The sequence below is a fragment of the Anopheles ziemanni genome, chromosome 3 (genome assembly GCF_943734765.1).
Source record: "Anopheles ziemanni chromosome 3, idAnoZiCoDA_A2_x.2, whole genome shotgun sequence".
NCBI classification, from domain to species: Eukaryota; Metazoa; Arthropoda; class Insecta; order Diptera; family Culicidae; genus Anopheles; species Anopheles ziemanni.
Window position 1 is genome coordinate 72,515,646 of NC_080706.1, and position 72,089 is coordinate 72,587,734.

At 41.1% G+C, this 72,089-nt stretch overlaps 5 protein-coding genes across 5 annotated transcripts; 3 read left to right on the plus strand and 2 right to left on the minus strand.

The window, feature by feature from the left end:
- The first annotated feature begins 9,954 nt into the window (after window positions 1–9,954).
- Window positions 9,955–12,840, plus strand: LOC131289968 (probable cytochrome P450 6a14). Its single transcript, XM_058319324.1, has 2 exons — window positions 9,955–11,020; window positions 12,425–12,840. Exons 1-2 carry the CDS (start codon window positions 9,955–9,957, stop codon window positions 12,838–12,840), a joined length of 1,482 nt encoding a protein of 493 aa, XP_058175307.1.
- Window positions 12,841–26,362: 13,522 nt separating this feature from the next.
- On the plus strand, window positions 26,363–28,319 carry LOC131285413 (apyrase-like). The gene is made up of 5 exons (XM_058314269.1): window positions 26,363–26,517; window positions 26,585–26,822; window positions 26,888–27,097; window positions 27,163–27,450; window positions 27,516–28,319. The coding sequence occupies exons 1-5, from the start codon at window positions 26,363–26,365 to the stop codon at window positions 28,317–28,319; spliced, it is 1,695 nt and encodes a 564-aa protein (XP_058170252.1).
- A 1,164-nt stretch (window positions 28,320–29,483) lies between these two features.
- On the minus strand, window positions 29,484–30,174 carry LOC131285414 (uncharacterized). Its single transcript, XM_058314270.1, has 3 exons — window positions 30,115–30,174; window positions 29,703–30,017; window positions 29,484–29,648 (listed from the first exon to the last, which is right to left on the minus strand). The coding sequence occupies exons 1-3, from the start codon at window positions 30,172–30,174 to the stop codon at window positions 29,484–29,486; spliced, it is 540 nt and encodes a 179-aa protein (XP_058170253.1).
- A 631-nt stretch (window positions 30,175–30,805) lies between these two features.
- LOC131285415 (apyrase-like) lies at window positions 30,806–32,920 on the plus strand. The gene is made up of 7 exons (XM_058314271.1): window positions 30,806–30,945; window positions 31,015–31,240; window positions 31,307–31,516; window positions 31,586–31,876; window positions 31,944–32,228; window positions 32,305–32,377; window positions 32,433–32,920. Exons 1-7 carry the CDS (start codon window positions 30,806–30,808, stop codon window positions 32,918–32,920), a joined length of 1,713 nt encoding a protein of 570 aa, XP_058170254.1.
- Window positions 32,921–33,151: 231 nt separating this feature from the next.
- LOC131285416 (uncharacterized) lies at window positions 33,152–34,771 on the minus strand. Its single transcript, XM_058314272.1, has 2 exons — window positions 34,618–34,771; window positions 33,152–34,308 (listed from the first exon to the last, which is right to left on the minus strand). Exons 1-2 carry the CDS (start codon window positions 34,769–34,771, stop codon window positions 33,152–33,154), a joined length of 1,311 nt encoding a protein of 436 aa, XP_058170255.1.
- Window positions 34,772–72,089: the final 37,318 nt, after the last annotated feature.

Genomic DNA, 72,089 nt, shown 5'->3' on the forward strand with positions numbered 1-72,089 from the left:
GGAGATGGAAAACGATAGGAGCTTAAGCTGAAACAAGCGAGCAACGCAGCATACAGAGAACAATATAAAAGACATTACCAGCTGGGCGAAGAAGCGCTGTGAAAGGTGAATAAATAATGGAACATAGGAACAGAAAACAGGGCAAACAATTTGCTGATCGGCTGAATCGAACACGAACGAGCTCCACGATATACTGGGAAGAAAGCGAAGGACAGCAGTTGAGAACGCGTGATTTACTCTTTTTGTGCCCGAACGCAAGTGAATGTAAAATGCTAACTTAAGTGAGAAGAGCAAGATTCGTTTACATTTTCGAAACAAACCAGTTAAATCGTACATGATTGTCCAAGATGGAGCACGAAAGCAAAACAAGCTAAAATGGAAACCACAACTTCATGAAAGATTGGCTCCCTCCACTGAACTGAGAGAAGAAAGAGTAAACAGAAAATAAAACAAACAAATTATCGAACCCGAAAGGAATCTAAGTGTAAAACCACCACGGCGGAACTGACAGATTTGAATTACCAATAAAATACCTATCAATGTTGCTGCAGTGTAACGAGTAAAATGATTTGGCAACCGACGAACATCAGCGTGACTGCGGAAAGAAACATTCGAATGGATGCTTCATCGGGAAGTTTTGGTTTGATGTTGCTTTCGCCTGTTTTCAGTGAACCGACTGCATCGTAATGCATGGTCCTACTTGCGCCGTAATGGAAGGTTCTACCAACCACCAGCCAGCAATGATGCAAGATTGCCATGTGAGAGAACATCGCCTACAATTTCAGGTTAGTAGAGCAATTTAAACCCAGCAAAAAAACTCTTTCTGCCACACGATATCATTTTACCTTTTCTTTTATTAATGTTTTACTTAAGCGTCAACATAAACATTTTTAAATTATACAAAAACTTTGAAGTTAAGAAAAAATAACTTTAGTATATTCTTTGACAGTTTTATGGTTTTGTCTGAATCTTCAAAAAGTTGTTAAAGATGTGGAATGAGTTATGGGCTACATATAATTTTATCATATTCGGTTATACTATTTAGCGGTTACCAGTATAATTCAAATACTTTTTTTAATTCTATTTACTTTTATTTACTTTCTTCAAATCATATTTGTTTCAATTATGATTTTTCTTGTTTTTTTTTATTTTCTTAGTTCTTAGTTCTTAGTTTTATTTTGTGAGTTTGTTATTCATAGTTTGACTTTGTTTTTGTTTAGTTCAATAATTGAACAGCTTTTAAAAAAATGAAAATCCAATTGGCAGACTATATTTTCGCCAATCTTTAAAATGGATAATGATTTTAAAACAAAATCTAATCTCAATTCTTAATTAAAAAATCTTTTGAGAAAGATATTTCAATCATGTTTCACGAAGCGTAAATAAAGATAATAATATTTGTAGTAATTTATATCTCTTGCTGTATTATGCATTATTTAATCAGAGAGAGAGAAAAATATGGAAAAGGACAATCCTACCGAGCCATCCATATTGGCACATTAATCACATCACGTTCTGGAAAAAACCATTTTGCCTGGTGAATATAATGAAAGTCAATTCGACATTAGCATTTGTTTCCTGCCAGAAGGTTAAGCCCGGGCATTAGCTCGTCCGACGCGTTGTCCTCCGATTCGGCATATTGTTTCCCGTTCTGGCTTTGGATGGAGATGACTGTTGCCCGAATGGTTATGGCACATTGTGCCTTGCGCCTTGTGGCCGACGGCCAAGTGTAATGCAATTATGGTGAGGGAAAGATAATTTTTCCATCGACACCAAGCACCCTGCGAACGACGGGGAGGACATTTCGTTTCCGTTTCGTCGTCGTCCGGAAAAGCAAACGATAGATTGGCAGTGCAAAGACGAAAAAGGATGACGTTGAATTCATAATCAGGTCCATTCGTTGTCCGGCAGCCCCAAAAAGGACCCTCCGGTGGTCCGGTGGCATTTCGGTGTTTAATTCTGGCGCTTCGTGTGGCTTCGTGGCGGGCGGCGAAGTGAACATAATTCCACCGCAATCATATCCTTACCGACGAAAGGACCTCATTGCTGCTGTCCATTGCGTCCCGATCATTCCCCCGACTTTCGGTAAAACAAAAAGGATTAAATTCAATATTATTATTTAACAATTTAACACACAGATCGGATTATCCTGCGCCTTATTATCGTCCATCCTCCCGGACGGCAAGCTTGGTTGGAAAAATGTGGACGAAATGGGATTATTACCGGGGGGTAGGGGAGTGGGAGAACGATGCGAGGCACGTGGGACTACTGCTGGATTGCATGATTATTAAATTGGAGAAAATGAAAGCCTTTGACTGACGAGGAGAGGGAGAGAGAGAGGAGTGAAATCAGGAAGAAAACCTCCAAACGTAGCCCGAGGGAAAGTTCTTCTTTCACTTCCCACAACGTACGTGTATTGTACGGACGTAATGTAACGAAGGATAACGAACGATCCAAGGATGCGGACTAGCTGGCGCTAGGACGTGCGCTGGTTCATATGGAAACCGTTTCAGGGATGCCTGGAAGGCAAAGCGAACGACATCCTTTTTAAGGCCAGAAACAACCCGGAATAGTTCCACCAACCGGTGACCAACAGTGTGGTGATTGTGCTGAGCGGGAAATGGCTTCCCGGGGACGCCAGAAGTCGGATCCCGAACGGTACTGGGCGTAATCATTGCCAAAGGATCAGCACTAATATCACATCGCCCGGTTGCGCATTTGTTCCCAGGCATCCTCTTTTTACTCTCTCTCTCTTTCAGACGAGTAGTACGAGCAACGGGAAAACCCCGGAATCCTGGATAATGCAAATTCAATCCGCCGGACACAAAACTGCTCTTAAATTTTATTTCAGTTCGCTTCTTTTTCTTTCTCTCGCTCCATTCACCGGAGCTTTGAATTGTTGAACCCGCACGGCCAAGGATTCCCGTTCCGTACTTTCATATTCATGACACTGCAAGGAGTTGCTAAGCCGGTCGTCGTGGTGTCCGGTGGCAAACGTAAGTGAATTCTGTACGAAGAAAGAAAATATTACCAACTCCCTGTGTCGCAACGCATTTGTAGCATCTCGTTTTCTTTCTCCGTCTTTTTGTTCTAGTTTTTCCTCATTTCTATTTGTTTTTACCTTCTCTCGACCGGACCTCACTATCAAGATGACTTTTTTCCGCGCAATGGAAAAGTCAGTTTTTTCTTTCCGCTTGCAAGACCGAAGAACAGCCTCGGTAGGAGACCTTTGAGACGTTACGAAACGATAAATTGATTCAATTGATTTGAACCATTCAACATTTACAAGTGGGATAAGACCGTAATAATCAGTTGTAAGAACACGTGTAGGATGAATTGATTGCGATTCCTTCTTTTTCTTTTGGATTGACCTAGCGGGGTAGTGGCAATAATGGCAATAGTTTTTAAATGAAACAACCATACTAAAGAGAAGTATAAACTCAAAAAAATCGATAAAATGTTAATCCCTTTTTCTCATTATTTCATACACAAAGTTCTGGGAAATTTGAAATTGGATCGTTCCTTAGTTGTAAAGAATGTTGTTTAAACAATTTATTTCCTATTTCTTTTACATTCACTTTCGAAATTTCTTAACGTGCATTTGAATACCAACAGTTTGTCGAAAAGATTACTGAAGCTACATCAAGCAGATCATATTGAAATTAAACGTTAAAAAATCCAACTACATGCACCACGATGTGAAAAAGCAAACCAAAAAAAACGGTAAAACAAGCTGCCCCGGGCTGTTTTTACTCCCTTGTTTTTTAAAGTGGTTGTTTATAGATCTCTTTTTAAATTCATCTCCATTTAACCTCCGAAAAGTCACCGGGGCCAAATTGTTCGGTCGTGTTGGAGCAGTCTAGCGACATCTCCCTAACCGGGTTGAGGCAACCGCGGATGAATCAAAATTGGCTCTATTTTCACGTCTAAGTAGATTACGTACGACCTACCGTTGATTATGGCTTACCTTCGCGGCGACAAAAGAAAAACCCCTTCAGTTGGATCGTTCCGTGGACAGAGTTTTGCCCGGAAGGACGAAAGGGTCTGAGGCCCACCGACGTCCATTACCATGGCCGGGGGAATTGTTTTCGTTGGTGTCCTTTCTCGTGGCAGTTCCCAGCTATGGTACGGTTGCAACGTTGAACCACTATTTGATGGTTGAGTTGGAAAAAGCAGCAGTCTCTTTTTTTATTGACCTTTGCAATGTTGTGTGTTTTCCGTTTTTCCCGTTTTTTTTCATTCGCGCAACATTGCTTCCTTTCCGGTTAACATCCGCAGGCGTGCTGACTAAATACCATTTGAAAGCAATTTCCATATTAATTATTATGGAGATTTAAATTTATTGCCTCTCACTATGTGAGGTTCAAGTTCGCTTCTCCACTCGTCAAAATGGAACAGTTTAATGCAACAGCATTTTTTGACACTCTAGAGTCAAGACGAATCCTTTTCGAGCGACGAGCGACAGTTGTTGGATTTATGGTCTCACTTAGTTTATGTTATGTCTCATAAAATAACTTATAAATATATTTATTTGATGCCATTCTATGGTTTTTTTATTTTAACTAACTTTTGCATAATTGACCTGCAATCTTTTTTAATGCTGTAACTAGTTTTTTAAAGTAACAGTATTTATTTGAGTATTTTTAATTTTACATGCAAAGAACCATAATTGTTGTTACAAAGAGAAACTTATAAAAATAATCCAGACATTTTTTTATCGCTTCTTATTTGGTGTATAATAAACTAAGCTTTGTTCTTATACAATATTTCTATTTTAAAGTCTCGCCTGTGAGTTTTAAAAAACACGTTTATGCTCTCCGGGCAACAGATAATGTTTGGTTGATTCTTTCTTTAAACCCGATACGATCCAATGGATCATGTCTATTTGCAAAACTTTCCAATTGGCACGTTCTAGAACGGCGCGTAATTTACGCCGCTTTCGGTACCATTCGACTTTAACGACCGTTGCCCGACATAAACCGACGGGATTTCCAATTTAGCATTCCCAAACGAGATATATCCTCCGCTTCCCTACCCAAAAAAGGCGCCACTAGCCCAAGCAATCTCAAAATGCGACTGCTTACCCGGGCTGCTAACGAACCATTAACAAACGATATCGATGCAAATTGTGAAACTATTGCACAATTTCAAACAGTCGACCGCTCCACGCGATGCTCTTCTAGTTTCCACCCAAACCGCTTCTGGTTTGGGGAAATTAATTGGATTCGAACACTTGATTTTTAATTTCCTACCAGTTTTCACAATGGGGTTGATTCCATTTTCCATTCCACTTTTCATTCCCGCTTTGTGTACATCCCCGACGAGGCCGCCCCGACGATGTTAGCGCTACGGACAAATTTTCCTTCGTGAGAAATTGGCAGCCATTTTCCAGCACCAACGCGGCAAAGTAGGCTAGTTGTTCGTTTTCGTTGTCGCTTTCCGTTGCCGACTAGATTGCTCCAATTTTCTGTTGGGCATATTGGAAGAGCTGAAAATGCTTCTAAAGCTTTACGAGGGAAAAATTGAGATTCTGGACGGTGATCCTTAGCGTGTAGGCGGGTGGATTAAAAAATAATTTCACGTATTCGCGTGTCGATACCTGCTGTCGATGGATCTTCGACCAAGAATGGTGTGCTAGTGTGTGGAATAGTTTTCCATTTTCCTTTGCGCTTAAATAAATCCTTTACTTAGGAACAGTAAAAATAATGCTCCATGGATCTTTCAAAGAAAATAGAAAATGTCCCGACAGCAAACATTGTTTGTTCTCCATTTTTTAATTATTTATTTCCTAGATAGAACAATGATGTGTTGAAACTGTTATGCTTTAAAAAATAAAACGATCAACGTATGCGCGAACCATTTCGCATACATCGCCATAATGATTATATTTATATTTAATATTTGCTCCATTCCGTATTTTGTTGCTTTATTTTGTTAAAAGTTTTTATTTGTTTGTGTTAGGGGCACATTTTGTTACAGTTTACAATTGAAAACAAAATAGGTTACTGTTATTGTACATTTATGGCGAGTTAAAGGCAACTTTGTGTGGATAAATAATGGTTTCATCTTGTCTATACGTCGCTATGCAATATTTTTTGATTGAATGTCTTTTCGTTTCAACGCATGCAAAAATAATATTCTATTATTTATTTAATCCTTACAAATCGTTTCTTAATCTTACGTTTTCATGTGTTCCACAGCATAAGTTGAAACGGAAATTCCGTTTCCATAATTAAACTCAAGAGGATTAACGCAAAAATATGTTATTTCATTAAGGTTGAAATAAATTTAAAATGGGTACCAAAAGCCTTTCTAGACACCCTGGTGCAATTTTCCGCTTGAAACGGCCTTCCAAGTGCAGACCAGACTTTACGGCTACCGTCATTTCCCCGTTGTCATCATTATTTTGAATTTAATTTATTGCATCATCCGGAAAAACTGAATCGCCATGAGGGTGCTCGAGCGTTCCATCACAGCGAACCCCCGTAGGACAGAGTTGACAGGTAAATGATGATCCGTTCGGAAACGACGTGGAAAAAAGAGACTTGGTGATCGGACATTGATATAAATCAATTATAATTATTTTCCCCTTTTTTCAACCCTTCGATCCGTTTGCAGCCGAATGGTCATTTTTCTGGCACCCGAAACGATTGAACAACCATGAAAGGATGCGGCGAAACTTCCTTCACCCTCGTGTTGTTTTTTTTAATCACCCCAACGATACAAAGGAGAAACCCTTGAAAGCGGATTATGTTTGGTTATTTTGGTTGAAATTTATTCCCAGCTAAATTTAAATAACGATTCGTTTGTCACAAGCAATTTAATGAAACTATGAAGAACGCACCGCGTGTCAATTGAAGGATTAACTTTCCACTACGGTTGGTCCATTTGAAAGGATAATGGAACGTGTGTGTGTGTACGTATCGGTTGGAAAGAGGAACCTTCGGTATAGTTACCGCACCTTAATGTTGGCTCCACTTACGCAGCTCCACACGTTTCGTACCTTCCTTTCCAAAAACCAAAAGCCGCAATTTAATCGGCTTCAATCACATTAACGTCCAATGAGCTGGAGGGACCATTTTTGGCTTGAGCTTCATTTGAGCGAGTGTTCAATAGTGAATCGGTTAAATGTTTAATGAAAATGGTTATCCCAATATTTTTTTCTATTATGTCCATTTCCACAAAAACAAAATATCGTTAAGCTATATTTAAATAAAGTGAAAATAAAACTAAAATTGGGGGAGTATGTTCCATTTATTCAGTAAATTCAGCTAACGAAACATTTATTTGGTTCGAAATTAATCACTTATTGAATATATTTAAATTGAACACATGGTTATTTAAGTCATCAAATCTAGTAAAGGTTTAAACCACCATATGAAATCGAATAAAAAGCTAAAAAAGCATGCCTCCATATCGTCAACCGGCTCCGTTAATCAATCTGCGGCGCGCACGTAATGCCGGCATCATAACCTTCGCAGTGCACCAGCATGGCCATTTGGTAAATCGCAAATGAACCGTAAAATGTTCAATGATTGGTAACAATTGCGGCAGCATATCAATTCCGTGTGGTCTGAAAAAATAATGCCCAACGTAATGGTTAGATGACACAGGGTCCAACCAGGCGGAGGGTATACGCTGAACATCCCCTACCATTATTTTATTGAAAGCTGAGCATGAAACAAAAGAAAAACAGATAAATATTTCCCACTTTTCGCTAGTCTTTGTCCCGCAGATGCATATCAATCCGGTGGCGGTCGCGTGCAATAAACGGCCGGAGCAAATAGAGCAATTATTACATACTGGTTGCACGATTCCCGAACATTGGCGCAGCGATGCAGTGGTGTAATATTTATTTTACGAAATCCGACCCCGACCAGAGGAACTGTTGACTTTTATTCGCAGTAGACGATCCGGCAAATTGACACCCTTTTTACGAGAATTGATTTATTCATATGGAAATGGGTGCACTTGTTTAAATTGCACAATTGTATTCTATAACAATCACCAAGGCCGTGGAGTGTGTGAATTTCATTATGAAAAATGATCAGTAGTATGCACAGATGGAAAAGATTTGAATGTTGAAATTTTGATATTATATTGAAACAAGTGATGTAAAGAGGAGTCAAATAAAACATTTTCAATATGCCAGTAAATTATTATGTAAATTATTATTAATTACGAATGTATCGTGCCAGAGATTCGCAACAGATTACACATCACGATAGGTTTTTGCAAATTATATTTACTGGCAACGTACTCACAGAAGAATAATTGCAATAACTTAGTAAATTTAATCGAGGAGGTAGGGGTTCCTGGGGTAATACGCACCCCTTACGAAAGATAATTGAGTTTTCAATGAACTTCACGAGTAGTTGTTGATTTTAAAACTGATTTAGTTCATTAAGGTTCACACTAGTAACCTGTTGAGGAAACTTAGCTAAAACAATCATGATTTTTTTTATTTCTAAAAACTTCTTCTTCTTCTGCTTCTTCTTCTTCTTCTTGGCGTAACGATCTCTTGGTCATGCCTGCCCGTTAAGGGCTTACGAGACTTGTTTCCCTGTTGTACGTGGATAGTCAGTCCTCTCGTACAGGGGAGGGTCCGGTCTCGGTTGGGATTCAAACCCACGCCGTCGAGGTGGTGAGCCTCGGCGCTCATGGGCCGATTTTCTAACCGGCGCTACCGCTCGGCTGTCGCGGACCCCCCTTTCAGTATCGTATTATATTTACTCAATTGAAATAGCAATTTTGTTCCATCTCAGTTCTTCAAACTATAACAAAGTTTATATGTTTTATCATCAAATCAATGGCCATCAATCGCTTTATGTTCTGTTTTACTTCTTTGATTTTCATGCCGTGTATTTTTACAATAATACATTCAGTGCTCCAATTGAAATAGATTTCTGATTGAGCAAAGTAATCTGAAGCAGAAATCCTGCACCACTCGTTTATGAGCCCATGTTCGGATCTTCTTTCATACAAAATGCATTAAATCGTATGAGGAAAGAACAAAGCACGCTACTACAAACCAGCTTCGAACGATTTGTCAAACGACGAAAACCGAGGTCGACGAAAGCCTGTATTTTAAATTAAAATACGAGTAAATTTGCATTCTTACTGAGAGTTTTTTGGGAGAGAAAAACAGCGATTTATCCAGTTTATTCCTTAGCGGAGTGATCAGCAAAATTCTACCAGGAACTCTCCCAACCGATGACGTTTTTTGTTTTTTCACGGTGAATACTTTTCTTACGTTTTTCACAGGAAACAGGAAAAAATGCGTTTTGCCGCTAGCTGCCCCTATATAAATAACAAGAAGCAAATAAATTCTACTATTTCTAGTAGTGTTTAGCTAAGCAGTATAGTGCGTATGATATTAACAATTTATCAATAAAATATTATAGGGTATATCAATATGCCCATAGATTTATTATTATTAAACCAACTCAACAATCCAAAGTTCAATACTTACCTTAATATTCTCCTGATGTGATGTAGGCTGAGACTGACTGGTGTATGCAAATAGAATCAGATGGACGCAGATTCTGTTCGCACAATTGAGGTTAACTAATGGTCTTTTAAGGGCACACTTTTTGCCGTTATCTCTTCCAGCCGTTGATGCTTCCCTACTCAATTATTCTCGTACAAATTCTTATCTGTCTACAGGTTCGTGTTTATTGTAATGACCTGGATGATGAATTTTTTTTTATTGCCTGTATATAAAACCCGTTTTGTTTGGTTACATCGTGCGCACAACTACTACGGCATTGGGGCCGGTTTCGGTGTAGGCCAGAGCGCAATACAACCTTGGTGCAACCCAGACCGCGGGGTTCAGTTAGCGTCACGATCGCGAACGCGCCACTGGTACGCACCGTCGGGAGTTTGTTTCGTTACGCTTCGTGTAGATTTGTGGATAGAACAGCTGTCAGTGGAGTGGCCTGCGAGTTAGCCGAGATGGCGTGGCACGTCGGGTTATTTCTGCTCGGTGGTGTATTTGCACTGATTTACGCCTTGATCGTACAGCGGTATCGCTATTGGACGATCCGAAAGGTCCCAACGCTGCCGGCTTCGTTTCCCCTCGGGAACTTTGGAGCTCTCCGGCGTCTCTCGCCGGCGGAAGTGTCCACCGAGCTGTACCGCCAAATGGACCGGAAGGAGCGGTTCTACGGGCTGTTTATGACACTCAAGCCCGCCATCATGATCACCGACCTCGATCTCATCAAGACGGTGCTCATCAAAGACTTCAGCTACTTTCCAGACCACGGTATCTACCACAACGAGCGCGTTGATCCGCTGTCCGCGCACCTGTTCTGTCTGGAGGGCACCAAATGGAAGAGCGTCCGCTCGAAGCTATCGCCGACCTTCACGTCCGGTCGCATGAAGGCAATGTTTCCGATCCTACACGAGGTCGCCGGTAACTTCCGGCAGTATCTGCACACGCAGCTCACCGCCGAACCGACCGAGCTCGACCTGAAGGATTGCTGCGCACGCATGATGATCGATAACATCGGTGGCTGCGCGTTCGGCATCGAGTGCAACAGCTTCCGCGAGCCGGACAGTGCGTTCCGGCGGTCGGGTGAGCTGGTGTTCGACAGTCCACGGTATTCGCAGCTCGTTACCACCGTGCTGAGGCTGTACCCCGCCATCGGGCACGCACTCGGGCTCAAGATGCACCACGACGAGGTGATCGCGTTCTTCACCGGGCTCGTCGAGGACACGGTGGCGATGCGCGAACGGAGCGCCACCAAGCGTAACGACCTGCTCGACACCATGATCGAGCTGAAGAGTGCGACCGAGGCTGGCCTGACGATGAATGAGCTGACGGCGCAAGCGTTCGGTTTCTTTCTGGCCGGTTACGAAACGTCGTCTTCCAACATTACCTTCTGCCTGTACGAGCTGGCGTTGAACGAGGAGTGTCAGGAGCGGGCGAGAGCCTGCGTCCAAGAGGCTCTGCGGAAACATGGCGGCTTGACCTACGAGGCCATCGCGGATATGGAGTACTTGGATCGTTGCATAAACGGTAAGTTAAAGGGGACAGGATTTTAAATTGGTTCATTTTGCACACCATCTGTACTCTAATTAAGGGCCTTCAAAGGAGGTCCTGTTAATTTTGCAAAACAAACCTTTTTTTAATAGTCACTAGCTGCCTCGGTTAAACATTGTTTTAACGACATACAACTGTTGAAAATAATTGGTTTTTTAATTGCACATTTTGATTGCCCACTCTATGCTCTGTAAAAATCAAAGAGTTCTAAAACTCAGTCGTAATACTTACATCTTCCTTAGATTTGCAAGCTGGATCGATGAAAATCCGGCCTAAGTTTGGTATTTTTACAACAAACTCTTCGATGGTTCTTGCCTCGACGTTTGTTTCGAAACAAAATTTGTTATTATTACCTACACATAACAAAGATTATTTTTCTTGTTATTGCAAAGAAACGATTTGTACGAAAACAACGCTCTGTGGAGAGCCATGCTGCTATGGCTGTTTATAGATGGCAGTGAAGATTACACTCATATGTCATTGTTGCATGTAAACAAATAAACCAATTTATGACTATAGAAAATCGTAATTAAATAATAAAGAATACTGTTTCCAGACGTGAGATATAGTTAAAAACATATTTTCATGAATAAGAAACATGAGTGCAAAGTTTGATTAATTTTGGTTCAGCCGTTTAGGAGGACATTAACCAATAACACCGTGACACAAGAATTTTATTTATATAGATTTAAAGTTCATCTGAATGCTTTAAGGGTTTTATCGCCTTCGTTGGCTTGCAATAATTGAAAATGGGTTCCAACTAGAGTTGAGTGATTCAGACATGTAGAGAGATTCATAAATCCCAAAGTATTATGAAGAATTGTTAGGGAAGACCATTCCCATTCTAGCTCACTAGCTACATTCTAAAACCAAAGAATTTTAGATTCATGAGTGTTTGGAAAGATTCCCAAATATTTTGAGATCAACTTTAACACGTTAAGCGCTACGCGCAAATTGTACTACTTCCCGTTCTGCCAGCGATTCGTAGAAACGCCGGCCTACCCAACGGGCTCTGTCGGCCCGAGCAGACCGACGCCGGCTTACGGGGAAGAACACTGTCGGCCCCACGGGGCCGACGTAGCGCTTAACGTGTTAATTGAATGAATCTTGAGTGAAAAATTTGTATTGATTTCGCTAAGAACATTCATAAAACACAACTCTAGCTCCAACTTGAGGAAAGTGTTCGGAATTCCATTACAGTCCATAAACTTTAACAAAGCTCGGGCACGCAAAATCTGAAAAGGAATTATATTTGTGATCAACCGCTTTTACGTGGCTTTCAAAACTATAAATATAAAACATTCTTGAAAGAAGTTAAGAAACGCAACCATACTCCCAAGTTGACCTACAATTAAAGACAAATATTCGGCTCTATTTTAGAAACCCTGCGCAAATACCCACCGCTGCCGGTGCTTCATCGACTGTCCTGCAAACCGTACCAGCTTCCGGGCACCGACGTGATCCTCCCGGCTAAGATGAAGCTCCTCATACCGGTGTACGCGATCCAGCGGGACGAACGGTACTACCCCGACCCGGAACGCTTCGATCCGGACCGGTTCGCGCCGGAGGAGGTCGCCAAGCGCCACTTCAGCACGTTCCTTTCGTTCGGCGAAGGGCCACGGATATGTATCGGTCAGCGGCTGGGCGTGATGCAGTCACGCGTCGGCCTGGCGACGCTTTTAGCCCACTTCCGCTTCCGACCCGGGCCCAGCACACCGATCCCACTGGTGTACGCGAAGGATGCCGTGACGTTGCAGAACAACGGACCCGTCCGTCTGCTCGTCGAACCATTATAATAGAGCAATGTTGAGTAAAAACATCAATTAAACATTAAAGTGCAGAAGGTGTTAGCAAACATTCAAGAACAGCTTAAATGAAATATTCACTGTCGATTAAAGTTTTGTAGCATTTGTAGATCTCAGTATATTTTCTTATGTTGTTTCAATAAACCATTTTATTCAATTGAAAAAAAAAATTACCATGAATTTGAAAGAGGAAACTTTTTTCTTACATGATATTTAACAATCAACACCAGCTAAACGTAATCATACCTCAACCAATTTGGAAAGCTTCCGTTCATTGAAAAAAGGGAAAAATAAACATGCATAACTTACATCAAAGCCATATTTGAAAAACTCCACCATCGATCGTCAAAGTGTGAAGCAAAAATCGAATATCATTTGACCTTTAACACCACGCTCTTAAAAAGCCGATCAACCCCTAACCTTTACAGCCGGATGCGGAGTGAACATCGAGATGATAAAACGTAAAGTCCTCACAAAAAAAAACAGAACAAAATAAAAAGAAAAGTGACCGTGCCGGATTTATCAAAATGCAAAATGACATGATTTATTTACCGAAACTAAAAGATATAAATTTTGCAACCGGCAAAAAGGACGGGCGGCCGCCCGTGTCTGCCGGCTGTTTGGAAAAAGTAACAAGCTTTCCAATAAAAGTGGCCGGATGGAAGAGGTGTCCGAACAGGATGAAGAACACTAAAAGAAGGGCAAAAAATAGACTGAACTTGCCTCTAACTAGTACGAAAAAAAGGGAAAAAATGATGGCGCATTCGAACGGACAAACGGAAAAAACGGGACTTAGACATTTCGGGTAGGAGGAGAAGGATGGCTGGTATGGGGGAGGGAGCAAAACGAACGCCCAATCCCCGATTTGCAACCTACCAAAGCGAGGGCGCACACCGTCGATGCAAGGAAACCGATGCAGCATTGCGAAGCCAGGAGTAAAATCGACTTCGACAAAAACAGGACAAAAGAACCTCCCCAAAAAAGGACACTGTCACGTTGGGGTAATTTTTTCAACCGTTCTGCTTTTCCTATTGTGTTAAGGTTTTTTTTTTTTGCTTTTTTGCTGCAGCACCTCTCCCCGGGGGGATGTTTTGATGCGCAAAGGGCAGCTTATTGGCCACGAAACGGGTTAGCCAACCGTGGAGGTGTCCTGGGAGCATTCCATAAAAAAGAGTATACCTCGTTCTGGTATCGCTCGTTTGCCCAAAACCAACGGTGTGTCCGTCCCGGGACGGTGTGATAAAGGCACCATCCATCCTCACAACACGTGTCCGGGCGCTAGTCTGGCAAGGACCTTCCCGGCTAGCTCAGCGCTGGGGTCCCGAAATTGCTTCATGTCAGCTCGTTTCGCTGACAGCGTGGCACGAATGTTGTGGCATCCACTCGAAACCGACACTACCACGGCCGGCTCCTCGTGGCTCCTCTGGGGACACAAAAATAAACCAACTAACGAAGGTGTCACCTTTTGGCAAGAGCATGGCCCAACCGACGATCAACTTAAACGACCCTGCGATGGGAAGATCTAGCCGGGTGTTTCTTTTTTTCCACACCTCACTCACGCTCTTTAAAAAATCTGACAAACGATTTCCTCCTCGCACCACAATTTTCCTTTTAATCAAAACGGAAGGTGCAATATGGGAGCTCACTTGCATCGAGCGTGCACTCGCCTCACTAACGTTAGCATCCGATTATTTCCTTAAGGCACCCGCTCTGCTGGTTTTTGTACGTTTTTCAACTTCAATTTCAAACTAACACTCTGACATCTGACAGTGAACAACTTCTTTGCTTCTTAAACTATCAAAAAACAACAGAGGAAAACAATCACACCTCCACAATAAAACAGTCGTCGTGGCGAGTCTCCGCCTACTCTTCCGACGTACGCAAACTTTTGTCAACCTGGTATTGGTAAATTTACATGCTCGGTTTACCGGATTGTGCAGCAAATTGTATCTAACTTTCGACACCACAAGTTTACAATGTGGTTGGTTTTTCTAAACTTTGATTGAACTATCAGTCGGAACGGTGGCAAGAGTGGGACGATGTAAGCATGTGGAGGGCTTTCGAAAGTTTGATTAGAGAGAAGCTGCATTTTCTCAACTGCCAGCAAAAGCTACGCTTGGTGTGCAATAACGAAGTGTAGGGTTTTGTAAATCACTTTACACAATTTCTCCATATATTTAAAACTAAAAAAAAAACTAAGAGAGATGGAGGTTTGGTCTATGTATGTAATTTTGGCCGTAATGGAAAGAACATCAATTACCACACTGATTTCAATGTGTTAATATCGATTTCTTCTAGTTAAATGCCAAGTTTGATAGCGATTGTACCACTATTGCTATTTTTTAAATAGCTTTAAAATATACGACGCTGTCAAATTGTTGGCGAATATGAAAGTGGATAGTAATAATTTTCACAAAATTTGAGAGATGCTTAGAATTATCAAAGCTCAAATGCATGTAAAACTGGTCAAAATTGACACCGACAGTTGATTGTTACAGAAAAAACAACAAATTAAGTATTAAATACTTAAAAATAAAAATAGCAAACTATGTATTTATTCTCTCGTATTTAACAATGATAAAAGTAGATAGCAGTTTCTAAATTGTATTAAAGATTATTCAAAGCATCGAAAACATGAAAAAAAACATTGTTTTAGTGTGGCCAATACTGGTACACTAGTGTGAATTTTATTGCATGTGTGTAATGGTGATGTTTTTCTTGGTGACCCTTTCCTAATGTGTCCAAAACTGTAATTTTTCCCCTATTGCTTTATTTTCGTTTGGCTTACAAATCCCTGTTGTTTTAATTGAAGTGTTTGAATGTGTCCTTCAAATTAGTTAAATTGGTTCGGTATTGGAATGTACTATATACACTTACATGAGTGAAAAATTAGCAAAAAGCACTCATAAACTTCTCGTTACCAGAGACTTTACGAAACTTACAATTCCCAACTTTGGTTTAACTGTTCACTTGTAATAATCCGCATTGAATCAATCGAAGTCTGTTGTGTTACCAAACACGGCCAAAGTGCAAATCCTTTCGGGTGTGAAAATTAACCTCACCAGTTGGAATTCCGCTTTTTCTCCATTTCGTGTCCACTTTCGGGACCGTATACGGTGCCTTCACATGGACCGGGCTGTTTCCGCAAGACATTTGATTAATTGTTCAAATTAAATAACTACCATGATATATGGACTGTGGTCAGCTGTCACAGCTGCAGCTCCGGCAAGTGTCGCGTCCCGGTGGCGTAAAGTAATAATGTACGACAGGTCATTTTGCGCGAAATTTGCCACCCTCCCTTCCTCAAATGGAGTGCAATCCTTTGCACGAACCCGGCGAAATAGGGGAGAGTCTCGTTGCGTACTACCTTTATGATTGTGCCCTACACTACCAAGAAAGAAGGTGACGTGATAATGAGAGATTGTGTTAGAAAAAGGAGCACGTTTTATGCAAATGGCTTGTGTATGAGAACACGTGTATGGTCATTCGTCCCGAGCCGTTCAATGGCATTATCAGATGAAGGAAAGGTTCACGTGAACTATAACATTCATAAGCTACACGATAGGAATGGTGAAGCGAAAAAAAGGTATGAAGCTAAGTGATAAATAAGATAAAAAAAAAACCTACAAAAATGTTTTAAACAAGCTAACGAAAGTGATTTGTCCAGTGAGGTAATTTAATCGGGTCAGCTGTTGCACCTGTTTCATTGCATATTAAATACCATGAAGGTTTTACATGTTATTATGCTAATGTCTATTACTTTTTTGGTAAACTGTTATTTCATATTGGATGCATCCAGTCTATTTTTAGTGTATGAATTTATCATTTCCCAATTTTTCTCAATGTACATCACAAATATCATATGGATTGGTTTAAAGTAATAACCAATGATAATGTCAAAAAATCTCAGCAATACTCAAATTGTTATGAATAATGCAGGGTGTGTTATGTTTATACACATCCTTCGCGAGCAATTTTTCACCATATGTAACGATTCTCTTTGTGGTGGATTTATGCGATAGAAAGTAGTTTTTAAAAACACAATACCACATATGGCCAAAACATTCTACGAACAACGATAATTTCAACATTTCTCAATTGGAAAATACGACGTGTCCTTGTTTGACGCTTCTACATCTTTCATTTGCGGCTTTCCTCTTTTTAGTTTTCTACAAAAAAAAAACAAGACACTGACACCGCTCGATTCTGGAGACGATCGTATTGAAATAAAACCGGGAAGGACCCTGGACCCAGTTTTGGTCCGGTCGCAAATTACTTCGAGATAAATACGTACCCGGTCGGCGCAGCTGATGCCGAAATCGGGCGCTTTTGGGGCGAACTCTAATTGAAAATTTCACAATTTATTGTTTGGGAAATTTAATTTATATCTCACTTGCCACCCGCTTCCAGCCTGTTGTTGCGAAATAAATCCGTTGAAACTGTTCGTCAAATGGACAACTACAAGAAAAACTGATAGGAACTGCGGCGGGTGGTCGGTGGCGAAGGAAACTGTAGCAGTCCGAGGCAACGATAGTTTTGGACCGCAGCATGCAAGTACCAACTCACATTTCGACACCACGAGGTATGGAAATATAGTCCTTGTGCCTTGAGAATTACAAACGCGAAGAAGAGGAAAAATATTGCCCAAAGGAAGTTCTTTTGCAAAGCAATGGGTTAAACGGGTTTATTGTTGCAAATCAGGATTTAAATGTATGGCATTTGTTAAATGATGTTAATAAGTTCAAAAACATGATGGTCATAGCAAGAAAAACAAAATTTTTAAATTATACGTTCTACGTTTCAATTTAATTTATTAGTGAGTCAAATTATGTATCCAGTGAATATTGGTCTATCTACGCTATTTTAGCAACCTAATTTGAACACAATTTCCAAACCCAATGCACCGAAAACCGAGTCCCGAGCAACTGAAACGAAACAGATTCACCAAGGCGCAACGAGAAGTTGCTAAACAATACGGCGTTCCTTTGCTGTGCTGTGTTGGTCAATATGTTCATCCATCGCTTGCTTCTGCTATCTCGAGCCACACACACTTTTCCGTTTTCCCAGCAACGGTTTGGATGCCCACAATTGCAGGGGATGTAACATTTGGCCATCCGTCTGGGGATCCATTCCCTCCGGAGACAATTCGGCCGGTGGGTAAACGGGTAGGCGGTCAGTTTGCCAATTGGATTTATTGCAACCCGATAGGATGGAAATTAAGAGAAGCTGCGGTCGATTTATAGTCAACCATGGGAATTCACTGCCGCACCTCGAGCGACGACGTTGAGTGAAATTAATGGAAGTCGAATGAATTGTTACCTAATTGACTTTGCAACTAGCGAACAACAGCAACAAGTGCAAATAGTTCGCACTGATTTAGTTGAAATCAAATCAGTGTTCAGTAATAAAATTGGCATTTAATTTAAAACCGGGATTAAACACATATTGTCCCTGTTGGTGAATCTTTCTAAAATGGGAAGCTTTTCTAAACGTTATTAAATAATTTTCGAACAAATAATGCAAACTTTTTCATAATTTATTATAATCATTGCTTCACGTACTAAATTAGTAACATATTAGAAAAAATAGCAATGTCAATTGCAATTGCATTGTCAGTCAGAATCAATTAAAATGTTACCTGATGTAATAACCTGATGAGGTAAAATACCGAATAATTAATCTTCTAATCCGAAATCTATCGATGATACATTAGAAGTGAAAATTTAAATATACATAGATATTACTAAAAAACAGGTAAATAATACAAATTAGAAAAACAATAAATCTTTAACAAACGTAATCCAGGATTATCTAACCTTTTAAACATTTAAGGCAGATGAAATATTTATGGGGCAGGAAACAACCAGATTAGGTTTTTCACGCAGTGAAATGGCAGAAATCATGTTTGTCCTTAGAAAATCATTAAATTGTAGGCTGATTAGCTATTGTAATTTTTCTTTTCAATTTATCTAATTTAAATTCAAATTGCAGAAAAATTATTCATTACAAATAGGCCTTGTACGGTGTTTTTTTTACAGATATCTATGGCCATTCATGTGATTATTTGAGAAGACCAGAAATTGTTAAACACACAAATGAGAGGCTTGGTAAAAAAAAACGTAGAAAAAGCCACCCTATAAGGGGCCATATTTTCGTAAATGGAGTTTTACTGCTATTCTAGAGAGTATTTCCCTTTTTGTAACAAATGAAGTAGACGATGAGAGGAAAATGATGACCGTAAGTATGATTAAATTCTTAGACAAGTGGCATGCCTCGGCACCATAATTCACCGGCTTTGTGGATGTAGGAATTTTCCTCCCGCCGTTCTACCCACCGAACTCACTCCAAGAGAAGGTTCAAGGCAAGTCAAGTACCGGAACTGTCTGGAAGAACGAATGCAATGTGAAATGTAATCTATGTTTTAATATATTACACTACCGTCAATTACCACCGTGCAGTTGCTACACACCTTGCTGCACTATTTCTTTATCCTTATGGGAGGGTTTTCCGCTTTTTTCTCCTCGCGCAGCTACGTTCACCATGGCAATGGAGTGGTCCTAATGAGGAAAATATTACCCTCCGTCCGGTGCGTTATAGGCTTTTCTCAAATGGAAGCTTATCAACGTTCGTTTCTCGTTGTTCGGGGGAGCAAAAAATCTAATTAAGATTTTTCCAACCAACTGGCCGTGACGGGCTCGAAGGATACAAACTGGATCAAGGTGGAGGGGTGATTTTACCTCTTTCGCTGGTGTGGTATGACTTCCCTTGGGCAGTTCCTTTCCTAATTTTACCGAGAAGCAAGTTTCCTCCGAACCGAGTATTCAATAATGGGCAAGCAGAAAACTCTCGGCACAAAGAGAAATATTATTTTCATTAAATTCCTTACCGTCGTTTTCTTTGTCATGTAAGAGTAGCCCACAAGGGAGATAGACCACCCTTTTAAAACTTTGATGAAAATCAACACAGATGCGCCGGAGGAGAAGAATTAGAAAATTAACGAGCCTAACGATGTGTGGGAGTGGAAAAATGTCTCCCAGACAGTTTATGTCGCTGAAAGGACGTAGATTTGCACTGATGGACGCCACTCCAAACTACGTGACATCGGGCGGGCCTATTAACATTAGATGCAGACTCGAAATCCCCATGTCTAAATGTGACCCTTGGCTTCACCGTTTGAAATGTTGTGCTGAAATGGTAGCGTCCAAAGACCATCTTTCCGTTATCTCGGTTTCAGCATTTAACGACGGCGATGAAATCAAGAACGAACGTCACCGGCAACGAGGAAAAAAAAGTATGATAACCCCTGTCAACCGGTTTTCGTCAAGAGTCGCACAAATTGGAGCCTAGCTGTGCGAAATGCAGGATGAAATCAGTAAGTCGACCATTCTTGCACCGACAAATCGGGGTCCGCACGATTTTCCACATCCATAAACCGTTTGAATTTTCGCTCCCCATGGTGATAATCATCGTCACGCGCAGCGGGAACGAAAAACGAAGCACCTCCATAATCATTATCGTCATGCTTGTAATCGTTTGAAAAATCAGTTCCAACAGCAGCCCCAGATGTCACACGATCCGAAGCTCACTCAACCTCCCTCATTTGCTCCCGTCAGTCATGCCGTTTTCTATTGCTTTAATTCCCGCGCTCCTGTCAGATAAAGTTCATATAATAAAATCGTCGCTTGCTTGGAAAAAAGTGATTCTTTCTAACCGATTTATCATATTTCGGGGGAAGGAACCATCTATTATCAGACAATTAGCACCATTAGGCACAAGCCTAAATCAGGACCATTATGTTCACCTACAGTATAGGCTAACAGGCTGTGGTACAAAAAATTACGCTCCATTACACCATCTGAAGACTTCATCAAGCAGATAATGCCAAGGCTAATGTAGTCGAGAAGAATGTCCGTCAAGAGACCGATGGAGATATCGTTCTGTAGCACAGAAAAGGTGTTAATTATGTAACGTAAAGAATTAGAATTATCGTTCCAAGCAAAAGCAAAAAGTGAGAAACAAAAACCGAACAGAGCTCATTAACTCTGTGTTGGTCTTGCATTCCAAAGACACAAATGGCTTTCAATTGATCCTGCTTATGAAGAAACGGCTTATATATGTATCACATATTTTAAGCAATGTACTACAAATAGAAATCCTCAAGATTTATGAACATAAATAATAATATATCATTGAATAGTTGTGTAATTCTGGCATAACATAGAAGAATTCCCTCTTGTAGAGGAAAGGTATGACAATTTTTAAGGATTCACGTTTACAACAAGGAAAGTGAAATGATAAACAAGCTTAAACATGTTAACTTGGGGGTGCCCATGGCGCAGCGGTAGCGCGAGGAAACACCACACCACAGGTGTGGGATCGAATCTCGAGTCTGGCACCCTCCGGTATTACGAACGGCTGACCACCGATCTATAATATACCGTCTTTCGGTCACACAAACTCTCTTCGGAGAGAGGCCTTGTCCCATTAGGGGATGTCGTGCCACATAAAAAAAAAAACATGTTATCACTGTTAGAACATCTTAACCTAAAATTAACATTTTAGTAGGTTAATAAAATGATTGTTTTAAAAATAGGTTTCGATTCCCTCTTTTTCGAATCACCTAAAAAGCATTTTTTAATACAAAAACCCGATCAAAATCAGTAGTGACCGTTCATTGTCAATGATGATTATAGAACCAAACTCCGCTTGTACTTGTGCATGTCATACATTTACAAATATCGAACATAACACATAATAGAAGTGGATATGCTGGGGACTAAAGGTGTTATCATATACCTCGAGTCCACGCATTTACCAACACGCAACGACAACTCCTGTCTGTGAGGTCGTTTATTACGATTTCATACCGTTCGATAGTCGCACATCCGTGGAACTCCATCCCTCGGACAACCGCTCGTGATGTAATCTCCAAGGAAATGGATGCCGCCAGTTGGAGTTTCGTTCCAAATCGCGCTCCAATCGATGATGTTCAGGCGGGGAGCACGTGTTTTACGGACGCCTTCGGGGGCGTCCACAGCAGACGTCATAATTTAACCGTCATCCGAACAGGGGCGGGGAGAGCCTGTTCGAGAAGTACTTACTATCCTCCGGATCGTACCGTTTCGGCGAGCAGCGATTCGAGTGGTTATCGTAAGCAAGCCACGGTTACCGGTAATTGGGTGTCAATTCATGATTAGACCTATTTGCATACAAAATTACCCACAGCACATGAAAGACCGACCCGGGACTAATGCACCGACGGTCGGACAATGTCCGAGCGGACACCACCTTCCCCTCCCGGTGGCCACAGGCTCACAAGGAATGCACATCCAAAGCGTTTGGGGTGGTTGGCACTCGGCTCGGAGGGCAATTTATACCCGGTGTCCGCATTGGCGCCGACCCAACGGGAAGGCTCTGAATCAGTAATCCTACCGGCGCCGATCGTAGTCAATTTATTTCAATAATGTTAATGCTCCTTGCGACCATCGGTGTGATAAGGACGACTGAAACAAACGCTTACAATTTATGAATCGTTAACAAATTCCTTTGTGGAGCACTTCATACCATAATAGGCGTTACTAAAAGGTGCGATATTTAACCTTTCTTTTAAACCATTTGAGCAGGTAAAATTAATCTCCCATTTTGAAAGGGAAAACTTGATTTAAGCCACCAGAAACAAACATGATAGTAAAAAGGGATTCACAAAATAAAAGTCCATACCAAACCAAACATTAAATACACATTCCCATGCAGAATGTGTTTATCTTTTTAGATTCACTAAAGAAGTGAAGTGTAGATTTTGGAAGTCATTTCAATTGTACAAATCCATGTTTATTAAACATTCAAAGTACCGGAATTTCTTGGTCCTTATTATTATTGCGCTGTTTTGTTAATTATCCTGCCTTGCCTTGAACTCTAAATAGTTGAACACAATGTGAGTTTCATAAACAAAATCAACTTACCTAATTCAATTGAATTTGGAGAATATTATCATTTACTTATTAGTTGTTTTTAATTTTTCGTTGTGTGTTGACTTTGTTTTTAATTAATTTTTTTTTATTTTTCACATTGAAAAAAAATATTGTTGCTAATAAGATACTTTTTATTTTCAGAACAGTGCAACCGAGATGACGAAAAATTCTCAAACGTTGAATGCTGCTATCAGTTCAAATGAAACTTAAAAAATATAAGTCTAGTCAGCCGCAATAACAAGTGTTGATTTTTTTTTATAACTCGCTCAAACATTTACCAAATTTAATTGTTTTAACGTAGCCTATTAGCAAATTTATAAGATAGACTGTTTTTGCTAACTTTTGTAACTTTTATGGTAAAATAAAAAAAAAAGCTTGTTTTCCCCATCTACCTAAAAATGAGCGTTCTCCCCAAGGCCCAAAATGGGGTCTAATAAAAAAACCAAACAAATAGTAAGAATACTATGCTACTATTCCATGGTATACTAGTCCATGTACTCTGCGACTCGGTTTTCAGTTCTCTTTTAGGATAGGCAGTTCTCTCAAGATAGCCTTTTTTAGGCAATTTGCAATGTGTTCTTGTGATGGGGTATTACAAAGGGTGTCAAGCTATTTCTAGGCTTGAAATGTTTATTACTAAAATCCAAATAGCGATCATTTTGAACACAGCGTAATTTTTTAGTTTTATTATCTCGAAAACGGCTGAATATGTAAAAAAACAAGTCATTCTTAAAATCCAAAGCTTCATCTTTGGAAAATAAAAATGATAAATTTTTCAGTACAATCAAGTTGACCACCCCTATACTGATTTTTAGTGGAAATTTTGACTGCTCTTTTTAAGGTACTGTAACTTTTATATTTTTTAAAGATTTTTTAAATCTGTGTTATGGTATTTGTTGGCTATCTTTCGGCGTTTTTAATTTTTTGATACACCTCTTCATCACTCCGCTAACTTAGTGTAAAGCAAAAAATATCGAATTGAACGATGTTTGAATACATCAAAAATTTCATTTCATTCGTCCAATAAATAAGCAAAAAAAGTAAATTTTAAAGATTGCGTTATGTCAATGTTTCTTCGAATTATGATAGAACAGTCGATTCTTTTGCGATTTCTTCTTAATTTTGCGCTTGACAGTAAATGGTTTCAGTAAAATGAACTTGCCGACACTGTGAGCCTATTTTTTAACAATCCATCAACGGGTACATTGTAAAGAATAAATATATCCATTTACACCGCTCGATCATGGACAAACTAAGTAAGGCCCGCAGCGAGCTACGGTTTTCCGTCATATGATAAACCCCAATTCCGTTCAGCATCCATGGCATCGAGACTTCGTGCATGCTCTTTCAAACAACGGACCGACCGCACCGGAGATAGCATTTTTTCACGGTTCGACTAATTTTAATGATAACCACCCAAAGTGCTGACCGGAGTCAAATAAAGGCAATCATTTAAAAACGCATAACCGTCGCACGCCTTCCATCCCCCGGAGCTTCAGAATCGTTCCATCCCCGCACCCCCGAAACCAACAATCTCCCCTGTTGATATCAATTGTCGATGCTTCCTCCCACGCGACGGGTTGCTGCATCGGTCGACAAATTGGCGGGTCAGGTACTCTAAAAACACATTCCGGGTAACAGGTCAGTCCGCCTGGCCCTCTCGAAAGTCATTAAAACGAGCAACCAAAACGATTGGATTGCCGTTGCCCGTACTCGATTCTTTCCCTTTTTTTGCGATGCATCCAACGCACCCAAAATAATACCCAAACGAAGGAAAACAGCAGTTTTCCCCCCCTTTTGAGATGAGCCGAGATCCGTACCGAACACGGGATCGGAATGCGATTGCCTACGCCCTGCCGTCCCTGTCGATGAGCGTGCTTGATGGTTCAGGTCCATCCATCCGAACGATGCAGCTCAGGTTGCATCGGTGCACCTTTTATTCAATTAATATGCAAATTTTTCCAATGCTTTCAAATTAAAGCACCGCGTGTTCGGGGCCCAACCCGGGACGCTGACGTAGGCGTCGGCACTTTGAAGCGAATTGTTGCTGACATCGAACGGAACGGATCATCCAAAACGGTTTTTGGCTTCGCACATAGTCTGCAACACACACTTGCCATGCGTTGGACAGTGTTCAATTAATTTTACGGCAGCAAGGCACGGTGTATCGAATGTTCTGGCCATGCAGAACAAATTTGCGTATCAGTTTCCAATGTTGCATGAAAAGTATGAGGTTCCTGTAAAAAGATACGGTTATCTACAATACTCTTACTTTTTTGTATTGGTTATCTACAAAATTATTTTTTTCTGAAATTTACAAACTATTTTGTTTATATGATATGATTTGTTTGCTATACATTTTAAAACTGTCTCACTTCCAGATTACTCTTATTTGTCAACAGAATATGAAACTAATCGGTTGTGTTTAACAATGCTATTATTAAAAATTAATTTGGTGATTGTCATTCACAGTTTTGTTCTTTGAAAATGAAAATTGAATGAAAATAGTTGTAAAAAGTATTTGCTTTTAGCGCAAATGATGGTAACGGCTTTTTTTAAACAACCCGAACCAAAGTTTGAGCATTTGGAAAGATTGAAATATTTTAATATTTCCAAAAGCAAGCTTGTCACAAGCCTATCCCAGTTCAAAATTATAGTGAATGAATGAAATGAATTGATTCATATGAATCTTTCACCTAAGATTCATAATTCATGAATCTTTTGGGAATAGAATCTTCAAACGTTGATGAATCTTTCGAAACATTAATGAATCTTTCATGAATCTTTCATGAATATTCATAATTCTTTCATTGGTGTGGATCACGCGGCAAAAAGGGTTGCCATTTTTTTGCTCCTCAGTTTTGTGTTCTGAGAATCTTTGCGATTCATGAATCTTGCATTAAAAGATTCGTGAGTCTCTCCAAAGACAAAGAATCATTCAGTTTCATAAATACTCAAATTCATGTTGTTTTATCTTAAATTAAAATGGATTGTATTTAAATTCTCTAGAAAGAACAGTTTTAGATATCACGCAACACGTCATGCCTATCTAAATGGAGGCTCGTTATGACGGTTTGTGAATCATCTAGGTAGGTGTCGGTAGGTTTTTGCCAACGTTTATTCCACCTGATAATATATTTAATTCAGCAAAGACTGTTATTCTTTTCAGACGGTGCAGCTTGATCGAGTTCGATGTGTCAGCTACATTACTAAATGCTTGAAAGTGATGAACATTCATACCGGGATCGAGTGGATTCGTTTGGTAGGCAAGTCTGGTTTATCTCTTTTTGTTTGCTAACGCTATCGTCCCGATGCGATCGAACAAAGGGATCAATGTCTCTCGCTGAGTGCCTATACAAGCCATACTGTTTAGCCGAAAAAAAGACAACGTCGCACACAGCTGAAGACGTTCGAGAAAAGACCGTTTTCAGCACGTGCGGATGGTTCCGGTTTGTTTGGCGTGTCCATTTCGGGGGTATAAATGGTGCCGTAATTCGCCACCAGCGCCACATCAAGCGAACGGTGCCCCCGGTGAAAACATCATGGCGCCCAGGAGAGGTTTACTACTGTCCGTCGGTCTGCTGCTGGCGGTGCTACCGTGGCGAGGTTCGGCGACCGACAATATGCCGACCAATAGCTCGGAGCTGGTTGGTTTGTTTCCCCTAACCATCATCCACACGAACGATCTTCATGCGAGGTAAGTTTTGCGAGCAGCTCGGGCAGGAGAGAAGCGCCACTCCATTACATCCTTTCACCCTCCTCAGATTCGACGAGACGACAACCACTTCCGGTGTGTGCAAAGCGTCGGATCAAGCTGCCGGTCTGTGCATCGCAGGACTAGCGCGCGTCTACGGCACGATCAAGAAGCTCCGGAGCGACTACGCCAACAAGAGCCCGCTCTATCTGAACGCGGGTGACAACTTCCAGGGCAGCCTTTGGTACACGCTGCTGCGAGGAAATGTCACAGCCGACCTCATATCGGCGCTTCCCCCGAAAGTGATGGTATGGTCAGCTTTGAGGTCACTTTTCGATCTAGTGCTATTGTAGGTATCTCTTCCACTTCCCAGACGCTCGGAAACCATGAGTTTGACCACTCGCCGAAGGAGCTTGGACCGTACTTGACCAAACTGAAGAAAGCGGGCGTTAGAACGGTATCGGCTAACATTCTGGTGAACAACGAACCTGATTTGGCGAATGTTACCATCCCGAAGTCAACTACTTTTACGAAGAGGGGCAAATTAATTGCCATCATTGGTGCAACGTACGATGCGACCGCGGTGAGTAGGACGAGAAAGCATCTTGCTATCTCGAGAGTGGTGTTTAATATCCTGGTGTATTTCAGATGGAAGCTGTCACCGGTAAGGTTAGATTCTACAACTGCTCCGAGGCTGTTGCGAACGAAGCAAGACGGCTGACGGAAAGAGGTGTGAAGCGAATCATCGTACTGTCGCACTGCGGTTTGGACGTCGACCGGATTATAGCCAAGGCCGCGGACAAGTACATCGACATAATTGTAGGGGCTCACACCCATTCGTTCCTGTTCCCGCCCAACTCCGACCGGCCGCGCGATCCAGCCGATGTCATCGAGGACGACTACCCGGTCGTGGTGACCGGATCCACGGGTCGCAAGGTGCGTTCCACAGCCAGGTGAAAACCTACGTGTCCACACACTCACGGCCTCCTCCTCTTTTATAGATTCTCATCACACAAGCGTACGCGTTCGGAAAGTACGTCGGACGACTGACCGTCTACTTCGACCGCTCTGGCGAGGTAAAGTTCTGGGAGGGCTATCCGATTTACATGTCCAAGTCCGTGCCGCAGGATCCGGACACGCTGGCACGCCTGGCACCGTGGCGCGCCGAGGTGGAGCGGCTGGGATCGCAAAAGATCGGCACGACGACGATTCTGCTCAGCAATAGCAACTGCCGGTTGCAGGAGTGCACGGCCGGATCGCTGGTTGCCGACTCGTTCGCGGCCCACTACACCAACGCCACCTTCCGACCGGTGACGTTCGTGCACGCCGGTTCGTTCCGTGCGTCCATCCCGATCGGCGATATCACCAACGGGCAGGCGATCAGCGTCAACCCGTTCGGCAACACGGTCGATCTGATTCAGCTACCAGGCGCCGCGATCCGGAACTGTCTCGAGCATGCCATGGTGTACGACACGTCGCGCCGGTTCAACGTGATGCAGGTGTCCGGCATCCGGTACACGGTGAACCTGAGCAATCCCGAGTACCAGCGGATCACCTCGGTATCGGTGATCGATCCGCTCGATGGCCAGTACAAACCCCTCGACGCGACGAAGCTCTACGACGTGGCCACAATCTCCTTCCTGATGCAGGGCTTGAACGGATTCCGCTGGATGCAGGAGGGAGTGAACCGACAGATTGGACCGCTCGACTCCGATCTTCTGGTCGCCTACATTGCCAAACTCGGTGAGATTAATGCCGGCAATCTACCGGGTGGAAGAATCACCATCAGTGGCACGGCAGCTTAAAATGTTCCCAAAATCGTACACTTCCGAATCCTATCAAATAAAACAGCAAGCAAAATAAAATGGAAGCATTGAGATTGTTTTCATTACAATATACTTTGTACTTCGTGATGCACAACATACATCATAAAAAGAATTGAACAACTGATTTCACTGTACAAAATCGTACTTTCGTAAGCTAATCTTCAAGTACTGACTTCGGGCTTGCCATAAGAAGATACTTTCTATCAGATGCATCGCATTTTACATTACATTACATTAACCGTATTTTTTCCTGTGTAACAACAACGTTTTTATCAAGACTTGGTGCTGCGAAAAGTAAGGGTATTATATTATATTAGGAAATTGTTGGTGTCTATCAATTACATTTTCTTTTTAAGAGGAATTTAATGAACATATTTAGTAGAAAATTTGCACACCACTAATTAGGCATGAAAGTATGTAACTGCGGTAAGGATCGTCGTGGAATTAAAAAGTTTTAACAAAATGTAAGGTATTTTGAGGCAAAATGCACCCCGCGAACAACATTAATTTCTTGCAGTCTGTTAAAAAAACACCCCAAATTTTACAAATCGATTCTCTATGCTCTCTTCTAATGCCAAAAAATAATATCTCAGATTGTTATCCAAACGATGAGTACTCTTGTCCAGGCGTCATTTTAAATTGTGGTGTAATATCGGGGCAGGACGAATCTGGTTGTTATATTTTTAATTAGAGTCATTTATCGTAATTTCAAATGTGACTTCAAATTGTACATTGCAATTGAAGTCATAAATGAAACATCTAAAATAAATAATTGGTGAGTTGTGAATGGAGAATACGCACAACCTTCAGTTAATATAGCAAGGAAGGTGCCATATTGAATTTGATTGGAAATATTAAGTGTTCTGCCCTTGAACTGTAGTGCATTCTGTAGTGTAATGTAAGAATTATACAATTAGAAAGAATACAATTCTTTCGAGTATTCCTTCGAGTATTCGAGTAACATATTGATCCACATTTGAATGATTTCAAAATAGTAAAGCAATTTTGGCAAAAAATTGCTCGATGGACGGCAATAAACATTCAACCTAGATATTGTGTTGCCCACACTCGATACTTTATTAACTATTAGGTTTTACTTTTGCACTGGCTTTGCTCGAATACACACACTCACCCCGTTCGGGTTTATGAAATTTCGAAGAAAAACGATAATTTGTATACCTGCACCATCTTGGTGTCGTTTTCCTGCTGATGTTTGAGGTTCATCTTGACCACGTACTGTCCGGGTGGAACCATCTTCACCAGCATATGGTCGTCGCTCATCCGGAACCGACGCATACGGTAGTATCCCTGCAGGAGGAAAAGTTGAAAAATTTTCCCCAAAACTATCAACCAATCCCATACCTTGTAGTACGGACAGCCAAAGGTTAGGTTGCCGAACTTTTCCAGCTCCTCGTTCAGCAGTGGCACCACCGGATCGATCCCGTTGTCCTCCTTGCTGCACAGCTCCTTGCTCGTCCCGATCATCGTCATGTACTCGCCGTCCATCTTCGAGTCCAGATCGATGGTGACGTGAATGCCCTGATACACGTCGAGGAACAGAGTCCCGTCCACGTCCACCGTGCTGCCCTCGGTTTCGTTGTGCACCTGCACCTTCATCGTCAGGTAGTTCGGGTTCGACTCGTAGTCAACCTTGGTGATCATAATCTTCGCCGAGATCTGTGCGTCGATCGTGTGTGTGTGTGTGTGCGGGAATGGTTAAAAATTAATGTTCTACTTCCCACCCCGGACACCGGCCACGCTCTCCCGTACTTACCAGACACGATAATGCCAATGTTGCAGTCACCACCGTCCATGTTTGGGTACTCGTTAACATCGTAGTTCGTTCAGTGGAACGATGCCTCAGTCCCGGTGGGTGTTTTATAGCGACGCGAAACGGTACGATTGATTGCCAGATACGCGTTTTCGGCCACTGGTTACGGTAATGAGACAAATCTTTGTGTTTAATCACCACGACGTTCGACAAAATGACTTAATTGGGCCCTATAATTATTGTAACAGGTAGCATTTAAGCGAAAAGTAACAAAAGCAAATACAGTATTTATAGTACCCAGTTCATCAAATCAAAGTGCAGTATTTAAAAAACACTATCAACCATATATTTTAATCGTTAACATTATTAAAACAGCAACATTTGGCGATTCTCTTTTTTAACGAAAATTTTCCCCTCCCAGATCAGTGTTTAAATAAATATTCTATAATTTGTATATACGTTAAACATTCATCGCAAGATATTTTATAACCTTTCTTCAACGTAAGATGAACAATATTTGCTACACGATTGCAAAACCCACCCACTCGACGGTGATCGATCGGACACGGCTTTGCAAACTGTTGGAACAGCTGGTCGTCGTTGGCAACACCAGTAACTATATAAGACATCTCTTCTAACAAAGTGGCTCAACGGTAAGACTCTACTCGGATTTGTGCTTCACCCGTGTTTACTAATGGCTCGCCTTGGGTTCAGTTTGTGGACGCTGATGTTCTTTGTCATTGCCGCGTTGGTATCGGAAGTTCGTACCGCAAACGTTCCCAGCCCGGGCACTTTCCCGCTTACCCTCATCCACATCAACGATCTGCACGCACGGTACGTAAGGCCAACAGGGGAAGATGGATTGTTTTTAAAAAGACTTTTTTTGTACCGGTTTACGGCCAGGTTTGACGAAACGAGCCAAAAGTCGACGGCTTGCAGTAACTCGCAGGAATGTATCGCCGGAATAGCGCGCGTATACCACACGATCAAGGAGCTGAAGAGCAAATATAAGGCGCAGAATCCACTGTACCTAAACGCTGGCGATAACTTCCAGGGTACGCTATGGTATAACTTGCTCCGCTGGAACGTGACCGCACATTTGATCAAACAGCTACCTCCGGATGCGATGGTAGGGTCTCGAGAGAGCGTTTAAGAAGATTCACTGATAACATCTAGAACGCGTTTTTTACTGCAGACCCTCGGAAACCACGAGTTTGACCACAGCCCGAAAGGTCTCGCACCGTATCTGAGGGAGCTGGAAACGAAGCACATCCCAACCGTGGTTGCTAACCTGGAAATGAACGGAGAACCGGCACTGAAGCAGTCCCAAATTGCACGCAGCGTCATCTTGAACGTTGCCGGCACGAACGTGGGAGTAGTTGGTGCCTTGTACGACAAAACTCACGTAGGATTTTCGTAGTGTGCTGGAGCGTAGCGGTCCACAGCTCTAATCCAAAGCAACTCCATTTTGCAGCTGGTTGCCCAAACCGGTAAGGTTACGTTTACCGATGCCATCGACGCGGTACGCAAGGAGGCCCAAGAGCTGAAGAAGAAGAACGTAAACATCATCGTGGTGCTCTCCCACTGCGGGCTCGATGTGGACAAACAGTTGGCCGAGAAGGCGGGTGACCATTTCGATGTGATCGTCGGAGCCCACTCCCATTCGCTGCTGCTGACGAAGAAGGACAACATTCCCTACGATAAGAAGTATGACACCATTGAAGGAGATTACCCGCTGGTGGTTAACAAGGGTAACAATCATAAGGTAGGTGCTCGGGTGGCAGAGATGTTAGTCGCTTTTTGGTACTTCAACAGCCATTTTCTTTGCACAGGTGTTGATAACGCAAGCTCGATCGTACGGAAAATACGTCGGCAGGCTGACGGTTTACTTCGACCAAAAGGGTGAGGTCCAGAGCTGGGAAGGCCATCCGATCTACATGGACCACTCGGTCAAACAGGACCAGGGCATTCTGGAGGAACTCAAACCGTGGCGCAAAGAGGTGGAGCGTCTAGGGACGCAGACTATCGGGCGAACGGATGTTTTCCTCGATCGAGAGTCCTGCCGTTGGTGCGAATGCACACTTGGGAGTCTCGTTGCAGATGCGTTCGCTGCTAATGTAAGCCATCGAATAACTGAGATTGTTCCGTTCAAATACTCACATAACCTCACTTTATTCGCCATATTGCTCACAGTACACAACTTCCTCTCGTAAACCAGTGGCAATCGTGCAGGCAGGAAATTTCCGGAATCCCATCAAAAAGGGCGGTAAGAGGCTATCCTTTACATTTCAGTTCAGTTTGACGTAATTTTCTCCTCGTAGACGTCACCAATGGCCTGGCAATCGAGGCAGCTCCGTACGGCTCGTCGGTGGACATGGTGAAGCTCACCGGGGCCGACCTCTGGAAGGCGATCGATCATTCATTCACGCTGGACGATGAGTTCCGGTTCAACACGATGCAGGTGTCGGGCCTGAAGGTGGTTGCCGACCTGACGCGAAAACCGTACGAGCGTGTGCAGAGCATCGAGGTGCTGGACGCGAAGGGAGCGAAGAAACCGCTCGATAAACAGGGTGCCTACTATGTCGTCGCGCCGTCCTACCTGGCCGATGGCAAGGACGGGTTTGAGATGATGAAAAATGGCAAGGAGCGGGTGAAAGGCCCGCTCGATTCGGACGTGTTGATCGATTTCATACGCAAGCAGAAGCACATCCAGCCTGACCGGTTCAAGGAGCAACGGGTCATCATCTCGAAGCATACGAACGGGACGTGTTCGTGGGACATGGATGGTGAAAGGTTCAAACCGAAGTAAATCTTCACGACACTTGCGAACATTGTTTGACACTAAACGATTCAAGCGAAAAACGATTTAAAACACTTCAGTCGCGTTTCTTTACTTTATACTGATTGAGAAACAAGGGTTCTGAAAGAGAATCAAACAAATCTGTCTTCAGTACTGAAAGACTTTCTACGGCAGCTTAGTGTGCTATGACATGTTTTAAAAAGATGCTATCAGCCTACTACATGAACCTATTCGTTGCGACTATAACAACAGATTGAGGATGGGTTGATCGATTACCAGATGACCTGTGACCGCGTTGAAGTCGTTCACATCACACGCATAGGAGTAGCCGTCCAGGACGGATTCCCGACGCCATCGCAACCAAGTGATCTCCGCACTGACATCCCGACACACCACGTACTCCTGTGCAATCTCTTCCTGTGTGACGTATGGATTGTTCACTCCGATCAACGCTAATCCAGCCTGATTTTCTTCATCGAGCAACACCTTGTAGAACAACTGTGGCACAGGTACGCGACCAGGCGGGTCTCGCGTCGGGTCGAAGTCGAGGTAGATCTCACGCTGGTCACCGTTTCCGTCCGGCAGCTCGAGCACCCCGTACGTCCCGGTATACACCGTCAGCTGGAGGTCTCGGTCGGCCACATAGGACTTCACGCCCGTCTCGATGCGCTGCCAGTTGAACCCATTGAAGCGCTGCCACTGGGGCGCCACGTTCATCAGCCAGAAGGATGCGCGCTGGTGCGACCCGAACACGAAGTCAGACTTGGCCGCCAGGTGTCCGCGGGCAAAGAACATACCCTTCTTGCTATCGAGCAGGGCATCGGCGCGAGCCTTCGACCCTAATATCCTCTCCAGGGTGGCGTGTTGGGTCGCGAATGAGTACAGCGATCCCACCTTGAGGTCGGAGAAGAACGCACCCTGCAGAAATGACGGCCGCTTGACCGCACGCTGGTGATGATTGTTGTGCGCCGCCAGCCGATACTTGACGTAGTGGCTACTGAGTCGCGTCTCGTCGAAGCAGACCTCGTACAGTTTGGCAAACCGGTCCTGGCCTAGTTCGAACCCTACGCGAACGATCGTCCCATTGCCGAAGCATCGGCCTGCGGTGCGTTCGGCGACGTGGAACACTGGACGTTGGCAGCTGAAGGCCGAGATGTTGTGGCGCTCCGTTTGATAACCGAGACCATCGTTACCCGCGCAGGTGACGATGGCTGATTTGGAGCTACCGCCGGGTGAACCCTTCCGGAAGCCGTGCGAACAGTACAACTCCACTGGCTGCCCATAGTCCAAGGCAATGGTGGTGCCGTTCAACTGAGGCCATATGAACCTCTCGCTACCTGGTTCCAGAAGTAACGGCTGCATTATGTTAAGATCACGATTTAGCGAGATCCTGCAAGCTGTAAGTGACAAGTATACAAAAACTGGTTAATATTTTCCCGGTAAGGATATCCGTTAGTACACAGTGCTTTGCGTAATTTGAGCTTTTTGACCTTAATCTTTTAGAGAGGTCATCACTTAAGTCTTTAGATATTTTATAAAATATAAAGAATAAAAACATATATCTGGACTTATATATTATATGATTCTCATTAAAAACCTACAACTTAAAAAACAAAAACATTTACACCTACATCAAAAATTCCTTATTGTTGCAATTCCGTCTTGATACATCACTGAGTCTGTCCCACTTATTTCAATTTACTCACCAGGTTCGGAGCTGTACACATCGTCTTTCTCCGTAAACTCGGGGGGATCGGCAGTAAAAGCGTCGTTGCCATTTTCAATGTAAATTCGCGAACCCACGTCCCTCCCGAACGCCACCAGCAGTAGTACCGTCGTCGTATGGCTTCGCCACCACATGATGCTGCTGCTGCTGCTGACCACCGTCTGTTTCCTATGAACGCCGCGTGCAACCACCACCGAACTCTTCACGTCCCGACCACAGCGCTACGAATGAAGTTCGCCGACGAGCACAAGTTGAACGAACCAAGACGTTGCTTTGTGGGCAGCGAGAGCACGGAAGACGCTCGCCGAACGATGAAGGATTCCCCCGCAGACTCAACCACACAAACGCGCGAAGCTGACGAGGTAACACGCACAGTACCACAGACTCTAGATAACGGAACTCGCACGATGGTGCGGAACCGTTTGAAGACGCCAAGCATCTTCGCCCGCGTTCTGGTGGATGGGTTCGTTTGTGGTTGCGAGGTTTTCGGACGGAATGAATTCCGTTCCTTTGTTCGATCCATTGAGCTGAACTCGTTTTGATGCGGTGAAAGTGTCGCCTTGGACGAGGAACATGACGAACGATAGATCTGAAATCAACAGACAAAAAGAATACATTCTTTGTACAGTTTGGGATAAATTTTTAGTTCACATAATTCGCTCAAGTATACACCTTTAGCAATTAAAATGCAAAAATCCTGTCAAAACATACACCAACAATCATTTGTCTAATAGACATTCATGTGAATCAATCAAGTGACATCTTATGGCACAAAAATAGATGCAAATATTGAGGTAATCATCAAACGAAAGAATTTGAAATCATCGGGTACGAAAATTTGATTTTACTCCTTTTTTCAACAAAAGGTTTACAGTTGTTAACATTTTTATCGATTTGAAAATAAACTGTATAGGGTAACGGTTAGCAGTATGATGTAATTTATGAGTGTTAAGAACACAATATTTTACATATTTGTACCAATTATGATCGAAATACGACTTTTCTTCTGGAAAACATCTATTTTCACCGTAAATAATTAAAAATACACAAAAAAAAGTATATTTCTTCCGAGTTGGATGCTCCTATAATGGTGGTATGGTTCCTATAGTTGTGGTATCGTGTTCCTATAGTGGTGGTAGTACTTGGAAATTACTCAATGTATTTTGACTGTGACTTATTTTTGAAGCAAATTTAAAACAGAATGACCAAAATACTCATAGGCCAATGCGTTGTCTTGGTCATATACCAATGCATTGGCCTCATATACCTCTTGCAAACCATTGCATTTTGCAGTGATTTATAGCCTTAAGGAAATCATGGCATACCTGATAAATTCTTCAGAAATCCAGCATATTAGTACAACCTGTTCGGAAAATATTAATTTTGGAGCCTTAATTTATTACGGAATGAGATGTTTCATCTTTTGAATACTCCGCAGAAGATCAAAGAACATTTCATAGAAGAACAAATACCTCCATTGTATTTATTTCGTCGTAGAGCTGGAATTTTGTTCTACTGCAACCACTATTGGTACTAGCACTACTATAGTAGCTTTAACCCTAACCATTTATCATCATCTAAAAAATTATGCACCTTTTACTAATGTTCAATTTTAGGTCTTCCTCAAATCGAATATTTGGAGCTGATTGGTCATTCGGGACAATAACGACTTTGTCATGTATTTTAATTTATTTTTTTTCAGGTAAGCTTTGACGGGAAATTCAAGTAAATCTTCTAAAATCGTATTAGATAGCAATAAACAGAGGTGACAAACCATGTCCAGTCCGTACCGCGCGAGATTATAAAGGTGGTTTTTATTTAATGACTGGAAAATTATCTGTCCCGCATACAAATTGTAGTTTAATTGAAACGTTTTGCTTCCGATTGTTAATGTTAGAAGGATGACAATATTTGCAATATATTATACCGTAAGGCAAAGTTTTAAAATGGCACATGAAGTTCTACCTTAAGGACCATCACCATGAACCCAAAAGTCAACTCCTACTGTTATGTTATTCTGTTTATTGCATTTTTTTTCATTTGTCTACCAGCGCACGGTGGAGTTCGGGTAAGTCGTGGAACTATTTCTAACCCTCACGCAGATTTTTAATGGACGCCTCGCTGCAGAACATTATACAGCTTTCTAGAGTGGAAATATTCGACACACCAACCCTTCGAGTAACTGGCAGCGTTGATCCATACGGACCGCCCCCTGTTACGGCCATCAACGTGCGGATTAATGTAACTGAAGCATTGTACGATTTTACGGTAAGTAAGTGTACCTACCCAACCTGCTGGAACAGATCAACCACGTGAACGTTCATGCTTCATAGCTCAACGGTGTACTAACGCTCCGCACCAAGACCGGAAGGTTGGAGACTGCCCTCTACAACAGAACGATCAACGCATGTACCTTCTTCAGGAAACCATCACAGCATCGCTTGCTGTACATTATCCAGCAGGAAGTAAACCGGCACAGCGACTTACCAACCAGGTGTCCGTTGATGCCTGGAATCTACACCATAAGAAATGCGTCCTTCTTGAATGCAGGCGTACCTTCGTTTCTGCCCGCTGCTAATTTCCGGGTGGAAGTGAATGTTTTGTACGGCAATCCAGAAAAAATGATAGTCTCTACCCACTGGTATGGGATGCTGAAGAAGGTAAAAGTGAATTAATGGTTGCTAAATGTGACATTGACATTAACGTATCTTGTATTGAAATTGATAACGAATATAAAATATGCCCTCTAGAAAATGAAGCTTTTTCTAAAAGCATTATTTCACACCATTTAAAGAATAGTAATAGAAAGTAGATATGGTAACATCGAGTACTTGGATTAAAGTACTTAACCATTTTAATATCGACCAGCGTTCTTTATCGTAGAAGGCGATGATCTTCATATGATGGAGAAAAGCTAGGATAGAGCAACATGCTGTCATCTTGGATGACTTTCCGCCGGCTAGAGTTTGCGTGAGAAAATGGTAACCGGAGGGTCATTTACTTAGCAAAAACTTTCGTACCAACTAGTGATGAGAAAACTCCAAAATTTCAGGAGCAGATCAGATCATTTGCTCTCAGTCAAAGATCGGATCAGATCAGAAGAGCATAATCGTACTCCAATGCCATGCCGCTACGGGTAATGGCGTCACTAGGATCATAATGGAGCAGATCAGATCACATCGCCATAGGTCCGCCAGCAAAGAGCATATTGGATCAGATCAGAACACATCGCCATACCGCTACGGGTAATGGCGTCACTAGGATCATAATGGAGCAGATCAGATCACATCGCCATAGGTCTACAGGTAAAGAGCATATTGGATCAGATCAGAACACATCGCCATACCGCTACGGGTAATGGCGTCACTAGGATCATAATGGAGCAGATCAGATCACATCGCCATAGGCCCGCCGGCAAAGAGCATATTGGATCAGATCAGAACACATCGCCATACCGCTACGGGTAATGGCGTCACTAGGATCATAATGGAGCAGATCAGATCACATCGCCATAGGTCTGCCGGCAAAGAGCGTATTGGATCAGATCAGAACACATCGCCATAGCGCTACGGGTAATGGCGTCACTAGGATCATAATGGAGCATTTGCTCTCATATTTTCGGATCAGATCAGATCATATAATCAAGAGAGCAGATCGGATCATAAGAAGCTATTCCTTCTTCTCATCACTAGTACCAACTGTCAACTACGAACAGTCTTTTTTTTTGTTTGATCTACAATATTGTGAAACTAAAATAATCAATCAAGCTACGTATAAGAATGCAACATATTATGCTTTAACAGAGTCATTGAAGGTTTAAATAATGTTGAGCAATCTTTGGCAAGCGAATAGAATAATTGAATGTAGTGCCAGCTGTTTATTTTAATTTATCAAATATTCGATGTAATATACGATTATAATTGGTCGGAAAATATGCTTTTATGATCAGAGCATGATAGGATTTACTATAAACGCTGCCTCAAGCGATTTTCTCTATACCCCCCTATACGATTTTCTCTACCCCATGTAATATTAAAGTTGTTGTGTGGAAACATTCTAAACTGATTGTAATGAAACAACCAAATTGATCTGGATTTGCAGCTTAATGGAAGCAACACTGCAATCTGTGTTATAGGTTGCAGACGAACACTATCTCTCTAGTGCAATAACCAACAGCTGTTAGAAAAGAGTAATGAGGAAGACAACTTTGTTCGCGCTCCTGTTCGGTGCAGTAATGTTACTCCACTTCGAAAAATCATATTCCTTAATGAGGGTACGCTCAGGGCACGCTTTTCCGACACATTGTGTTCTCGTCTTTGATTTATCAACCAAAGATCGTTCAATATTTCACCACTTACGTTTTCTTCCAGCTTTCTCCAATCGGTACCAAAGCGACGTTAAAAACGAACATACTGTATGTTAACGCATCTTACACTCTCCAACATAATGGCGATCCCACTAACCAAACATTGGATATGGAGATTCACATTATGCGCCAAATCAAGAGCATGAAGGTAGAAATAGGTCGTATGATTTAGTGATATTTTGTAAATAACCAATTTCTTATTCGTTGAAGGCTTCCTACACATACTACTTGGTTGCGTTCAATGGCAGCGTTCAGAATGCTCTCGTCTCGCGTACCATTGACTTCTGTTCCTATATTCGGCGTCCCAGTTCGGATCGTATGGTTAATCTCGTGTACAGCCACGTGAAGCGGTTTGGCCACATTCCATCCAAATGCCCGATCGAACCGGGACAGTACTATTTTCGAAACCTGCGAACCGCCGATCTTCAGTTTCCAGTCTTTCTACCCGAAAGTGCGGAAATTCGCTACTACGGAAAGTTGACTCGTTTCACGTACTTACGTTAGATACTGAGAAAGGCACCTATTGAGAATTTAACTCCTCAACCTATTAACCTCTTAATCCATGAATATTCTAAAAATAAAATGGCAAATAAGTAAAAAAATAAAAAAGAGAAGGCCCACCTCAAGCAAAGGTTATTTAATTTTTATATTAGCCATTTCCTATTTCTGGCCATTGATAGATTCTCGCTGGGTGACTACTGAAAGTGAATACGAAAGTCACTATTTTGCTATTGTTAAATGTCAGGTAAAAAAGTTTAAAAAATAGGTCTGAAAAGAATTGTAATAACGATTAACCGTAACTGTTTGTCATTATCGTACAATTAGGGCGAATGCCTTATAAATACCATATTAGGTTGTTTTTCTTTAGTTAGTGTTTTTGATTGTTAAGTTAGAAATAAATGTCGTTAAACATTTCATGCAATTATAATTGAGTGTCCAAGAAGTAACGACTTAATTTTCATTTCACCATCATGCTTCGACCCGAGAACAATATTAGACTCGCTTTGCTAGCAATAATGGCTCTATTTTATTGCGAGCCATCGCACGCATTTGTCAGCGTAAGTACATCAGCAGTATTGAACACCTGCTGAGAGTAATTCAAAGATAAAATTTGCCGTTTTAGCTGATGGTCGTCACGAAGAAGATAACGATCAACAGTAATGGCAAGTTTGTTAATGTAACACACACTATACACCAGATTGGACCGAAAGCGAACCATAGCACTGACATTGCATGGGAAAATTACCGCCAGCTAAAGGATATGAAAGTAAGTAATCGGTACTTTTTATGTTTACCAGTGCGTATGATCGATTTATGAACCAATTAACAATTATTTTAACTTAGCTGACTGCTTCGTTCTACGTCGTTCGAATGAACCGCCGAGCACAGAATCCTCTCATTAGCCGAAACGTTGACCTTTGCACGTTTATAAACCGCCCATCCTTGGATCGCTTTATTGACAACATTTATCAGCACATACTGAAAAACAGTCACACACCAACTTCCTGCCCAATTCCCGCAGGAAGGTACTACGTTAATGGGTTTCGCCCGCAAGACATTCGGGTGCCTGGCTTCCTGCCGGAGTGTGAATTCCTGTTTACACTTGTTTTTGAAACCGGGCCACAGCGTGAACTTGTAGCTGATATTCGGTTTCTTGGTAAGCTGGTGCGAATCATGAACGGTCCCGAGTAGGTTGGTACTAGTTGCAGTGAGTGTTTATGGATGTATGCTTATCTTGAGTTTCGCAATTGTTAATAAAATCTAAATTGTCTAAAGTTTATTGTCTTAGCATCATATACTATACTTAATATATACTTAGTTTGCGTTGTTTTCAAACCAATTTATTATCAATCGATTCCTTTTTTGATGCGAACAGCACTGCAATGCTGTCATTATCATAAGATAATTTTTCACTACGAAACAAATCAGGAGATTTTATATTTTTACAATCGGTTTGTCAAACGACGTAAACCGAGGTCAACGAAAACCGGTGCCAGTCTGTATATATTAAGCCAAGAATATAAACTTTTAGCAATTTAGATTTTATTAACAATTGCAAACTCAAGATAAGTATACATCCATGAACAATCACTGCAACTGGTACCAACCTACTCGGCACCGTTCATGACTCGCACCAGCTTACCAAGAAACCGAATATCAGCTACAAGTTCACGCTGTGGCCCGGTTTCAAAAACAAGCGTAAACAGGAATTCACACTCCGGCAGGAAGCCAGGCACCCGAATGTCTTGCGGGCGAAACCCATTAACGTAGTACCTTCCTGCGGGAATTGGGCAGGAAGTTGGTGTGTGACTGTTTTTCAGTAAGTGCTGATAAATGTTGTCAATAAAGCGATCCAAGGATGGGCGGTTTATAAACGTGCAAAGGTCAACGTTTCGGCTAATGAGAGGATTCTGTGCTCGGCGGTTCATTCGAACGACGTAGAACGAAGCAGTCAGCTAAGTTAAAATAATTGTTAATTGGTTCATCCATTGATCATACGCACTGGCAAGTAGAAAAGGAATAGGGACCGATTACTTACTTTTATATCCTTTAGCTGGCGGTAACTTTCCCATGCTATGTCAGTGCTATGGTTCGCTTTCGGTCCAATCTGGTGTACAGCGTGTGTTACATTAGTATACTTGCCATTACTGTTGATCGTTAACTTCTTCGTGATGACCATCAGCTAAAATGGGAAATTTTATCTTTGAATCACTCTCAGCAGATGTTCAATACTGCTGATGTACTTACGCTGACAAATGCGTGCGATGGCTCGCAATAAAATAGAGCCACTATTGCTAGCAAGGCGAGTGTAATATTGTTCTCGGATCGAAGCATGATGGTGAAATGAAAAAATTGAGTCGTTACTTCTTGGACAGTGAATTATAATTGCATGAAATGTTTAACGACATTTCTAACTGAAACAAAAACAACTCGATATGGTATTTATAGAGCATTCGCCTTAATTGTACGATAATGAAAAACAGCTACGGTAAATCGTTATTTCGTTTTAGTCCCTTTCTTTTTTACCAATTTTTTTGAGCATTGGAAAAACAAGGTGTATATTGGTTTGCACTGATGTACTGTGGGCTGCCAGGAATTTGAGCTGGAACCAGCAAAAGAACTTACTCTCCATACTAGCTGCGAACCGCAAACCATGTACTATAGCCAAAGGCACCTGCAGTATGAAACGCATATCTGATTTATTCTCCATTCTGGTAAGCCTTTAAACTCTTCGGAAAATTTCAAAGAGAATTCGTCTGATTAAGACATGTCTGCCATCTGTTTGAAATATCAGCAATGAATAAATGTTGATCATTGTTCCACCGTTCAAATCAAGGTAACTTTCATGACGATCTAGATATTCGTTGCGAATGTCAAGGGAAGCAATTTGCGAAAATATTATACAGAGTTTCGAATCATATAATGAAGCACTGTATCAGTTGGTGGAATGTTTGAAATCGGTACTGGAATAATACATGCCAGCTCTGGAAGATTGCAATCAAATGATACATACAGTTCCTGGAGGTATGCAACTCTTTCCTGGAGCATTGGAAAGAGTGATGTGCGCTCTGAGTAAGAATGAGTGAGTGATTTAAATCTTAATATTGAATGAACGATTTAAATCCCAACTGAATGTTTTTGTTCTTCTTCTTGGCGTAACGACCTCTTGGTCATGCCTGCCCCGTTAAGGGCTTACGTGGCTTGTTTCCCTGTTGTACGTGGATAGTCAGTCCTCTCGTACAGGGGAAGATCCGGTCTCGGTTGGGATTCGAACCCACGCCGTCGAGGTGGTGAGCCCCGGCGCTCATTAGCCGAAGTTTTTGTTACTCCCTTTAATTTGAATCCTTAACAGGGATTCGAATCCCAAAAGAGTGAACGAGTGGGTAAAAAAATCACTAGTCGTCATAGAAATTCGAATCCCAAGTTATAATTCGAATCCCTGTTAAGAATTCATATCTCTTTGACGACTTAAAGTTCATTTTACACATTTTAAATCACAAAAGAGTGACTTAAAGATTTGAATCATCATCGATGATTATTCACTCTGATTGAAATCTCTGAAAAGAGTTGTTATTCTCAATACTAATTGGAAAGAAAGATGTGAAGTTCTGTAGGGTTCTGTGCAACTCTATAAATGTTATGTTTCAACAAGTTATAATGTTGCATGTTTTCATTGTATCAGAGTCGGGTCAGGTACACTTTCATACACAAGAAGAAAAAGGGAATTAAACTGAGTGTTAATGTTATTTTTGCGTTTGCTGTTGCCATTTCGATAACTTTTTACCGATCGAATGATGATTTGTTGAAACATGATATTTGTAGAGTTCCACAGAACCCAACAGAACTTCACGTCTCGCTTTGCAATGCTGCAGGAAAGTGTTCCGTACCTCCAGGAACTGTATGCAATAATCCATTATTAGATTTCAATCTTCCAGAGCTGGCATGTACTATTCCAGTACCGATTTCCATTACATGATTAGAAACTCTGCAATACATTTTTCGCAAATTATCTAGATCGTCATAAAAATTACCTTGATTCGAAGCGTGGAACAATGATCAACATTTCTTTATGCTAATATTTCAAACAGATAACAGTAATTGCTAAATAAGACGAATTCTCTTAAAAATTACTCGAAGAATTTAAAGGCTTACCAGAATGGAGAAGAATTCAGATATGCGTTTCATACTGCAGGTGCTTTTGGCTTTAGTGCTAACACAGTTTGCCGACTCGCAACAAGTATGGAGAGTAAGTTCCTTGGATTGTTCCAGATCAAACCCCTGGAAGTCGACAGTATATAAACTACAAACCAATATGCACCTTGTTTTGCCAATGCTCTACAGTTAATCCCAGTAGTAACCAAGCTGGAAATGGAAGTAAATAACAAATACTGCAATGTTTCGTGCTCCATTGATCGCTCACTCCCATTAGAAAACCGAACCGTTGCTTATGAGATCGACATAGCCCGTGTACTCAAAGAGGTTAAGGTATACGAAATCATGGTTGGCTTAGGATTAAGTCTAGTATTGCTTCTACCCGTTAATATCTTCCGTTACAGATTACCTATGAATACTTCATAGTGACGAAGGGTACCGCCGGGAAGAATCCTCTCCTTACCAGACAAATCAACGCCTGTGCTTTCCTAAGACGACCGAAGATTGATCGGATGGCGACGCTTGTGTACGATATCATGACCCGAAACAGTAGTCTCCCCACCAGATGTCCCATTAAACAAGGCCACTACTACCTGCGTAACATTCGGCCGGCCGACATTAAGTTGCCAGGCTTTCTACCGGAAACTGAATACCTCCTCAAGATAATGTACCGGACCGGGTCAATGTTAGAACCGATAGCGAATTCTTTGATGTACGGCAAGCTAGTCCGAAGGTTCGACTGGTTCGATGTAAAACAAAACACATCGACATGATGTTTTATGTGACCAAATCTGTCTCCATTTCAAGACATCATATCGTTTCCGGTTTGTATGGACGATTATGATGAGTGAATAAACACAAATATACATTCTAGGCTCTGCAGCTCCACGCTCATGATGCTTTGAGTTTGGAGATTGCTTTTAAATAGTCATTCAATATCCGTAATTGCAGTATTTGAATGAAACGTTTCCATTTAAGTGCTGTTCGAGCTCCATCTAACGTTCATTCGAAAACATGCCGAACGTGCGGTTCATTTTGGAAACATCGATTTTGTGTGTTGCAATATCAACTGGTTTTGATCGCGTGAGTATGTTTTAAAGTAGCATAGTGTAATGAAAACTGAGTGTAGTTGGAACTGGAGAAAGAATTCATCTGCTTCTTCTGTTGCATAGTTGGTTCCAGTGGTGCATACGATTCACAATAAAGTTAACGACAAGTTCGTCAATGAAACAAGTTTCATACGCCAGGAAGGCAAAGAGCAGCATAATCAGACGCTTCATTGGGAAATAGACATTAAAAGGGATATTAAGGACTTGCGCGTAAGAAGGTTCTATCAGTTCTCCCGCTACCGATTGACTACATATCATGATATCTTCGCAGCTGACTGTTATCTGGAATTTTAAAAATTATCTGGAATCAAAAGGTCCGTAACGAACCCCTCGCTGAGAGCCGTACATTTGGTAGGCTTATACGAGTAGTAGATTAAATTCACCTCCAAATGACAACATGGAATAAAAATAAATGAAAGTGCATAAATAAAATATCAGTAGCATAAATAAAATATAAATAAATAGTGGGACTACAGGAGTCGCCCAGGGTACCAGTCTTGGATCGCTCCTGGTTCTGCTATTCATCAATGATGCTGCGTTGCTGGTTTCCAAACAGGAAGTCCAAGTTTTTGCCGATGACGTCCAGTTGTTCGGTTCAATTAAATAGAGTACACTTACTTTGTTCTAAGAATGTAATTTAGTATTTATTGTTGCAACAGAGCCCTCAAGTAATGAACACACACACACAGAGAAGACAGAACAATCTTGACGATTGTTAGCAACTTCCATAGGCCCTGACCTCCTGTAGTATCTGGTGTTATTATATCCCTGTCTTTTGATAAGTGTCGTGTCTGTCGTATGCACGAATCAGCGTCCAAGTCTCGTTTGACTACCACAGTATTCTTAGTCCCCATAGCATCTCCGATGGATTAGGTCTCAACTTTAGACACGCAGATTCGTTCTTCCATCCAGCAGAACCACAATACTTTAGCACCAGTAAGGGAACATATGTAAAAGTATTAGCTCTTACTAGCTCTTTCCTGTATCCATGAATCCCAAAAAAGCGCCAACTGAGGAAAACTTATGAGCAAATAGAAAAATTTAGATTTTAGAAAAAAAAGGAAATATTTGACAATCGTGCCGTGTTTTGTTTACGTATTCAATTCTTAAATTTTAATAGTGATGAACATGCTCTTGAGCTTTTTTGTCCAAATAGTGCGTAGAATGTGGAAAAACGCGTGGTCAATGTTATTTTACATCAAATCCAGAATATCAACTGGCCGTTTGACCGTGCGTGGCACACGATTGCCTCGCGATGGCCATCAGATTATCGTAGGTGATACTGCGACCTTACTTAAGTTAAAGTTCATTTTACACATTTTAAATCATAAAAGAGTGACTTAAAGATTAGAATCATCGTGATGATTATTCACTCTGATTGCAATCTCTGAAAAGAGTTGTTATTCTCAATACTAATTGGAAAGAAAGATGTGAAGTTCTGTAGGGTTCTGTGCAACTCTATAAATGTTATGTTTCAACAAGTTATAATGTTGCATGTTTTCATTGTATCAGAGTCGGGCCAGGTACACTTTCATACACAAGAAGAAAAAGGGAATTAAACTGAGTGTTAATGTTATTTTTGCGTTTGCTGTTGCCATTTCGATAACTTTTTACCGATCGAATGATGATTTGTTGAAACATGATATTTGTAGAGTTCCACAGAACCCAACAGAACTTCACGTCTCGCTTTGCAATGCTGCAGGAAAGTGTTCCGTACCTCCAGGAACTGTATGCAATAATCCATTATTAGATTTCAATCTTCCAGAGCTGGCATGTACTATTCCAGTACCGATTTCAAACATTCCACCAACTAATTAAAGTGTTCCATTACATCAGGGATGTCAAACATACGGCCCGCGGGCCACATGCGGCCCGTAAGCACATCGGATCCGGCCCGCGACCCCTATGAAGCAATACATCGAAAGTTTGGATCTTTGAGTATTAGCTATTGTTTGAATAGTAAAATGTTTTTTTGTTGAATTGAATGAATTGCAAGAAAACTGAACGAAAGTCAATTTCAACAATTTCTATAAGAAAGTGATATACAACTTTGATCCACATCACGCCGATGATATTGCGGTTGACAAGAGCAAAGATTTCATACAGATTTTCGAGACAAGCGCATAAATAGTGTTAATACAAAACAAACGTTATGAACTACAATAGCATTCTTAATACATTAACAGATGTGGAGCAATTTAAGTTAGCTGTAGTAATAATGCACATTTACTTTTTTTCTAAATCTTTACCAAAACGCACAAGAGTGTTAAAGAAAATTTATCTTTTACTGAAATTTGTATTTTATCAGGGGTCCGCGACAGTCGAGCGGTAGCGCCGGTTAGAAAAACGGCCCTCCCCTGTACGAGAGGACTGACTATCCACGTACAACAGGGAAACAAGTCTCGTAAGTCCTTAACGGGCAGGCATGACCAAGAGGTTGTTAGGCCAAGAAGAAGAAGAAGAAGAAGTATTTTATAAGAAGTAATTTTATAAGAAGTAATATAATATTTAAAAAATTTGAAGGTGTTAATTACGATTGACTGTTTGGATCAAATCACACTGATAAGAACATATTTTCATCAATCCAATCAATTTTACGTTTTGGCCCGCGAACCTATTTTGGGGCGAAATGTGGCCCGCGAGGTCAAACGAGTTTGACATCACTGCATTACACGATTAGAAACACTGCAATAAATTTTGCGCAAATTATCTAGATCGTCATCAAAATTACCTTGATTCGAAGCGTGGAACAATGATCAACATTTCTTTATGCTAATATTTCAAACAGATAACAGTAATTTCTAAATAAGACGAATTCTCTAAAAAATTACTCGAAGAATTTAAAGGCTTACCAGAATGGAGAAGAATTCAGATATGCGTTTCATACTGCAGGTGCTTTTGGCTTTGGTGCTAACACAGTTTGCCGACTCGCAACAAGCATGGAGAGTAAGTTCTTTTGATTGTTCCAGATCAAACCCCTGGAAGTTGACAGTATATAAAGTACAAACCAGTATACACCTTGTTTTGCCAATGCTCTACAGTTAATCCCAGTAGTAACCAAGCTGGAAATGGAAGTAAATAACAAATACTGCAATGTTTCGTGCTCCATTGATCGCTCACTCCCATTAGAAAACCGAACCGTTGCTTATGAGATCGACATAGCCCGTGTACTCAAAGAGGTTAAGGTATACGAAATCATGGGTGGCTTAGGATAAAGTCTAGTATTGCTACCCGTTAATATCTTCCGTTCCAGATTACCTATGAATACTTCATAGTGACGAAGGGTACCGCCGGGAAGAATCCTCTCCTTACCAGACAAATCAACGCCTGTGCTTTCCTAAGACGACCGAAGATTGATCGGATGGCGACGCTTGTGTACGATATCATGACCCGAAACAGTAGTCTCCCCACCAGATGTCCCATTAAACAAGGCCACTACTACCTGCGTAACATTCGGCCGGCCGACATTAAGTTGCCAGGCTTTCTACCGGAAACTGAATACCTCCTCAAGATAATGTACCGGACCGGGTCAATGTTAGAACCGATAGCGAATTCTTTGGTGTACGGCAAGCTAGTCCGAAGGTTCGACTGGTTCGATGTAAAACAAAACACATCGACATGATGTTTTATGTGACCAAATCTGTCTCCATTTCAAGACATCATATCGTTTCCGGTTTGTATGGACGATTATGATGAGTGAATAAACACAAATATACATTCTAGGCTCTGCAGCTCCACGCTCATGATGCTTTGAGTTTGGAGATTGCTTTTAAATAGTCATTCAATATCCGTAATTGCAGTATTTGAATGAAACGTTTCCATTTAAGTGCTGTTCGAGCTCCATCTAACGTTCATTCGAAAACATGCCGAACGTGCGGTTCATTTTGGAAACATCGATTTTGTGTGTTGCAATATCAACTGGTTTTGATCGCGTGAGTATGTTTTACAGTAGCAAAGTGTTATGAAAACTGAGTGTAGTTGGAACTGGAGAAAGAATTCATCTGCTTCTTCTGTTGCATAGTTGGTTCCAGTGGTGCATACGATTCACAATAAAGTTAACGACAAGTTCGTCAATGAAACAAGTTTCATACGCCAGGAAGGCAAAGAGCAGCATAATCAGACGCTTCATTGGGAAATAGACATTAAAAGGGATATTAAGGACTTGCGCGTAAGAAGGTTCTATCAGTTCTCCCGCTACCGATTGACTACATATCATGATATCTTCGCAGCTGACTGTTATCTGGAATTTTAAAAATTATCTGGAATCAAAAGGTCCGTAACGAACCCCTCGCTGAGAGCCGTACATTTGGTAGGCTTATACGAGTAGTAGATTAAATTCACCTCCAAATGACAACATGGAATAAAAATAAATGAAAGTGCATAAATAAAATATCAGTAGCATAAATAAAATATAAATAAATAGTGGGACTACAGGAGTCGCCCAGGGTACCAGTCTTGGATCGCTCCTGGTTCTGCTATTCATCAATGATGCTGCGTTGCTGGTTTCCAAACAGGAAGTCCAAGTTTTTGCCGATGACGTCCAGTTGTTCGGTTCAATTAAATAGAGTACACTTACTTTGTTCTAAGAATGTAATTTAGTATTTATTGTTGCAACAGAGCCCTCAAGTAATGAACACACACACAGAGAAGACAGAACAATCTTGACGATTGTTAGCAACTTCCATAGGCCCTGACCTCCTGTAGTATCTGGTGTTATTATATCCCTGTCATTTGATAAGTGTCGTGTCTGTCGTATGCACGAATCAGCGTCCAAGTCTCGTTTGACTACCACAGTATTCTTAGTCCCCATAGCATCTCCGATGGATTAAGTCTCAACTTTAGACACGCAGATTCGTTCTTCCATCCAGCAGAACCACAATACTTTAGCACCAGTAAGGGAACATATGTAAAAGTATTAGCTCTTACTAGCTCTTTCCTGTATCCATGAATCCCAAAAAAGCGCCAACTGAGGAAAACTTATGAGCAAATAGAAAAATTTAGATTTTAGAAAAAAAAGGAAATATTTGACAATCGTGCCGTGTTTTGTTTACGTATTCAATTCTTAAATTTTAATAGTGATGAACATGCTCTTGAGCTTTTTTGTCCAAATAGTGCGTAGAATGTGGAAAAACGCGTGGTCAATGTTATTTTACATCAAATCCAGAAGATCAACTGGCCGTTTGACCGTGCGTGGCACACGATTGCCTCGCGATGGCCATCAGATTATCGTAGGTGATACTGCGACCTTACTTAAGTTAAAGTTCATTTTACACATTTTAAATCATAAAAGAGTGACTTAAAGATTAGAATCATCGTGATGATTATTCACTCTGATTGCAATCTCTGAAAAGAGTTGTTATTCTCAATACTAATTGGAAAGAAAGATGTGAAGTTCTGTAGGGTTCTGTGCAACTCTATAAATGTTATGTTTCAACAAGTTATAATGTTGCATGTTTTCATTGTATCAGAGTCGGGCCAGGTACACTTTCATACACAAGAAGAAAAAGGGAATTAAACTGAGTGTTAATGTTATTTTTGCGTTTGCTGTTGCCATTTCGATAACTTTTTACCGATCGAATGATGATTTGTTGAAACATGATATTTGTAGAGTTCCACAGAACCCAACAGAACTTCACGTCTCGCTTTGCAATGCTGCAGGAAAGTGTTCCGTACCTCCAGGAACTGTATGCAATAATCCATTATTAGATTTCAATCTTCCAGAGCTGGCATGTACTATTCCAGTACCGATTTCAAACATTCCACCAACTAATTAAAGTGTTCCATTACATCAGGGATGTCAAACATACGGCCCGCGGGCCACATGCGGCCCGTAAGCACATCGGATCCGGCCCGCGACCCCTATGAAGCAATACATCGAAAGTTTGGATCTTTGAGTATTAGCTATTGTTTGAATAGTAAAATGTTTTTTTGTTGAATTGAATGAATTGCAAGAGAACTGAACGAAAGTCAATTTCAACAATTTCTATAAGAAAGTGATATACAACTTTGATCCACATCACGCCGATGATATTGCGGTTGACAAGAGCAAAGATTTCATACAGATTTTCGAGACAAGCGCATAAATAGTGTTAATACAAAACAAACGTTATGAACTACAATAGCATTCTTAATACATTAACAGATGTGGAGCAATTTAAGTTAGCTGTAGTAATAATGCACATTTACTTTTTTTCTAAATCTTTACCAAAACGCACAAGAGTGTTAAAGAAAATTTATCTTTTACTGAAATTTGTATTTTATCAGGGGTCCGCGACAGTCGAGCGGTAGCGCCGGTTAGAAAAACGGCCCTCCCCTGTACGAGAGGACTGACTATCCACGTACAACAGGGAAACAAGTCTCGTAAGTCCTTAACGGGCAGGCATGACCAAGAGGTTGTTAGGCCAAGAAGAAGAAGAAGAAGAAGTATTTTATAAGAAGTAATTTTATAAGAAGTAATATAATATTTAAAAAATTTGAAGGTGTTAATTACGATTGACTGTTTGGATCAAATCACACTGATAAGAACATATTTTCATCAATCCAATCAATTTTACGTTTTGGCCCGCGAACCTATTTTGGGGCGAAATGTGGCCCGCGAGGTCAAACGAGTTTGACATCACTGCATTACACGATTAGAAACACTGCAATAAATTTTGCGCAAATTATCTAGATCGTCATCAAAATTACCTTGATTCGAAGCGTGGAACAATGATCAACATTTCTTTATGCTAATATTTCAAACAGATAACAGTAATTTCTAAATAAGACGAATTCTCTAAAAAATTACTCGAAGAATTTAAAGGCTTACCAGAATGGAGAAGAATTCAGATATGCGTTTCATACTGCAGGTGCTTTTGGCTTTGGTGCTAACACAGTTTGCCGACTCGCAACAAGCATGGAGAGTAAGTTCTTTTGATTGTTCCAGATCAAACCCCTGGAAGTTGACAGTATATAAAGTACAAACCAGTATACACCTTGTTTTGCCAATGCTCTACAGTTAATCCCAGTAGTAACCAAGCTGGAAATGGAAGTAAATAACAAATACTGCAATGTTTCGTGCTCCATTGATCGCTCACTCCCATTAGAAAACCGAACCGTTGCTTATGAGATCGACATAGCCCGTGTACTCAAAGAGGTTAAGGTATACGAAATCATGGGTGGCTTAGGATAAAGTCTAGTATTGCTACCCGTTAATATCTTCCGTTCCAGATTACCTATGAATACTTCATAGTGACGAAGGGTACCGCCGGGAAGAATCCTCTCCTTACCAGACAAATCAACGCCTGTGCTTTCCTAAGACGACCGAAGATTGATCGAATTGCGACGCTTGTGTACGATATCATGACCCGAAACAGTAGTCTCCCCACCAGATGTCCCATTGAACCAGGGCACTACTACCTGCGTAACATTCGGCCGGCCGACATTAAGTTGCCAGGCTTTCTACCGGAAACTGAATACCTCTTCAAGATGATGTACCGGACCGGGTCAATGCTGGAACCGGCAGCAAATGTCTTGGTGTACGGCAAGCTGGTCCGAAGGTTCGACTGGTTGGATGTAAAACAATTGGCATCGACATGATGTTTTATGTGACCAAATCTATCTCTATTTGATGATATCACGTCGTTTCCGGTTTCTATGGTCGATTATGGTGAGGGAATAAACACAAATATACGTTACGCAATGCATGTAGCTTCATGGTTATGATCCCGTTTGGAGATTGCTTTTAAATAGTCATTCAATATCCGTAATTGCAGTATTTGAATGAAACGCTTCCATTTAAGCGCTGTTCGAGCTCTATCTAGCGTTCATTCGAAAACCAATCAACATGCCGAACGTGCGGTACATTCTGGTAACATCGATTTTGTGTGTTGCAGTATCTACCGGTTTTGTTCGCGTGAGTATGTTTTACAGTAGCAAAGTGTTATGAAAAATGAGTGGAATTGGAGAAGCAATTCATCTGCTTCTTCTGTTGCATAGTTGATTCCAGTGGTACATACGATTCGCAACAAAGTTAACGACAAGTTCGTCAATGGACAAATTTCATATGCCAGGAAGGCAAAGAGCAGCATAATCAGACGCTTCATTGGGAAATAGACATTAAAAGGGATATAAAGGACTTGCGCGTAAGAAGGTTCTATCAGTTTTCCCGCTACCGTTTGACTTCATATCGTGATATCTTCGCAACTGACTGTTACATACTACGTGGTGTCTACGGATGGTACAACTCAGAATTGATCGTTATGGTGGGTTGGACGATCCACCGGGAAGAAAGACGCCAGCGATGCTTCCGGTGTCAGGAATGGAGGTATATCGCCATTTACTGTCTTGGGAAGGATCGCTCGGGCTGTTGTCCCCGTGTGCCGAGGACAACCATGAAGGGAATGCATTTCCCTCAGGCTCCACGCAAATGTCTAGTTTGCAAGGGAACTGAAGCAGTAGGGCACTCCATCGGTCAACGGACGGAAAAAGATTAAACTCGCGCCGTGAAATTGAAAGTCTTCCAACAAAACCTCAATCACTGCGAGATGGCTCTGGACATCTTCGTGAACACGGCAAGAGACCAAGGTTTTAACGTAGCATTGATAGCTGACCCATACCGAATCCCAAATAACAACGGAAATTGGGTGGTGGATCAGCGGCGTAGGGCGATGATAGTACCAACGGGTAAATATCCCATTCAAAGAACCATCGAGAACAGAAGTGAGGACTTCAGCGCGCCCGAGATTGCTGAGGTGGTTTTCGTTAGTATGTATCTCCCACCACAAGGTGCCATGACGCTAGACGAGTACCGAAGTAAGTGGGCAGAGCGTTGTAGCAAGCATGCCACCTATATGCTTGCTGATCGACGAGGACCAGCGGTGCTACGAGGCCAGAAGTGAAACGGGATGAGCGGCAAAAGATATACGAAAGGAGCAACGAACAGTCACTTACTCGAGGTGGCAACTTGAGTGGGACGACATCGCCGCGCAGACGTCAGCTAGCCGTTTCGTAAAGTGGGCGCATAGTCTTCTACCCGAAATCGAGCCATGGGTAACCCAGAGTCATGGGCTGGTTAACTTTCCCCTGTCCCAGGTACTCACGGGCAACGGATTCTTTCACGAGTTTTTGTTCGTGAAGGGGTTTGCTCAATCCCAGGACGATAAGAGGGTTGGGAGATAAGTCGGAAGGAAAAATGCTGGGAGCTTTCAGCGAATGCTTCGGGAAGATTATTAGAGGGTAGTAAACGGGAGTAAATCAATTGGTGGGTAACCATGTCAATTGTATCCCGTTTGAGTCCATCGTCGAGAGCAGGATAACTTTGGTCTGTTGATCCAAAGGTTGTCTAGAAGCCTTTCGGCAACATTCGCTTTCCCCCTTCAGGGGATCGTCGCGTGCCACAACGTCCGTAAAAGGAGATTTTTGTACTTCCGAAACCCTCCCATCCTAGCCCTACCTTAGTGGTGTACATGCGGGATGGGGACAAAGGGTCAGAGAGGTCGCCTTCGAGGACGACCATATAAAAAAAGAAGTAAGTGGGCAGAGGGGTCCGCGACAGGCGAGCGGTAGCGCCGGTTAGAAAATCGGCCCATGAGCGCCGGGGCTCACCACCTCGACGGCGTGGGTTCGAATCCCAACCGAGACCGGACCCTCCCCTGTACGAGAGGACTGACTATCCACGTACAACAGGGAAACAAGTCTCGTAAGCCCTTAAACGGGCAGGCATGACCAAGAGGTCGTTACGCCAAGAAGAAGAAGAAGAAGTGGGCAGAGATTACATCGCTGCTCCCAAGGAACAGTAACGCATGGTCGGAGGCCTGGGGGATTGAGTGGCGTCGGTCGGAGGGAGAGAACCGGTGCAGGGGAGCCGTTGTGATGTATGTCATAGCTTCGCTCGAATAGGTTCTGATGAACGTTGGCAGAGTCCTTCGAAACCTTCGTTGAAGTGCTGAGTCATCTGGATATCTTCGAGGGCAGCATTGGTGAGAGGGAGGCAAGGCTGGCCATGACGGTAGCCTGTGACTTCACAATGCCGTGGAAGTCTCCCTGGAGGAATGGACGGCAACCAGTGTTCTGGTGGACGGACGAGATCGCTACGCTTCGACAGGAGCTCGTCGCGTGCCGGCGGCGGTTCAACCGGGCCCGACAAAACCAACACAACATAAGAGATGAACGAAGACCAGCATACCGACCAGCAAAGACGGCTCTCCAGCAAGGCATTCGGCAAAGCAAGCGACGATGCTTTGAGGAAAAATGGGAGGCTGTGGACAGCAACCCTTGGGGGACTGGTTATCGGCTGGGCAGCAATTAAAGCCTTTCCAGGAGTCTTCAAGCGGGTGTATCAGCACTACTTCGATGCAGGGACTATTCCGGCGGAGGGGAAGCAGCAGCGTCTGGTTCTGTTACCGAAGAGTGGTAAGCCTCCCGGAGAGCCGTCCTCTTATCGACCGATTTGCACGCCTCAATACTCTGGGCAAAGTACTTGAGCGCTCATCCAACGGCGGTTGATGGAGCACCTGGAGTCGGGTCGGCATCTCTCTGATGCTCAGTACGGCTTCAGGAAAGGCCGGTCAACTCTCGACGCCATCTCCAGGGTGTTAAAAATGAGGAGGTCGTAATTGACAACCAGAGGGTCGATAGGCTGTGCGGTATGGTGACGGTCGATGTGGAATGCCTTCAACACGGCAAGCTTGCCGGGCTGTACGCGTTCACGTAAATAAGCCGCCCTCCCTTGGAGCAGTCTTCCCATGAAAGGTCCCCAGGGAGCGGGATATCGTCTGGGAAGGTTTTTTAGTCCGGAACCCCATAAGAATAAATAAATAGGTTCACTTTTCCTCAACTAAACGGAGACTTTTAATTTGCAAATAGAAGTAAAATAATTTGCTACAACAGTAAACACAGATCAATTCTGGTAAAAGTTACGCTAAACTACAGTCTTATAAAACTATAATTTTATAATGATATGTTTAAAAACCAACACACAAAACCAATGGCAACGAGTTCTTTCAATTGCGTTGATACTTAAATACTCTTGGTCAGACGTATCTAATATCAGGATAGTTTTCTGAGCAAATTATTGGTTGGTTTTACCATTAGCTGTTATTTTTTTTCTTGAAGCACATCAATTAGAACTGATCGCATTAATTTCATTGCAGTGCAGACAAAAAACTCAATTCAACAAAATTAGGACCGGTGCAAAATGATTTCATTACTTTGCAACTGTAATTAGTACCCTCACTAAAAACACTGTTGCAATCACAAGTTGCGATCTATAGTTATATCCCTTGACAAAATAGTGGTACAAAACCCCTGAATACTGACTGTATGAATACTGGATTCGCAACAACGAGAATCGCAGAAAACAGCGCTTCTTCAAGCTGTTTCTATCATTAGTTTTGAGCGTTAACAGTTGTCGCATCCAAGATGAATAGGATTCTTCTGTGTATTATTGTACTCTCCATTCCAACCACTATTGTGTTTGCTGTCGTGAACAAAGTAAGTAAATTTCTTGTCCACAAAGCAAGACACCTCAGTAGTTGCCTCATATTTCATGTAATCCTATCTGGCAGATAACCGTTGCTCTAACGAAGGCCGAAATTGACACCAACCAGAAGTACTTGAACGCTTCGGTCCGGTTCTCGCGGTACACCGTGGAGCCCTATTTTACTTTCGACATGACGTTCATCGTTTTACAGAAAGTCAACGAGTTGACGGTAACCTTTTGTGACTGCTTGCTGATGGGGCGTTTCAACTCTGTTTCATCGAACTATCTTCTACAACACAGGTGCGGGTGCGCCACTTCGTGACGCTGGCGGGGATAGAGAATTTATTCTACGATGTAACCGTCGATTTCTGCACCTTTCTGAAGCGGCCCACTCACAGCATCCTTAAGCTGGTGTTTCAAGAAATTCAAAAGCATGGCCCTATGCCCACCTCCTGTCCCATCTTTCCGAAACGGATTATTTTTTCGAATATCAGCCTGAACAAAATTAGGATTCCCCCGTATATACCGGAAGCTAGATTCCAGATGGTGATCAATGGGTGGATCGAGAGCAAACAAGGGAACGTAGATATCTACGAAGGGCGTTGGTTTGGGCGATTGAGGAAAGTTATCGCAACCAATGAGCATTAATTATAACGAATAACAGCCGCTGCAAGCATAGGATGAAGGTGATTGAAAAATAATTTAGATATTTGTTTGATGTTTCAAATAATTATCACGCATAATATATTTAGAACAAGTACATGGCACTAAAAATAAAAGAAGGTTACACTCTGTTCTCTGATTTGCTATAAGATCTCCTCTATGTTCGTGGTTTTTCACTGAATATATTGGTAAATAAGCTCGCCTTCGAAAATTTTTGGGTAAAAACCTGCTAAATTAGTTAAAAAATTGAAAAAGTTGAAAAATCTGAATTTCTGATTGGTAAGGTTTAGGATAGGTCGCAATTTTTTTTGAGATATTATGTTAGCTGTATGTATCAAACGAGACATAGCAATTCCAACAGGTTGGGACAACATTTAAACCACTTTTGCTAGTTGATTTCAATCAATGTGTGCCAAATCGAACTATTCAGTTCAACAAACTGATTGAAAGGGATTTTGATATTTACCAAACTCCAAACTATTGTACCTCCCAGTTAATTAGGGAAATGCCCTTTGAACCGGATGGAATAAAAATGGCCTTATAGCAACTGGACAATCATAGAATGGACTTTCAACGTGTTATCATATTATTTTTAGCAGAGTATGTTGTACTATCGATGTTTGTATTTGTGTAATCAAATTTGGCAGGACGATCGTGATGGTCTTATAGCAACTGGACATACAAATAAATTTTCACATAAGACATCTATCAAAGAAACAAATCAGATTTCAACATTTGTTCACCGTATGTATAATGATAATAGTTCAATGCAAATTATTCTTTATCTCAAAAAAAAACTTGCTCAATTATTATTGGTGACTTTATAATTGGACAACAGTAACTACTACTTCATTATGCTAATAACTAAAAAAAAAAAGCCAAATTAGTTATTTTAATTATTAAATTTCGAAAAACATCTTTGAGGAAAGGCTTACCAACGGTGCTTATTGCATCTGCTTCGAACGCTGTGGGGAAACATTTATCGATGCTTTACACAGACGTATACGGCTACAATACATATACGACACCCTACCGGAACATCAATCATTCGATACGTGCAATGAATTTGTACAGAATTTGTATTGCTATTCTTTGTATCGAGTATTTTGTTGAAGCGAATCTGGCTCCGGTAAGGATAACAACTTGTTTGGATAAGGACGTGTTCTGCTTAAAATAAGTTTGCAGCTCTTTCCAGTGGTCTCGAAGGTGGATTGGCATTTCAACATCAAGTTTGTGAACGTCTCGTTCGAAATAATCGGCGATGAACCAAGTTATAACAAATCCTACAAGTTTGCAGTGGTCGCAATGCGCGATATGAACGATATACGGGTAGCGAGATCTGTGTGAAAAAATATGGGTGCATATTACTTTGTAACACATTCTTTAACAATTCATACAGATGATCGCGGATTACACGGTACGCGCACTGAACGGAACGATTCAGAATAAAATCTTCTCCCGCTCGATCGAATATTGCCAGTTTCTCAGACGGCCAAACATGGATAGAATGATGAAAATGTTTTACACCACTATCAATCGAACTAGCAGGCTTCCCAACCGTTGCCCCATCTGCAAAGATCAGCGATGGGTTCTACGATTTGTACCAACTACTTTCCCAATACCGTCCTTCTTTCCAGAAACGAACTTTCACGCAAGCGTTAATTTTTACTCCGGACTACAACAGGAACCGATGCTGGAGAGCCGCTGGTATGGTGGTTTAAAGAAGATACATGCATAGCTCAGATGTCCAACAGTGAAGCGTTTGCCTTAAATGATTTTCGGTTTTTCCAAGGTCCTTATAAAAATCTACCTACGCGACGGATTCAGTGAACATCGAATGAAAGTTTTATAATCACGTTTAATGAATACGGTAAACCATACATCTTATTACCTCTAATTGATTGCACTCTTAAAGTAGTAACTTACTGTTAAGCGTTTTATCATTGAACGGATAGTTATATAAATGATATTACGGTGGAAAGAATTTTTAAGCATAAACTAAAATTCTTTGAGCTATTTTCCTTGGATTTGAAATGATGGAAATAAAAGCTAACAAGAGTCTAAAGTCTGTCCATTCCATTTGTGGACATTTCCTTACGCCAAAGTTCACTTGGGAATATGGAGATGAGCAGGTTATATTCTAGCCAAAACGAAATTCTTTAAAGTATTATAGAAAAACATCGTGTTAGATTTTGACCGAAAGAAGAATAAAATTTTTTGTTGGCTACAATTTCTTTATCTTTCAACCAGAGACCTTAAGTGTTCGGTCTTTCTCCCAGCAAGTGACTTCATGCTAGAGAGTGCATATTTCTCCTCTTCTTCTCCGCAAGCTAATCTGGCGGTATAGACCTCAATTGATCTTGGGACCGGCTACGAAGGCCATATGTCTTAGCTAGTAACTCTCCATGCTACTCCTCGACGACGCAAGAAAAAATTGAAAACTAGACACTAGACAAAACTAGATGAACACGAGACAAAAACTGATAAGTTAGAGACAAAGCCAGATGCATTGGAGTCGCTGTCGAACGCACAGCGTCCCGACACTTATGGGCCGAATTTCCATCCGCTCGGCTGTTGTGTCGTTGAAAGGTCAACATTAAAACAATCATTCACAATGATCTAATTCTCTTATTGCTGTGATCAAATGTTAAAGATGATAACACTTTACCACGTTATTATATTTACCCAAATTACTGTTCTATATTTTCCTACACGTTTATTTTGATCTTCAATCACTTCAATTTGTGCCGTGGGAAGAATATAGATCCACATTTATCTGATGTTACTTACTTGATCACGATAATTCCTCAATCCAATGAAATCATCTGGAAAGCTTGGATTTATAGACTTACCTGAATGAAGAAGAGTTCAGATATGCGTTTCATACTGCAGGTGCTTTTAACTTTCACGATTGGCGATCACGATTTGCCGACTCGCAGCAAGTATGGAGAGTAAGTTCTTTTGATTGTTCCAAATCAAATCCCTGGCAGTCCGCAGTACACCAGTACAAACCAATATACACCTTGTTTTGCCAATGCTCTGCAGTTAATACCAGTGGTAACCAAGCTGGACATGAAAGTAAATAACAAATACTGCAATGTTTCGTGCTCCATTGATCGCTCACTCCCAATAGAAAACCGAACCGTTGCTTACGAGATTGACGTATTTCGGTCGTTTAAAGAAGCCAAGGTAACAACAATTTTCCATAGGGTGCTTCATCATACCGTTCGGTATAATTCATACCTGTCTCAATTTTTCGTTCTATGTATCCTTATCATACTTCATAGTAACGAAGGGTACCGCCGGGAAGAATCCTCTCCTTACCAGACAAATCAACGCCTGTGCTTTCCTAAGACGACCGAAGATTGATCGAACTGCGACGCTTGTGTACGATATCATGACCCGAAACAGTAGTCTCCCCACCAGATGTCCCATTCAACCAGGACACTACTACCTGCGTAACATTCGGCCGGCCGACGCCAAGCTGCCCGGATTTCTGCCGGAAACTGAATACCTCCTCAAGATGGTGTACCTAACTGGAAAGAACCTGTAGCGAATTCTTTGGTGCACGGCAAGCTAGTCCGAAGGTTCGAAGGTTCGTGGTTGGATGTAAAACAAAACACATCTACATAATTGTGACCAAATCTATCTCCATTTGATGATATCACATCATTTCCAGTTACTATGGTCGATTATGATGAGTGGATAAACACATATATACATTCTAGGCGCTATGCATGTACCTTCATGCTAGTGATCCCATTTGGAGATTGCTTTTAAATAGCCATTTAATATCCGTAATTGCAGTATTTAAATGAAAAGATTCCATTTAAGCGCTGTTCGAGCTCCATCTAGCGTTCACTCAAAAGTCAATCAACATGCCGAACGTGCGGTTCATTCTGGTAACATCGATTTTGTGTGTTGCAATAACGACCGGTTTTGTTCGCGTGAGTATGTTTTAAAGTAGCATAGTGTAATGAAAACTGAGTGTAGTTGGAACTGGAGAAAGAATTCATCTGCTTCTTCTGTTGCATAGTTGGTTCCAGTGGTACATACGATTCGCAACAAAGTTAACGACAAGTTCGTCAATGGAACAAGTTTCATACGCCAGGAAGGCAAAGAGCAGCATAATCAAACGCTTCATTGGGAAATAAACATTAAAAGGGATATAAAGGACTTGCGCGTAAGATGGTTCTATCAGTTCTTCCGCTACCGCTTGACTACATATCATGATATCTTCGCAGCTGACTGTTACATACTACGTGGTGTCTACGGATGGTACAACTCAGAACGCACTCATAACCCGATCCGTCGACACGTGTGCCTTTCTGAGGCGACCGACTATGGATCGGTTCGTGAAAACCTTCTACGAGGGCATGCAGTGTGAAAGCATTCTGCCGACCAGATGTCCGATCAAGCAAGGACACTATGCCATCCGCAACGTGCGTCCGTCAGATTTATCATTACCGGGTTTGCTACCGGAAAGCGATTTTATTCTGGAAATAACGTTCAATCAAAAGGCTCGTAACCAACTACTCGCTGAGTGCCGTACATTTGGTAAGCTCATACGAGTAGTAGATTAAATTCACCTCCAAATGGCTACATGGAATAAAAATAATTGAAAATGTTAACGCAGTTTCTGTCGCTGTTTGTATAATAAAGTTTATACCATCCATCAACCATGGCCCTGACGGTATTCCGGTGATAATATTGATACGATGTTATGACACTCTTGCCCCTTTTACTGACGGACCTATTCAATCCCCAGCAAGTTACCCGTTTCCCATTGATTATAAATCAACCCGGATGACAAACATTTCCAAAAAGGGGAACCCACGTTGCTTAGTGCCTTATCGAAGGTGTTGCGACTTGTGATTTACGTCTTTATGAGGCTGGACTCCGGCACCCAGCCTGTATCGCAGTATCGACCCAGTATCGCGAAGCATCAAAATCGACAGTGCTGACAACATGGTACGATGGGTTCAATTCTTACCCACTGGCCAGTAGTTCCGTGTAAAGGTTGGCTCTTGGAATTTCAGGAGTCTCCCAGGGTAACAATCTTGAGCCGCTACTAGTATTGATATTCTTCAATGATGCTGCGTTCCTGATCTCCGAACAGAAGGTCCAAGTTTTTGACGTCTAGACTGATCGGTTCAGTTAAAAGTATATGTAGTGGAATTTGTTGAAGGAGAAGGATTGTTGGCAACTTGAATCGGCCCGGACCACCTTCAGTATCTGGTGTTATTCTATCCCTGCCTTTTGATAAGTGTCGTGTCTATCGTTAGGGCAATTCTGGATCGTGCAGGCAAAGAGTTCTGGCCAGCGTTTCAATGTTCAGTAATAATAATAGTCTTCTTAATCCCCATAGCATCTCGGGTGCATCAGGTCTCAACTTTAGACACGCAGATCTGTTTTTCCATCCAGCAGAACCACAATACTTTGGCACCAATAAGGGAGAGATTCATGAATCCCAAAGATTTATCAACTGAGAAAAACTTATGAGCAAAATTGGGTACCTTTTGTTTTGGTCGCATGATCCACGACAACGTAACAATCATGGAGATTCATCAAGGTTTCGAAAGATTCATTAACGTTTGAAGATTCGAATCCCAAAAGATTCATGAATCCATCTGAATTAATCTGAAGTAAAAGATTCATAAGAATGAATCTCGTCAAAAAATTCTTAAGACACAACACTACTTTCCTACGGTTTTGAAACTCGAGTAACAGCATAACAACAACTTCCTCAATGCAACAGTGATCGTCGGTGAATAGGCTTTCAACAAATCTAGTGTCATCGTAATGATAGTCTTCCATAGCTAGTCGTAGCTGTAGATTGTTAAGCCTGGATGCATCATGTAAACTCCCCAAGTCCACTATTATTTACCTTACTTTTCTTCATAATTTTACATTTTGAATGCTTCAGGTAAACTTTTTCTCAACTAAACGAAGACTTTTAATTTTCAAATAGAAATAAAATAATTTGCTACAGCAGTCAACACAGATTAGGTAAAAGTTGCGATGAACTACAGTCCCATAAAACAACAATTTTATAATTTTTTGTTTAAAAACAACACACAAAAACAAGTGCAGCGAGTTTTTTGTTTTCCTTCAATTGCGTTGATACTTTAATACTTCTGATCGAACGTAGCTCATATGAGAATGCTTTTTTGGGCAAAGGTAATGGTTTCTACATTAGTTTAACGATTAAAAGTTTTTTTTTGTTTCTAGAAACATATCAATTCGAATAGATCGCAATAATTTCATTAAGTGCAGAAAAAATAATTCAACAAAATTAGGGCTGATATAATCTGGTTATAAAATTATTTGATTACTTTTCAACTTTGATCTAGATCTATAGCCTTTGACAAAATAGTGCTACAAAACCCTCAATTCTTATAATATGAATACTACAACCGTACCAATGAGAATGGCAGATAAGAGCGCTTGTTCAAGCTGCTTCTATCATTGGTTTTGGGCGTTAACAACTGATTCATCGAAGATGAATAGAATTATTCTGTGTATTATTGTACTCTCCATTCCAAACACCGTGGTGTTCGGTGTCGTGAACAAAGTAAGTAAACCTCTTGTCCACAAAGCAAGACACCTCAGTAGTTGCCTCATATTTCATGTAATCCTATCTGGCAGATAACCGTTGCTCTAACGAAGGTCGAAATTGACACCGACCCGAAGTACTTGAACTCTTCGGTCCAGTTCACGCGGTACACCGTTGAGCCCTATTTTACTTTCGACATGACGTTCATCCTTTTACAGAAAATCAACGAGTTTACGGTAGGCTTTCGTGACTGCATGCTAGCGGGGCGTTTGATCTCTATTTCAAAGAAGCTTTTTCCTCTACACCACAGATGCGGGTGCGCCACTTCGTGACGTTGGCGGGGATAGAGAATGAGTTCTACGATGTAACCGTCGATTTCTGCACCTTTCTGAAGCGGCCCAATCACAGCATCCTTAAAGCGGTGTTTCAAGAAATTCAAAAGCATGGCCCTATGCCCACCTCCTGTCCCATCTTTCCGATACGAGCGATTTTTTCGAATATCAGCCTGAACAAAATTAGGTTCCCCCCCTATATGCCGGAAGCAAGATTCCGGCTGGTGATCAATGGATGGATCCCGAGCAAACAAGGGAAAATAAATATCTACGAAGGGCGTTGGTTTGGACGATTGAGGAAAATTATCGCAACCAATGAGTAATAATAATAATGAATAAGAGTCGCTACTAGCATATGGTGGAGGTGTTTTTAAGAAAATTGAGATATTCATTTAATATTTCAAATAATTATCACGCATAATATATTCCGAACAAGTACATCGCTCTAAAAATAAAAGATGGCTACGCTCTGTCCAGTTGTTATAAGACCTCCTTGATTTTCGTGGTTTTTCACTGAAGAACCTTTTTTTGGGTAAACACTTGCCAAATTTGCTTAACTAAATACAGATATTTATAAAAGATCATAACGTGCCCAAAATTTATGATAAAACGGTGGAAATCCATTTAATGATAGTCCAGTTGCTATAAGGCCAGTTGTAAATCTCTTGTTGGTTAAATCGTGGTTTTGATGATAGAAACAAATACAAACGGAGCTAGTAATAGCATAAATTGTGTCATTTTGGGCGAGAAATACAGAGGTGCGAGAAACAATGTGTCCTTTAGATCGGTAAATTCAAGTCCATCTTATTTGTTTTGTAAGTTCCATATAAAAGGACCGGTGAAAACTGGGAAAATATTTTATAAAATAAGGTTCTATGGAAAGTTTTTAATAGTTTGAATGGATTGACAAGGTTTGAAGAAGAAAGGAAATGAATTTACCAATAGAAGATTAGCGTTACATTCATGGATAACTTGTGCTGCTGTTATGCAGTTTTTATTCCCGAGCTGGCATTGTATTATCTGAGATGAGTAGGAGAGATTGTATTGTAAGTGCTAAACTTCAAGCGTTTGCAGTCACTAATTAGGAAATTTTGAAAGAAAAACTTATATTATAACTACTAGTTTATACCATGGCAGCAAACAAACCATTCAATAGTTGAAGGAAAAATCTGAATTTCTACGATTGAACAGGTTTAAGTTAGGTAGCATTTTATTTTTTGGGATTATGTTAGCTATATTTATCCGAAAGGACACAGCAATTCCAACTAGTTTTTTTTTTGCTAGTTAACCCCAATTAATGTATGCTAAATTCAACTATTCAGATCATTAAACTAGTTGAAAAGGATTTTGACATTTATCAAACTCAAAACTATTGTATCTACGTGTTAGTTAGGGATAATGCCCTTTAAACCACATTAAATTTAAGTGGTCTTCTAGCAACTGGACAATCATAGAATGGACTTTCAACGTTTTATGACATTATTTTTCGCAAGATATGTAGCACTAACGTTTTTTGTATTTGTTTAAGCAAATTTGGCAGGACCATCGTGATGGTCATAAAGCAACGAGACATATAAAAAAATATTCACATAACACATCTATCAATCACATCTGTCTATCAAAGAAACAAATCAGATTTCAACATTTGTTCACCGTATGTATAATGATAATAGTTCAACGCAAATTATTCTTTATCTCAAAAAAAAACTTGCTCAATTATTATTGGTGACTTTATAATTGGACAACAGTAACTACTACTTCATTATGCTAATAACTAGAAAAAATAAAATGCCAAATTACTTATTTTAATTATTCAAAAACGAAAAACATCTTTGAGGAAAGGCGTGCCAATGGTGCTTATAGCATCTGCTTCGAACGCTGTGTGGAAACATCTATCGATGCTTTACACAAACGCATACGACTACAATACCGGATACGACACCCTACCGGAACACCGGTCGTTCGATGCATGCAATGAATTTGTACAGAATTTGTATTGCTATTCTTTGCACCGAGTATCTTGTTGAAGCGAATCTGGCTCCGGTAAGGATAACAACTTGGCAGGACAAGGACGCGTTCTGATTAAAATAAGTTTGCAGCTCTTTCCAGTGGTTTCGAAGGTAGATTGGAATTTCAACATCAAGTTTGTGAACGTCTCGTTCGAAATAACCGGTGATGAACGAAGCTAAAGCCTGTCTCATAGTAAATTGAGCCAAAGAAAGCGCGCTACTGTGGCGCCTCTAGTGACGTCAGCCGGAAACTAATATTTTTAGTATTATTAGTGAATAGTAACAATGAAGTTGTGAAAGTTTCAGACCTGTACTATTGTTTTTTGCTAAATGCCGTATAATGGAAATTGAACGACCAAAAATAAATCCGCACAAAATACTATAGCACCAAGGCAACTGAGCAAATTGAATATACCGGGAACCCATTAAAATAAAAAACAAAAAAATGACAAGTATTTTTTTTTTGTACAGTTTTGCATAAGGTTTGTTTTAAAAAAATTTTTTTTTACTATTTATGTGTTCCCTGTTCTTTTAAATTCACGTATTTTGTTTTTGTTTCCTGCATTAACGCCCATGTCGTGGAATGGGACACCGTTTTCGCAACCTCCGTTAACTTCCTCTTGCCAAGAACATCTCTAACTGTTCCAACACTTCGTCTAAGACGAAGTTTTGTGATTGCCCAGATTTTTTCGATGGGGTGAAACTCTGGGAAATTTGGTTTTGGTACCAAGTGATCTTATTGGCCCAGTACCACTCCAAGACAACCTTGGAATAATGGCAGGTCGAAAAATCGGCTATAAAAAGTACGTGAATTTATAAGAACAGGGAACACGCAAAAATTAAAAACCTATTTTTATAACAAACCTTATGTATTACTGTACAAAAGAAAAATACTTTTAATTTTTCTTTGCTTTTATTATGGATTCCAGGCCTTGTCAATCTGTCCACCGGCGCTCCAGTTATTTGTGCGGATTTATTTTTGGTCGTTCAATTTCCATTATACGGCATTTAGTGAAAAACAATAGTACAGGTCTGAAACTTGCACAACTTGATTGTTACTATTCACTAATACTACTAAAAATATTAGTTTCCGGCTGACGTCACTAGAGGCGCCACAGTAGCGCGCTTTCTTTGGCTCAATTTACTATGAGACAGGCTTTATAACAAATCCTACGTGTTTGCACTGGTCGTTATGCGTGATATGAGCGATATACGGGTAACGAGATCTGTGTGATGAATTTTGAGGTGCATATTTCCTTGTAACACATTCTTTAACAATTCATACAGATGATCGCGGATTACACGGTACGCGCACTGAACGGAACGATTCAGAACAAAATCTTCTCACGATCGATCGAATATTGCCAGTTTCTCAGACGTCCAAACATGGATAGGATGATGAAAATGTTTTACACCACTATCAACCGGACTAGCAGACTTCCCATCCGTTGCCCCATCTGCAAAGACCAGCGATCGGTTCTACGATTTGTACCAGCCACCATGCCAGTACCTTCCTTCTTTCCAGAGACGAACTTTCACGCAAGCGTTAATTTATACACCGGGCTCCGGCAGGAACCGATGTTGGAGAGCCGCTGGTATGGTGGTTTAAAGAAGATACTTGCATAGCGACCACAGAATGAAAGTTTTATAATCACGTTTAATGAATACGGTAAACCATAAATCTTATTACCTCTGATTGATTGCACTCTTAAATTAGTAATTTATTGTCAAGCGTTTTAACATTGAACGAATAGTAGTATAAATGATAACACGGAGTACTCAATTTTTCAGCATAAACTAGAACTTTTTGGGGCCATTTTCCTTGGATTTGAAATGATGGAAATAAAAATAAGTGTCTTTCTCCCCGGAAGTGACTTCATGCTAGAGAGTGCATATTTCTCTTTTTCATCTCCGTAAGCTAATCGGCTACGAAGGCCATATGCAGTGGCGGATTTAACGGTGCGCGTACTGAGCGGCCGCGGGGTCGTCGAGCTCGCAAGGGGCTCCGAACCTGGAAGTGCCAAAGTTCGTAAGATTTATACTTTAACAAACATTCTATAGAATTCATAAATTTTCTGCAATGATCGCCTATTAAAAAATTGTAATCTGAAAATTATGGATGATGCATCCTATAACAATTAGTGCTAAGAACCATAACGAAATAATGAAAGGATGGTCTGGTATATAATCAGAGTTGAAGTATAACAGAAGATAAATGTTTTATTAACTTAAACAGTTTCAGTACAAGCAATTCGGTTTTGAAATATCCTGTTAGATGGTGTCATGCATTTGCCAAATTTGCTTGTACTATGAAGTACGTGTTTAAACGAATATTTTATACGAATTTTAAAGGAAGAAGTAAAATTAGATAATTTGCCTACTCTAACTATTGCATAAGAATTGTTAGACAAGATTGATAAAATAAAACTTTGGGGAGTCAACCAGTTGTAGCATACGCTACGCACAACACACAATTCCCACGTATCCTTATCACATCACACACTATATTTCAAACCCACATCTCATCACACTTATCACACTTTGTAACAACACAACACAACACGCTAGAACCACACAACGTTCTTAATCCACACTTTGTAACACAATGTACAGTCAGGAAAGTTATGACGAAAACCAGAACCCAGAACCCAAAAACACAAACCATGTAACTGTTACAATGTTGCAGTCACCAACCACTTGTGACCCATAGAAGGAAGAACCTTGACTTAGGTTACAATGTTGCATAACATGCAACGAAAGTCAATGTCAACCCACTCTTAAGCTAATGAGTCATAAATTAGAAAGAACACAACGCCGACCTTCGAGGCGCTAACGGAGCATAGGCGTGTGTCATACGACACCTAGGGAAAGCGTGAGAACCGCGCGTCGAACCGAGCGCATGACGAAGTGACTCAAAGCGGAACCAGGAAAAAGGTCTTTCTCCAGGCAAACCAGGAAAACTCAGGAAAGGATAACATTAAACAGATGACCAATGTAACAAAGAAAGTTTAACTATAAAATAAAGATCACGACGAACGAAGGGAATCCAGTCCCAGTTGAGTCGTCGGAGAAAGCAAACATCGTCCGTGCCCCTTTCATTTATAGCGACTCACCCACCACGAATTAAACACCAATAATAATACAGTTACATAGTTGGCGTTAATAGTTGGAGTTAATACATGGCGACCGTGACAAAGAGCTGCAACTCGTATCAAAAGAAAGCTGGGTAAAAATAAAACACTACTAAAAATGAAAAAGAAAAAACCCGCAAAATTTATATATCATATATCCGAACGAAAAAACATTGAAAGAAACATTGCAGGAAAAGAATCGGAGTTTTAAAATAATAAAAAAAAAAAGTGATCAGAAATTAAAGACAGCAAGTGGCAGCAAGTGATCCGAAATGAAAGTGACATCCGAAAGCATTTTACAGCACACAAGTGTACAGTGATCCGTACAATTAATGAGTGACTATCCGAAATCGTACAATATTTAAGAGATTTTCAATCAGAAGTGATTGCGGTACAGCTGAATAAAAGACTGGTCGAAAAGACAAAAAGAGAGATCCAAAAGTATTTTGTTATATAACAACAAAATCCGAAAAAAAGAGTGAAAAAAAAAAAACACACAAATCCTTATTAGCTCATCAAAATGGGTTGGTTTACTAAGGAAAAAACCACCGAAATCAAGGGAGATCACGCACTTACGATCATTCAAAATCAGGACGCGCACAGTGAGCAGCACTTAACACAGGAGTGGAAACAAAATGCCCTCTTGATTTTAATCACTCTCCTAGTAATTCAAAAACTCGTAAAATATGTGTATAAAATCGTGATGAAGAAGGCGACGAAAAAAGTGATAAAATCGTGCGAACTACCTAAGTGAACAAACTCACATCGCAAAAACTATTAAACACTGTGAACGAACGACAGAAGTGCAGCAGAAGCAAAGTGCATCGAGTGACCGAAGACGACCTTCACCCACATGAAGACAAATGCAGACTACGAAGAAACGATGACCGAGTGATAGCCGCAACCACCCCCGCAGCGAAGGAAAGAACGACAACGTCAGCAGAATGACACCGTAGCAGAGTGAGCAGTACGGCACATCGAGACAACCCCTGCAGCAGAAGCGATGAGCAACATAGATTCAACCCATGGAGGCGAAGCAAACTGATGATGCGGAAGAAAACCCTTAAAGGCGCAAGAAAAAGATAAGTTCACAAATTTTTTTTTTTCTAAATAAATTATTATAATAAGGACAACATAGAAGTTAGGAAAATGATTAAACACTTGGTATGGACAAGTTTTTCGTATTGCAATTAGAAAGATTAGATAAAATCGGAATAAACCTAAAGAAAACACCGTATAGAAGGTATAGACCACAAACGATAATAAATAAGCTCATTGAAGCTAAAGCGATTTATAACGAAACAATTACGCACTTTAATGATGAGTTTGCAAATGAGAAGAAATTGAAAGAAAAGTTATTGGTACTGAGAACGAAATATTTCGACGTAAAAAGATTATTGGAAGAAAGACTCGGGGAACCAAAGTTGTTCTCGTTAAAAAGCATATCTATTGTCATTATTGTCCTATTGAAACTAAGAAAAACAATAATAACAGCCAAAATGACTAGCATTTTAGAAGCAATTAAGACAGCATCGTCTGTGATGCCAAGATTCGACGGAGACGAAAAGAAACTGGACGGAGTAATAAGTTCCATCGAAGTATTAAATGCAATTGTGGATGATAATAACAAAGCTGTTATCATCAAGAGCATTTTATCGAAGCTTGAAGGGATTGCGAAGGTAGCGGTTGGAAACGCTCCTACAAGTTTGGAAGAAATAATAACCAAACTGAAAGAAAAATGCAGGAAGAAGAGAACACCAGAAATGGTGGTAGCACAGCTCAGCGCAGCCAAACAGAAAGGATCCGTAGAAGAATTTGGCAATGAAATAGAGAAACTCACAAATATGCTCGAAGCAGCATATATTTCAGAGGAAATTTCGAAGCCATTAGCTCTCAAAAAGGCTACGAAAACAGGGCTTAAAGCATTTGCTGACGGAATGATCGACAGCGAAACACGTTGTGTCATTCGAGCAAGACAATTCGAAAAGATCGCTGACGCGATTGAGGCAGCCGTCGAATTGGACAATGGGAAGTCGAGCACGCATGTTTTGGCAGCTCGCCAACAACACCCACAAAATAGACGATCAGATTACAACAACTCAGGCACAGGGAACAGAGAAAATTGGTATCAACCAAGATATCAATCTAACTATCAGCCAAGAGGTTATGGTAACAATTACAATGATAGAAGAGGATTCAGGCAAAACGGATACGGTAACGCAAGAAACAATTGGCGTCCGTCAAACAGAGACCAAAATAATGGTCGCAACAACTATGATCGTAGAGGTTGGCGTGGCGGTAACCAACAAAATAATTACGGATATAACGACAATCGTAATAATTCGGCAAGGCAAGGAGGTAACCAGAACAGAGATTACAACAGAAACCCCAATCAGCAGCAGGCCAACAGCAACGACCAGAGAAATAACAACTCTGGTAGGCAAAATGCACCTTGGCAAAATAATAATACACAACCCAATGGAAGAGTGTATGCAACTCAAGAAGCCGAACAACAACAGAACAATGATTTTTTAGGCGACAATCGGCAGTCCAACGATTGCCAATTCTCACAATAAATTTGTCAGCCCATAATTTCATAATCATTCAAACTGATATGACTAATAATGCAACGTCGACGCTTATTCTAGACACAGGCGCTGATATTTCATTATTCAAGGCAAATAAAATCAAACAGAATCATCATGTTAACAGACAAAACACAATAAATCTAACAGGCATCTCAAGTAACACAGTCCAAACATTAGGATCAACTAGTGCAAACATCACAATAGGAAACCAAGCAATCAGGCATGAATTTCAACTACTACCAAATAACATCGATATTGAAGCAGATGGTATTTTAGGCAGAGATTTTTTCATAAAACATCGATGCATCATCGACTATGAACTATGGTTGTTGAAATTCGATATGCATGGAATTGAAATTACTCATCCAATTGAAGACAAGGTCAACAACGGAATTGTTATTCCTATGAGAAGTGAAGTAGTACGAAAAATCAGCATCCCAAATCTGAAGGAAGATACAGTTGTATTTGCAAAAGAATTGCAACCAGGAATCTTTTGTGGCAACACAATAATTTCCAAGGAAAATCAATTCATAAAGATCGTTAACACAACCGACAAAAATGTTCACATTGACCTAGGGCAATTC

Coding starts and splice junctions, on each gene's coding strand:
- LOC131285415 (XM_058314271.1), top strand. CDS start 30,806: ATGGCTCGCCTTGGGTTCAGTTTGTGGACGCTGATGTTCTTTGTCATT. Junction 30,946..31,014: donor ATCAACGATCTGCACGCACG/GTACGTAAGGCC, acceptor GTTTACGGCCAG/GTTTGACGAAACGAGCCAAA. Junction 31,241..31,306: donor AGCTACCTCCGGATGCGATG/GTAGGGTCTCGA, acceptor TTTTTACTGCAG/ACCCTCGGAAACCACGAGTT.
- LOC131285413 (XM_058314269.1), top strand. CDS start 26,363: ATGGCGCCCAGGAGAGGTTTACTACTGTCCGTCGGTCTGCTGCTGGCG. Junction 26,823..26,887: donor CGCTTCCCCCGAAAGTGATG/GTATGGTCAGCT, acceptor TCCACTTCCCAG/ACGCTCGGAAACCATGAGTT. Junction 27,098..27,162: donor CAACGTACGATGCGACCGCG/GTGAGTAGGACG, acceptor GGTGTATTTCAG/ATGGAAGCTGTCACCGGTAA.
- LOC131289968 (XM_058319324.1), top strand. CDS start 9,955: ATGGCGTGGCACGTCGGGTTATTTCTGCTCGGTGGTGTATTTGCACTG. Junction 11,021..12,424: donor CTTGGATCGTTGCATAAACG/GTAAGTTAAAGG, acceptor GCTCTATTTTAG/AAACCCTGCGCAAATACCCA.
- LOC131285414 (XM_058314270.1), bottom strand. CDS start 30,174: ATGTTAACGAGTACCCAAACATGGACGGTGGTGACTGCAACATTGGCA. Junction 30,018..30,114: donor CATTGGCATTATCGTGTCTG/GTAAGTACGGGA, acceptor ATCGACGCACAG/ATCTCGGCGAAGATTATGAT. Junction 29,649..29,702: donor TTGGCTGTCCGTACTACAAG/GTATGGGATTGG, acceptor TTCCTCCTGCAG/GGATACTACCGTATGCGTCG.
- LOC131285416 (XM_058314272.1), bottom strand. CDS start 34,771: ATGTGGTGGCGAAGCCATACGACGACGGTACTACTGCTGGTGGCGTTC. Junction 34,309..34,617: donor TGTGTACAGCTCCGAACCTG/GTGAGTAAATTG, acceptor TGTCACTTACAG/CTTGCAGGATCTCGCTAAAT.